At 32.5% G+C, this 72,089-nt stretch overlaps 1 protein-coding gene and 1 pseudogene across 2 annotated transcripts in view; one reads left to right on the top strand and one right to left on the bottom strand.

Moving 5' to 3' along the window:
* Positions 1 to 35,099: 35,099 nt before the first annotated feature.
* Positions 35,100 to 35,216, bottom strand: LOC145270020 (5S ribosomal RNA; annotated as a pseudogene).
* A 31,858-nt stretch (positions 35,217 to 67,074) lies between these two features.
* Positions 67,075 to 72,089, top strand: part of LOC145269246 (isoleucine--tRNA ligase, mitochondrial-like) — a 131,236-nt gene continuing 126,221 nt past the window's right edge. For both annotated transcript variants that reach the window (XR_013864967.1, XM_080124869.1), the window contains exon 1: positions 67,075 to 67,353. Coding sequence is in view for 1 of the 2 variants with exons in the window: in XM_080124869.1 (XP_079980995.1) it covers positions 67,135 to 67,353 (219 nt within the window). In the remaining variant the exon portion in view is untranslated. The remainder of the gene's footprint in view (positions 67,354 to 72,089) is intronic.

The following is a 72,089-nucleotide window of genomic DNA, read 5'->3' as shown; positions in this document are numbered from 1 at the left end:
GTCCGATATTAAAAGTCACTACTGCTATTCAAAGTATACACAAGGGCAAGAATATCTTTTGTTTTAACTTATGTTAATGTGTTTCCGTTACAAATAAATGTAATTTAACCCAGTTGAGTTTTAAAAAAACTGATTTAAATCTAAATATACAATGCATAATTATAATCATATTTATAACCATATTTACTGCTTTTAGTAGCGCTCTTGTGGATTTCGACGATTTATATTTTTAGGCCTTACTGAAAAAAAAATTTTTTTTCTTCAAGTAGGAGGGATATAGAAACTTGGTCGTAGTAGTGCTTTTAGTAGGGCCTCCTTAATTTTAATTAGTGCTTGCAGTAGTGCTCTGGAGGCTTCCTGAGTTTTATTTTTTTCACTCATCACTTACAAAAAAATTGTTTTCTCAAGACAATAAAAGACAATATAATCTCAAAACCGGTTTTTATTTTGAACATTTTTTTTCTCTTACGCTTTAAGGGCCAACGGGTAGACTAGTATTATATAATGTTGATTTATTTAATTTATTTTTAATTATTATGACCAATATCAGCTGGATTTAAAAACGGAAGTGAGTTTTCGTTTAACCTATGAGTTATTTCCCTTAAAGAATTTTCATAGATTGCTTCCAAAAAATCCAAAACATAATAAACTTTCAGGACAGTCGTAAACTTAAGATATTTGGTGTATCTTAAGTAGTATGTGACTAAACCATCCGTCCGGCAATGCTTTCTTTTTTTTGTTTTTTTTTTACACGAGGTTCACCACTTATCAAGGCCCGAAGGCCACTCAGGGATAAGGGTTATTGCGTGTACAGTAATCAATGAGATAGTATTGTAGTAATCATTAGTATTGTGTGTTTAGAAGGAGTGTCGTACTTAAGGGGGCGGTTTGTCAGGAATTTGTTTATGTTGGACTTGAAGACGTCCAAGTTGTAGTCAGGTGGGAAACAGGCAAGCGGCAGAGAGTTCCAATGGCGTGCAGTTCTAAGAAAGAAGCTTTGCTCATGGAATCTACATTTTGGTTTAGGCACAGATATAGAGTTGGGAAAATTATTGACAGTAGTTTCAGCCAGACGGGTGTTTCTCGTGAAAGATTGGCGAGGGGGGACGAGTGATTGGAGCTCAGACGAGCACCTGCCATGGAAATAACGATAAAACAAAGACAGGCTCGCAAGGTCTCTTCTGTGGGAGAGAGGTTGCAGGGTAGAGAAAAGGGCATCCCCCACTAAACCACGAAGTCTATTTTGTACTCTGTCAAAGCAGGATAGGCTGTTTTTAGCAGCTCCTGCCCAGATGTGGCAGCAGTATTCCATCCTTGGACGTACTTGGCTTTTACCTGGCAATGCCGGGTATGTACAGCAAATTTTAAATAAATTTTATTGCAATATAAAAAAAAAAGGTTGCCGATTTTACTCAATGATTGATTTATTGTATAGTGCAGGGCATTTCGCTTAACAGCCGGTCGGGAGATCGAACCCATCAACCACCAGGAAGGAACAAACCACACAACCAACATTAACCGCGAGAAATTAAGTTGAAATTTAAACATTTATTATTAAATGTCGATATATATATATATATATATATATCTCGTCGGATTTAATCCAGCTCAACAATCATATATATATATATATATATATATATATATATATATATATATATATCTTCCACCAGACTATCCATTCACGTGTAATCACCTTTTTCTTCACCATATTCCCTCTGCTTCACTTTTTTATTATTTTTATTTTATTATATTTTTTATTACTTGAACGATTTTGTGATTATGGTTGTGTTTACTTGCTCCCCCACCGAGCAAATTAGGCACAAGACCGATTTTTAATGTGAGCAGTGAAAGGAAAACGGGGACCAACTCCCCGGGGAGTAGGGGAGCTGGATGGTTATAAAGATACAATTGCATTTGAATCAAAAGTTTTAAACTTATTTTTTATATTTTACTCTTTCTCTCTCCCTCTGTCTGTCTCTTTCTCTCTCTTTCTCTCTCTCTCTCTTTAACTCTCTCCCTCTCTCTTTTTTTATTCTCTCTCTCTTTCACACACTCTCTCTCTCTCTCTTTCACTATCTCTCTCTCTTTCACTAACTTTCTCTCTTTCACTATCCCCTCTCTCTATCTATCTATCTATCTATCTATCTTTCTCTCTCTCACACACACACACACACTCTCTCTCTCTTTCACTATCTCTCTCCCTCTTTCTCTCTCTTTCACTATCTCTCGCTCTCTTCCACTATCTCTCTCTTCCTCTTTCCCTCTCTCTTTCTTTCACTATCTCTCTCACTCTTCCACTACCTCTCTCTCTCTCTCTCTCTCTCTCTCTCTCTCTCACTCACTATCTCTCTCTCTTTCACTAACTTTCTCTCTTTCACTACCCCCCTCTCTCTCTCTCTATCTATCTATCTATCTCTATCTCTCTCTCTCTCTCACACACACACACACACATACACTATTTCTTTCAACTTAAGATATAAGATATAAAGACAAAAACTCGACACAGATTTTTTTTGTTTTTTTTGTTTGTTTTTTTATTTTTGCTCAGGATGAGGCATCCCACCGGATGGTAGCTATTCACCCCCGTTATCTTTAAGTCTACAATCGTGAGATCTTCTTTTAAGTATAATTGTTGTCAAGATGTGTCAAGATGCTATCACCATAAAGCAATTAAATCCCCTCCCGCAAACCTGTCCCAACATCAACTGAAAGACAAAACGTCGGAGGATGTGTGATCAGCTTCAAGACTGATTTTAAACCGGCACGTCACGGCCTCTTGAGAACTGTCTAAGTGACATTGAAATTTGGGTGATATTTATTAATTAATTTCATTCTGATACAAAGACCTATTAAAGAACATTCCCAGATACATATGATGTATTTATGTGAAATCTCCAAATAATCTGTCCAACCGTTTCGGAGTTTATAGGGAACGAACTCACGCACGGAGTTTATAGGGAACGAACTCACGCACGGAGTTTATAGGGAACGAACTCACAGACACACACAGATACACATACATAAATACAAGGAGCCTTTTATATACAAGTAGAGATGATAGACACACACACACACGCACACACACAAACACACACACACACACACATATATATATCAATCCTTTTAGACATGCTCTCAACCAAAGTGAAGCACTGTAAAGAGGAGATGCTATTCCATTCGATTTGCACAGCTTCCCACAGTTTGTCATTGTTCGAAAAGGTTCTTCCATTCAATGCACGAGATATTATGAACCGAATATTCTCGATTGGGTTTAAATCGGGGCTTTGACCTGGCCAAAATATCACATTAATTGAATTAACAGAAAACCTGTATTTGTGACCTTAGCAATGTGTGCAGGGGCATTATCATGTTGAAAAATAATGTTCTGGTATATTCCCAGCTTCTGGATTCTTAGTAACAGTCCTGTTTTTAACATTCAAATGTATTTCTTTGCACTGACTTCTCACATCTAATAAGTTCACCAACTCCTCCTGCAGTAAAAGTTCCTCATACCATTACCCCTCCATTCCCGTGTTTAACGGTCGTTTTTATGCAATTTGACGAGAATCATGTTCCAGTTCTTCGATTGCACCGTTCAGGAACATCGGGGGCGTCCCTAACAAGACAAAATCTTGATTCTATCTAACCAGAAAACATTACTGAACCAGTCTGTATCTTTCTTGCCATAAGACGAGAAAAATCTATTTCTATCATTGATGTTCTTCTTAGATAAAAATGGCTTATTTGCACACCTTTTAGAAGAAACCCCCATTTCTTTCATTCGTCTAGATATTGTATATCTAGAAAGAGAATTTCCAGTCCCTGCTTTGAATTCTTTGCTATGGTCATCGTCGTCGTCGTCGTCGTCGTCATCATCATCATCATCATCATCATCATTATTATTATTATTATTATTATTATTATTATTATTATTATTATTATTATTATTTATGTTCGTCCCTATACTGTGTGCCATCTTTATTGGGGGAGAGACGGACTTTACTCACCATTAAAAAAGACGACATTATCTCTAACTCTGCCCTCTTCAGTAGTTTTTTATTATTATTATTATTATTATTATTATTATTATTATTATTATTATTATTATTATTATTATTATTATTATTCATAACTATTAATTACATCATTTTTACCGTTTAACGTTTTTACGTTGCAATATAAAAAATATTTAAAAACACTATCTTCTTCCACAAACGGCTAAAATAATTCGCGGGAACTTTTTCGAACATGATTGCTAGGAATGAACGCTGTCCACACTACAAATTTCCAGTTCTTTCAACGCTTTTTTTTTTCTTTTTCATTTCGATACTTTTTTGTGACCAAGGGCGGAGGTCCGCTTTAAATATAAAAAATAACAATAAAAAATATTAAATACAAAAAGTAACATCGTTTTTCATGCTTCAAAAACCCCTCATAACCTCTAAATCACTTTCCTAGAAGCATACGTGGACTTTTAACATTATATATATATTATGTATACACTTGTGCCCGATATTATTCATACCCCTCGGATCTTTGAGATTTCTATAAGAATATTGCTCAAACCAGAAGGTAGACAATATTAAAGGGATTTCAAACAATAAATTAAGCATAAGCATTTAATTTAAACTCAACAAATAAATAAATTATGCAAGTTTGAAACATTATACAAAGAAAAACAATAATAGCACTAGTTCAAAATTATTCATACCTCTCTTACTAATAGTCAATAGCATGCCCTTTATTCTTAATAACTGCCTGTAACCGTTTTGGATATTTATCAACAAGGTTTTTACAAGCATCAACACTGATTTTTGACCATTCTTCAATGCAGTAGTTCTCCAAATCCCTCAAATTTCTAGGTTTCCGCTTTTTAACCTCAGTTTTCAATATGTGCCAGAGGTTTTCGATAGGGTTCAGGTCGGCACTCTGGCTAGGCCATTCCAAAACATTAATTTGATTATCCTCAAACCATTTCTTGACTATTTTGGCAGTATGTTTTGGATCATTATCCTGTTGAAGGACCCAGTTTGGTTCTAAATGGAGATTCTCCGCATTCTGTCTAATGTTTTTCTGGAGTATCTCCAAATATTGCTCCTTCTTCATGGTTCCATCTATCTTGACCAAACTACCTGGACCACTAGCCGAAAAGGAGCCCCAAAACATTAGGCTACTACCACCATGTTTCACCGTGGGTATGGTTTTCTTTGGGTTGTAAGCTTCTCCTTTCTTCCTCCAAACGTAAGAAGCATCCATATGGCCAAACAGTTCAATTTTTGTTTCGTCAGTCCACAAAATACTTGAGAAAACGGACTCTGGAGAATTCACATGGGTCCTAGCAAACTTTAGACGTGCTGCAAGGTGTTTTCCGGTGTGCAATGGAGTCCTTCTTGGTCTTCTTCCTTTCAGACCATTTTCATGCAGAGTCCTTTGCAATGTTTGCCTTGATATTTTTATGCCAGAAGACTCCAGATTTTCTAAAATGTCCTTAGTAGTGGTGGTTGGATTTGCATTAACACTTTTTACCATATTCCTGGTGGTTCTAGTAGACAGTTTCCTTTTCCTTCCTCTACCAATCAAGTTGTTTGTTGTGTGGTGGCTCTGGAATTTTTTGATGATGCTCTGTACTGTTGCTGTAGGGACCTCAAATTTCTTGGAAATTGACTTGTAACCTAAACCATCCTTATGTGAATTCACAATTTTAGTCCTAATATCATTACTAAGCTCTTTTTTCTTCCCCATTCTAATAATTTTTATTCTTTTATTGGTTTTCAGTTTATATCATTTTAATTTCTGAAAAATGCAAAAAACGAAATGAAATTAATCAAAGGTTGTATAAAAGCATTCAAAATAAGAATCAAACAGGAAACAAACAGTCAGAAACTCGATTAATACTGAAAAAATAAGGGGGTATGATTATTTTTGAACATTGCAGATTTTATAAATAGCTGTATATTTCTTTTATTACAAGTATCCCGAGATTTTAAAATGACGAAAATGATCAGAAGAGGTTTATTAAGAATATGTGTCAATATGGACGTAAACAATAAATTCTTACAAAGTTACACCTAATAAACTCAATTTTCAAGGGGGGTATGAATAATATCGGGCACAAGTGTATATATGTGTGTTTATATATATATATATATATATATATATATAAATTTTAAAATATAATTATCCGCTGACACGTGTTTCGTCGTCTACGACTCATCAGAGTGGCTGAATCTAGCGAGATTCGAAATCAGGACCCTGTGATAAGAAGCCTAAACCTCTACCACGGGACCACCTCGCTCGACTACTGAATGTACCGTGTTTTTATGTAGATGTTTTTATTTGTTTTTGTTAGCGATACTCATTGAACGAATTCAATTATTTATACGAAAGTGCATTTTTACCTAAATATTATATATATATATATATATATATATATATATATATATATATATATATATATATAACTACTTCATTTATTCACACAAATTCAATATACGAAAGTATAGATTTATGCGTAAACTTTAAGTATTTACTTCAAAAGTGCTCAATACGTAGGTAGAGCTAGTTAGTAATTTATAAAATATATATGGCGATTAAGCTACACTGAATATTCTGCGTTTCATCCAACTATAGGATTCGCCAGGCTTATGGGCGAATTCTGTCGTTGCTTCTTGTTTTTATATATGTTGAGGATTTCTAGTCGGCCAATCAGCTTTCTAGTATCCACCGCGCCCCTTCCTACCAGCCAATGGGCATGCATTTTATCAAACAAAGGATCTGTTTTAGAACTAGGTTAGTGGTTTTAGGTGGCCGTTCTCCTTTATATATATATATATATATATATATATATATATATATATATATATATATATATATCGATTATTTACTGGAAACGTACCCGGTTTGTATATACCAACGGTAATGGATTAAAAATTTTCTTATAAATGAAGTTAATCATGAAAATGATCTTTTTTCTATAAATCTTGTAAATTTTGAAAAATGTCCAAGTTCCTTGCATACGTTTTTATTCCAGAGTTCTCCAAAGGAGAAAAATAAGTCATCTATTCTATAAAGGACATTTTTCTGTGCATATATGTATGCATATCCAGCTAAAAAGAAAAACTATTAAATAAGCAATCACAAAGTTGTTTTATTCTTGCTTGGCGATGTCCCGGATGAATAATATCTAAAATTTAGGGGGGGGGATGACTCATTACTTTGACGTAAATTTTGTCAGGGTGAATCGGTTTTTCAGCTAATTCAATGTAATAAAGAAAAGTAACTAATATTTTATCGAGTTAGTTACTTCCCTTATGCCGACTCATTTCTCGGAGAATCTTTATATAAAGAAGAGTTGTCAGCGTGTATGTCCGGAAAGAGAAATGGGCTAGACAGAGAAGAGAGATGTGGTAATACAGGTTAGACCAGCACACCTGTGAGCATTGTTCTGCCAATATTTAACAATGGGAGGAGGAGGTGGTCCATCATAATTGTTCTATTAAAATGATTTATCAACTTCATGAAGTAAACCACACCTTTATCTTTTTTTTTTAAGGGAAACTTGTCTCGGATGCAATGCGCAGGTGCAGAAGACAAATGATGACGAGGGCTGGCAGTGGAGGGTCAAGATGAACAAGAAGTCGCTGCATACCCTATAGTGTAGTACAGTAGCACCCTTTGAATACGTTTGCCTCGGGATTCCAGGCTATAATGTGGAATATAGTTTTTCGGCCCCTGATTACGGTATTTACCCCGCCTTACGGTGTTATCTATAATGTTATTTGATTATATACATGTGTATTATATACTGCACTGTATTTTGTTACTAATTTTTAATGCCGTATCCCGGGGTTCTACTGTATATACATAATTCTCCAATTCCAAGTTGGTTATTTATTTCTTTTCAAAAGGTATCCATTACAATATTGTTTCGTATTGCGACTAACAAGTCTGCAAAATTATGTCTTTGTTGCATATTTAGTAAAGTACTAGCAGGCTGCCCGACGTTGCCCGATATATTATATCTTAATGCAGATTTCTTATGAATTATTATAGAGCCAGTACTACTATCGATTATTATCCCAAATATATTATTGATTTCTTTTTTGTTTTTTTTTTACATAGGAATCACCATTTATCAAGGCCCGGAGGACGCTCGAGGATAAGGGTCAATGGGTATACATTAGTCAATGTGATTATAGCGTAGTAAACATAAGTAGTGAAATTTTGTAAATTGGATTACTTAGGGGGACGGTTCATCAAGAACTTGTCTACGTTGGACTTGAAAACAATCAAATTGTAGTCAGTTGGAAAGCAGACAAACGGAACAGAGTTCCACGGGCGTGCAGTTCTAAGAAAGCAGCTTTGCTCATGGAATCTACGTTTCGGTTTAGGCACAGATAAAGAGTGGGGAAATTATTCATAGTGGTTTTGACTAGACGAGTGTTTTTCGTGAAAGTTTGGCGAGGGGGAGGCATAGATTGAAGCTCAGACGAGCACCTGCCATGAAAATAACGATAGAGCAGAGACAGGCTCGCAACGTTTCTTCTGTGGGAGAGAAGTTGTAGGAGAGAGAAAAGAGCATCCCCCACTATGCTAGGAAGTCTATTTTGAACTCTTTCAAGGCAGGATAAGTTGCTTCTTTCAAATGTTATTTTTTAAAAATCTGGTAGAATCGAAACCAGAACATTTATTGCTGCATCCGCGTGGTTATCCTTCTCTCCAGCATTGCATGTGAATATCATGTTTTTTTTCTAAACAGTTCACTTCTTGTAGGTAAAATAGAAAAGAAATACTCGAGCTAAGAGCGAAACCAAACCCTAAAGACAGTGAGTCAAGTACGATAACCATTAGGCCAGCTTGCCACGTCATTAAAAGGTGTTTTCAAACCTACTAATTCTTAGCATAAGGAAGCCGTCATGCGAACGATCCACGCACGTGCAGTCGTGAAACAGTTGACAAACAGATGAAATATCAATACCAATTTTCAACATTGACTTCTTAGCAGCCCTTTTTTTCCTTGATGAATACCGATTAAAAAGTTTTCCCAGTGTTTTAATATCCTATATATCAACTTTCAAGACTGTAAATCAAAAATTCGTTGAGTATAGAGGTTGATAATTGCACTCTCTCTCTCTCTCTCTCTCTTTCTCTCTCTCTCTCTCACACACACACACACACACACACATATACAGGGTGACCCAAAAAAAACAAGCTAAATGGAGGCCATCTAGAACATATGCTTTAGGACGGAAAAAAAAAAGGCCAAAGACCCTCGTGTTTTGATGTGATGTTTTGAATATAATAAACTAGTTATGACCAAAGTTTCATTTCATTCGGACAAAACACTAAGAAACGGGGTCTAATTAGAGTTGGGGCCCGTTCTTTTGGGTCACCCTGTATAATGTTGTCCACGTATGCTACTAGGATAGTGATTTAAAGGTTATGAGGGTTTTTTGAAGCATGAAAACGATGTTATTTTTTTGTATTTAATATTTAATATGATAATAAAAAAATAAAGAATGAAACATAAAATACAAAAAGTAACATTTAAGTAAGAATTTTATAAGACTTGAAAATTTTAATATTTGGGGTTTAGTCCGGGGAAAATCGGTGCAAAAGTGTGAAATTTAAAAAAAAATGGAATTTGCCAGGTGAAGGTCGAACAACGGCATTACGAATATGCATGCATAACGTAATAGCTATTGATTCATGCTTTAATATATATATATATATATATATATATATATATATATATATATCCTTTGTTTACCTCTTTCTCTTTCTATCTATCTATCTATCTATCTATCCATCTATCTAGCTATGTACTGATCCCTCCCCCCCCCTTTTTTTTACTCGTATACACTCCAAACAAAGCACATTGTCCCGAAAATACTATGAATTATATTTTATGCGGCGAAATGTTTTGGTTCCAAATATAATTATACTTGTGAAAGGAAAGGAGCTTACTCTTAGTAGCATTAAATGTTACCACCCACTTAAGTCACCATTAAACTATAGACCGGAGATTATTTTTGTTTTTAAACATTCAGCAATTGCTTTGGCTGTGTGGATATCTGTATGTCTATTTGTCTATCTATCTATCTATCTATCTATCTATCTCGTCCCCCTGTTTCTCCTTCTATCTATCTATCTATCTATCTATCTATCTATCTATCTTGAAGATGACCGTATATGTTCAACAATCAAGCATCATAACTAATGGCGTAGCAAAGATATCTTTAATTAATAAGGGAATTTCTAAGGATTAAAGGATAACGATGATGGATTTGCTTCCTTCTAAATCCTAAGTATCAAGAAAAACAAGAAAAAATAGCAGTACAAAAGCACTTGAAAGCGAAAACTGTCGCTCAAGCCCATTAATATCAATTTGTTCTAATTAAATATTACCATCCACATCCCTATAATTCATACACATGTATATATATATATATATATATATATATATATATATATATATATATATATATATATATATATATATATATATATATATATATATATATATATATAAAATTACAATAAGTTTACCAAGGTAATGAAAATGGTAAACTTAAAATATATTATAAATATTAAAGAGTAAAAGTTACTAATCTCAACCAGATGTAAAAGCTCAATAAAACCGAAAAGGAAATAGAGCTTATTATACGAACAAATGATTAATAAAACATGTTAAAAAAACATCTTGAAAAAGAGTTAAAAACATATTTAATTTTCAAATTAAATTTGTTTTTAACTCTTTTTCAAGATGTTTTTTAACATGTTTTATTAATCATTTGTTCATATATATATATATATATATATATATATATATATATATATATATATATATATTTAAATAAGGGAGTAGTCACCAACAATGTGTATTTTTTAACATTATTTTATTATACCGTGTCTTGGTTTTTCATTGAGAATTATGTTTGGATCATTGTAATAATGTTTTTAAGTCATTGAAATCGTTTTTACGCGCGTTTCAGACGGTCTGTGATGCGTTCTCGTCAGAAATTATTTTCAAATGTGTTGGAGATGTAAAAATGGCGATTTTCGTAGTTAATTTGAAGTTTTTCCAAGGGGTGGAGGCTTGTAAGTGTTTATTATTCATTGGTATGCTGAATTTTTATTGCTCTTTTATTGGGCTTGTCCAGGGAGACGTTGACCTGGCTGTAGTCGCTATCTCTTTCTGCTACTGTTTTTTTCTTTTCCTTTAGGGTGGGGGTAGGGTGTGTGTGTGTGTGTGTGTGTTTATGTGTGTGTGTGCGCGTGTGTGTGCGTGTATTTATGTGTGTGTGTGTGTGCGCGTGTGTGTGCGTGTGTGTGTTTGCTTTTATTGGTTTGGGAATGTGTATATTGTTTTATAGTATTTTGGGGTTATTTGCTTCCTTAGGAAGGTGGCTGTGGTCCGAGGTCGTTACTAATGTGTATGTGTGGGGAGGGGGGGGACTGGCTCTTCTGAAATAAGGGTAGGGGTGCTTTCATTCTATTTTGATATTTATTTTTTGGATTCTTGGATTTTAGTATTGTGATTTTTCGTTTTAGTCTTTTCGGGTATTCCTTATATTATGTTTGTTTAGAAAGAGGGGTGTATTTAAAATAGGGGATTTTTTAATGTTTTTATATATATATATATATATATATATATATATATATATATATATATATATATATATATATACGACCGCGACAATGCCGGGCATCCTGCAGATATATATATATATATATATATATATATATATATATATATATATATATATATATATACATATATATATGCATATATATATGCATATATATATATATGCATATATATGCATATATATATATGCATATATATATATATATATATATATATATATATATATATATATATATATATATATATATTGTCCCGGTCGTAAAATACGCTTAAATGTTTGGAGGTGTGTGTTGAGCAAAAAAAAAAAGTGGTAGTAGGCAGGCAGGCTCAAACCCGTATCGGGAAGGAGCAAAAGAACGTAAAAAAAAAAGTGATGTCTTTGCTGCTGCGCCCATTGCCAAACCGGAAGTGACGAAGGCTGGTCAATCGAAAAGAGGGTATGGCTTTCGAAAATATCGGTGAAAAAAGAGATCCCTCCCTGTAGAAAAGTGCCCAGTTGAGGGTGAAGAATTAATGTTTTTAGCCAATTTTTCGATATTTGTCATCCGAAGGGTCGGACTTCAAAACGACACCGATCTCATGAAAATCCCTCACCTTTGATCTAGGCAGACATACGTACATACATGATGATTGCAACGTCTTGTCAGACGAGTGCCACTCCCTCAGACATTTAAAATCCATGAGCCCAAATGCCTGAGGGAGTATCTATACAAAGATGATGTTACAGAGTCTTAGCTTTGTACGACAGCTAAGTCTCTCGGTTCAAAATGTTGAGGTCCAGCAACAAGCAAGAGCAAGATAGCCAGCAACAAATTAAACTGCAGACCAGCTTAATGCGGGTAATGGTCTTCCGCTTTATGGTTTTTTAAATCAGAGATTTGCTTCTCCTAGAAAGGTTGCCTTCACCACGGCTTACGGGAGCCCTCTCCATCCCCATACACATATACACACACACACACAAATATACACGGTGCTAGTTGGCCGTTGACCCAGAAAAAGAGTTCATTCGCCCTTTAGAAGGTCTTGTTTTTAATCCTTCAGGGAGACTAGCCGCCCTCCTCACCAAACAAGTCTGGTGGGGGAACCAGTTTAGTCGTCGGTGACCCGACCATGAGGCAGGTAGTACTGGGTTACATGGTACCAGTAGCACATGACATGACCTGACATACATACATACATACATACATACATACATACATACATACAAACAAACATACATACATACATTTAAACAGACAGGTGAGATTTATATTATAGATTATATTTGACCTAATATGTAGTAGTCATTTAAAAAGTTGTTTTTTTTAAATGACTCATCCGCTATCACCGAGAATCCTTCGACGTTAATGCTTGAGATTTGAAGACATGTTTGCTGCGGGGCTAAAAATAAAATCATTAACCAACAGCTTACGTTAATAATTACGTTACGCATGCATATTCGTAATGCCGTTGTTCGACCTTCGCCTGGCAAATTTCATTTTTTTTTAATTTTCACACTTTTGCACCGATTTTCCCCGGCTGAAACCCAAATATAAAGTTTCACAAAGGTTCGCATACCCTATATATTAAGTTTCATATCTGTAGACCAAAAACTGACAGAGGAGTTTAGTAGGCAAAATATTTTAAACAAATATATATATATATGCATACATATATCTATCTTCTATGCTCCTATAAAAATTTTTTTTTTATTTTTGGGGGGGGTATTGATATTCATATTAAAAACCCTTTTTTCTATTTATTTAAAAAGAAAATACAACTTTGTTATATATGGGTCGTGGAATTGGATTCAGCCAATTTGCGTATTATTTTAAACATTCATTTTAATTAATTCCTTATTAGTTTTTCGAGTTTTCTTATGGGATGATCATCTTTAGTAAACTATTACGTGTAATTATATTCATGCAGATATTCTACATGATTTATACTTGCATAATATTTGCATAAAAAGCTTATAGTAAACATAAACCTCTTTCTATATATATTTATCTATACGTATATATATATTTGTTTAAAACTTTTGTCTACCAAACTCCTCTGTCAGTTTTTGGTCTACAAACATGAAACTTCATGTATAGGATAAATTAGCAAAAAGATGATCATCCCATAAGAAAACAGAAAAAAACTAACAGGGAATTAATGAAAATGAATGTTTAAAAGAATATGCAAATTAGTTAGATCTTTTGCAGATGAAGGCAATTCCACGACCCATATATAACAAAGTTGTATTTTCTTTTCAGATAAATAGAAAAAAGGGGTTTTTAATATGAATATCAATATACAAAAAAAAGACAATTTATATATATATATATATATATATATATATATATATATATATATATATATATATACTGTATTAACAAAACCAAGGCTTCAAAAAAAGAATTGAAAAAACCAAAAGTGTATTTCATTGTTAGTTACAATTGTTTCCAGACTGATTGGACAAATTCAAACATTATGTCGTTTGAAAATTTTCACATAACCAGCCTCTCTTCAGGCTTATTGAATAAAAAACACTTTAACAATAGAACATTATGTAAAGACATTTCCCTTAAAGGAAATAAAACATGCAAAAACATTTATCCCGGACGCATCTTTATACATATATATATATATATATATATATATATATATATATATATATATATATATATATATATATATATATATAATTTGAAATCTGATTTGAAATTAAAGTCGGTCACTTAAGCTCATATGCGCAGATCATGATGTCATAATCATAAGATTACTCTAGCCGGCTAGACATTTATATAAATATTAAATTCAACTTTGTTTCTCGTGGTTAACGTTGGCCGTGTGGTTTGTTTCTTGCTAATAGGGTCAGATATGGCTTCAGGGCCGGGTTCGAATCTCTCAACTGGCTGTAATCGTAACTCCCTGGACTGATGGTTCCCGAAAAGAATGAAACACTAGTGTCTGTAGGCATTTAAAAATAATTGTAGTATAGTGACGTTGCCCGGGATTGAATGATGTTCGATGAATGTTTCACACTTCCAATATTTTTATTGTCGTCGAAATTAGTGAAATTCCTCAGACGGATAGAAAAACGGGGGAAAGAGGTAGAGAGATGATGGATGGGGGAATTTTCTCGAACTTTTGGAATTCGGAATTCCCGCTTTGCTCCTTATTTCCCTTATGCTTATGGCAGCCATTTTTTTTATTCTAACTGGAACAGAGTGGGCATGCAGCTTGCTTTTTGACAAAACAAAACATGGGTTTGTATTGCTGTGTACACACATAGATTCGAAAAAGTGGTGAAAAAACAAATATATAACAAATAAATGTCATCAAAGGCAAGAAAAGTTACTTTTCTACCTAACTGGGTATTTCTTTAGTGTTTTTATTTAATGTAAGTTTGGGAAAATGAGGTAAAAATAAAAACTATTAAAAAAAAAACACTGTTAAAACCCCCACCGAATATATGTCAGCCTATGTCACGGTAACATATATTGAGCGAGTTTCTAACAGTATTTTTGTTATATATTTTAACGCTTTATTCAGAAGAATTAATTTAGTTCAAACAACGGTGCTTATGTATTTTTGGTACCACGCTGAAATAATAACGTTATTATTTTGAAAGCCATTCTTAACATGGGGAGGGAGGGTGTTATTTAAAAGAGAGAGTCTTAGAGTAAGAGTCTTATTACAGTGTTTGTCGTTGAAGAAGGAGAAGAGAGATGTTGTTGTAAGAGACTTAGAGAGATTGTTCATGTTATGAGAGATTCCTATATTTTAAAATGTTCTTTCCTTAATTGTGTTTATGGAAGAAGAAGAAGAAGAAGAAGAAGAAGAAGAAGAAGAAGAAGAAGAAGGGGAAGCTCTTAGAATGATGAGATAGTGTTCACTGTTCAGACATTGTGTAGTCATGATGATGTTTATGTCACGACATTTTATAACACAGACATATAATAACAAATCAATTTACCTTTTGGTAGGAATCACAAACACAAGACGACGTTCTACAAAATACAGATGAGTTTATTCTTCACATGACCAGCCGTGATTTCCATCATCAAGAATTCAAAGCTTCACATTTTAGTTTCAAAGTGATCGTCTCGCTTCTAGACGTTCAGACTCTCTCTGAGTTTCTCACTGACTGTCTCACCGACTGTCTCCTAGCTGACTGTCTTCTTTTTACTCTAAAGTTTTTTCTCTATAACTAGAACTTTCTATTTTCCGTGACGTCATACACATGTTAAAACATTGCCTTCTTTCACGTGTTCTGGACATGCGTGTCCAAAACTTTTCCTTTTTCTACAAAAGGAATTTTAACCTATACTCAGTAACCTATTTTCCAATATGTTAAAAACATTATCTTATAAGCTGCATTCTTTCAATTTAAAATTTCATAACAAACTTGACAGTTCACATTCTTTTCTTGAAATATTTTATCTCTATTCTAAACAATCGTTTGTTTTACATTTTTAAATTCTCACACGTAATATATTTCTAAACCTAAATTACGAGGTTCGAATTTCGTCTATTGCTATTTCATTTTCATTTTAACTAATCTCTCTATTTTTATACTTACATGAAAAGGGGACAGCCCTTATCATGTAACATTTTGTATAGTGTTTACTTTTAACTCATTTTCCCAAACTTACCGTGTTCAACAGAGAGTCCGGCGCCATTTTAAATCTTCCAATACATCGGTAAACACTATGTTTTTTCGAGCTGAATAAACATGTTACATTAAATAAAAACACTAAAAAATATTCAGTTAGGTAGAAAAGTAACTTATCTTGCCTTTGATAACATTTATTTCGCATATATTTATTTTTTGACAACTTTTTTTGAATCTATGTGTATAGTAATACAACCCCAAAAACGCTTTAAAATATATCAAAACGCACATTTATGTAGAAGAGTAATTTATCTTGCCTTTGGTAATATTCATTTTTGTTTTTAACCTTTTGGGGGGGAGGGGCTGTTAAACACACCCAGGCGTATTTACTGTTCGAATGATTTCGGAATTTTAAAAAGGGAAGAGGATCATTTACTTAAATTTTAATTTGTAAATTTGTAAATAAGAAAATCCCAGATCGCTTAAGTCTAATCGTAAGAAAGTCCATGATTAATTAATATTGAAAAAAAAAAAAAAAAGTGTTCGTCACGCCAGGAATCATCTTACAACTTGTTGGGCCATGCAACTCGTACAGTCATTTTCGACCTTTTTGACTAATTCACTTTAAAAAAAAATAAATAAATAAAAAATAAAGACATTTGAACTTGAAAAGAAATCTAATTTTAAAAAAACATTACTAAGAGGCTTTAAGTACTTAAGAAAGGCGTATTTTCTCATGCCTTAGAAAAAAAAACTGGAATGATTAAATTAATTTTTAAAAAAATAAAATAGGTGAACAAAATTGAGACTGGTGTCTTTTTTTTTCGGCAGGCGTTCTTTTAAAAAATAAAATAAATAAAATTTGGAATTCCAAAAAACAAGGGGGGGAACGTGATCTCGTTAGTACGAGATCACTGGAGCGAGACCACCATCTTAAATTATCTGCTATGGGAGAAGCGGGAAATTACTCATAGATAACCCGCTTTCTTGCTTCCGTTTTTTTTGTTTTTTTTTTGCGTGTTTTATTGTGTGTGTGTGTGTGTGTGTGTGTGTGTGTGTGTGTGTGTGTGTGTGTGCGTGTTTGTGTGTGTTTGCGTGTGTGTGCGTGCGCGTGTGTGTGCGTTTGCATGTGTGTGTGTTTGCACTTTATTTAAAGTATTTCTTTCTTTTCTTTTTTGCGTCTTTTATTTGGTGTGTATGTGTGTGTGTGTATGCGTGTGTGTGTTTGTGTGCACTTTCCTTAAAGTATTTCTTTCTTTCTTTCTTTTCTTCCTCTCTTTTATTTTTTTGCTTTTTATGTATCGTTCTAGTTTATCTGTTCTCTCTTCTTATGGGTTGTGATACAGCGAAACAGTACTGTATGTGGCTGACTTGGTGCCCGGAAAATTCGTCCCCGGAAAACTCGTTCATTTTTGCTAGTTAGGAAAACTGATCCAGTGTCGATTGAAAACACATTTTATAACCGTTTTTTTTTTTTTTTTCAATGTTCACTCCAAACAACGCACAATGCCCCTTTGAAGTCGGGAACATAAGTTGCAGGGATATTATGAAGGGAGATGAGTAGCAAGTTGTCTGTTCACGTTACATTTGAACTTCTGCATGTCAGTACAGTTGGGAAAGCAGAATCCTGGAACGGAGTTCCAAAGTCTAGCAGTTCTGAGGAAGAAACTATTAAAGTAGAAGGCTTTCTTACATCTAGGGATCTCTACTGTGTTAGGGTGGGATTTAGCTGCTTGGGTTTGTCGGTAGTATTTACATCGAGAGAGTACAGGTGCTTGTAGTTCGTCGGAGCATTCATCATTAAAATACTTGCAGAACAGGCAGGGGGATGCTACATTTCGTCGATGGGACAGAGGCTGGAGCCTAAATGATAGTTCAGGACCTATCAAGTTGGCGACTCTCTTCTGAACCCTGTCCAGGAGTGAGAGACGAGTAGCAGATGGAACCCTGCTGCCATATCTGGGCAGGAGCTGCTAAAAACAGCCTATCCTGCCTTGACAGAGTACAAAATAGACTTCGTGGCTTACTGGGGGATGCCCTTTTCTCTACCCTGCAACCTCTCTCCCACAGAAGAGACGTTGCGAGCCTATCCTTGTTTTATCGTTATTTCCATGGCAGGTGCTCGTCTGAACTCCAATCTCTGGTCCCCGCTCGCCAATCTTTCACGAAAAACACCCGTCTAGCTGAATCCACTGTGAAAAATTTCCCCCACTCTATATCTGTGCCTAAATCAAAACGCGGATTCCATGAACAAAGCTTCTTTCTTAGAACTGCACGCCTGTGGAACTTTGTTCCGTCTGCCTGCTTCCCACCGGACTACAGCTTGAATGTCTTCAAGTCCAATGTTAACAAATTCCTAATGAACCGCCCCCTTAAGTAAACACTTCATCAAATCTCCACACTAACGTAATGTACTTGCAATAACCCTTATCCCTGAATGGCTTCCGGGCCTTGATAAGTGGTGATCACTGTGTAAAAAAAAAAAAAAAAAAAAAAGATGCATCAGCCCAAATGTGACAACAGTATTCCATATATGGGCGAATAGTGGCCTCATGAAGGGACAGGATACTTTCAAGTGTAAGAACTTTCTAGCACCGTAGAGAGAACCTACCTTCTTCGTAACAGCCTTGGCAATGCTCTCGGTGTATTTTTGTTTCCTGTAAACGTTAGGCCGAGGAGTTTAAAGAAATTACTTTACGGTAATGTGTTTTTGGCCATTGCTATTGGTGGTAGAGAACGTTTCTTGTAATTATTGAAGGAAACAAGCTTAGTCTTGTCAGCATTGAACGTTACCATCCATTTTTGTCCCCATTCCACTACAGATTGGTTGGTTGGTTGGTCGTTTTTGTTTTACGGCATATCAACCCTTTTCGGGTTATTTAATGCCGAATCCAAAGATTTTGAAGAAAAAATTTTTAATAGAATATATTTGTTGTTTTCAAGTCGGTTTCTATCTAACCCATAGTTGGGACCCTAACAGGTACTACCACTCCGAGTCAGAGTGGACCTGGGAGCAATGGTAATTAAAGGGTGGCTCCACACTCCCCAAAGCCCGCAAGCTGGGGCCCCACCACTGGATATAGTTTAAGGCCATATCCAAGACCCTTCTACAGATTGGAGGTCTTCATCTAGTGTTTTTGCCATTTCTTTTTGTTTTTCCCCTCATGCCTGTTATAGAGTGTAGTGTCATCAGCAAATATGCCCATCTCACAGACAATTTTATCAGGGAGGTCATTTATGGATATTAGAAATAATAAAGGTCAAAGGATAGACCCCTGAGGCACTCTCGCATTTATATCATATTGTTTCTTGAAGGATATATTATTTTTAAAGGCGACTACGCACCCTCATAATATTTTTTTTTAATTTATTTTTATTTGTTTACTTATGTTTTAAAAAATAAACTTGATCACAGAGTCACGGAGTCAAGACATGAAAAATGAAACGATATGTTTATTTTTAAAAAATACTTTAGTTTTAACGCTTTTTGTGTTATTATGAAACAAAAATAAAAGAAAGAAAACACTTATCAAAGAAAGCCAACATTTTATTCAGAAGAATTAATTTAGTTCAAACAACGGTGCTTATGTATTTTTGGTATCACGCTGAAATAATAACGTTATTATTTCGAAAGCCATTCTTAACATGGGGAGGGGAGGGTGTTATTTAAAAGTTATTTCTGGAGCACTTCTGCGGTATGCAGACAGCGGTTATTGTTAGGGGGCGATAACTCCAATTTCTTCTTAGTCAAATTATGCGGAAAATAAGTAAAAAACGATTTTTTTTTTCCGAACAGAAAAATATTTGAAAACCAAAACACTTATTGTATAAAAATGTATCAAAATATAATTGGAAAAACATTTATTTAAAAGTCTGCGTAAGAAAATGTAATTTTAATAAAACAATTTTGTAATAAAAGTAACATTTGTGAGAAATTCTGCAGAAATAAGCAGGCTTCTCATTGGTCAGTTTGACCGCCCACGATTTTGTTTGAACCTATCAGATTTCTTGTTCTTATTAACTGCCAAGGGTATTCTTGGCACCAAATTTATCTTTTCAGACCGACAGTTTCCACACAGACAACAGGTTGAGGTGGAAGTAGGAAACTCACTCGAGGCTTGTAGCCTCAAAACCATTTTGTCTCATTGAGATGTTTTAATGCCCTAATGTGGGGTGAAATGTTATTATCATTTGCAAACACCAATGCCCTTATGTTGGGTGAATTATTATTAATTGCACACTGTCGCGTTCTGCGAACTGATTAACTTTCATCATTACATATTATTATAATAATATATTATATAACTTTCATCATTACATATTATTATAATATATTTTATAACTTTCATCATTACATATTATTATAATATATTTTATAACTTTCATCATTACATATTATTATATATATATATTATTAATATACTGTATTATTATATATATAATGCCTCACAGAGATATTATATATATAATGTCTCGCAGAGACAAAATTATTGTCTACAGTTTGACCTCTCCTTTGTCTGCCATTCGGACGGTTATGTACAGTGAACTCTATAAGGACTGCCGGTCTAGCAAACATTCATTTTTGGAAGACATCGCTTAACTCATCGACCTGTTGCAGCTGACGAAGAAAGTCAATGGAGTTTTGTATCCAGCATTACGCGAAGATGAACTACTACCCTTTCCGGGTGTTACCGGCCCAGTTCATCAGATAGTTAAAGATGACACATCTTTTGCCACTTGAATCTTTTTACTTTAATAAAATTTACGTTGAAGTTTAAAAGGTGAGCATGATGTAATTTTCTGATTATTTTCTTTCGTTCTGCCAAGGGCAAAACCGCTGTGAGAGAATATCTCATATTTTATAAAGTAAAAAGCTTCTTTTTTTTAAGAAATAAATAATTTAAATGAAACATGTTTTTGAATTAAAGCAACTTTGAAGGGCCAACAACAAACTAATAATTTAAATGTTTTGGGACCGAGCAGCGCCACCTGGCGACAGCTTAGTGAAACGCACCAAGAAAAGATGGGCGCCGTCCGCATGCTGCACAAGTGCCTTTTGTTGTTTCGTGAACGCAAAATGTGTTAAAACTAAATTAATTTTTCTAAATAAAATATTTGTTTTATTATTTGATAATACAAGAAGTGTTTTCTTTTTTTGTTTCGTAATAACACAAGAAATGTTAAAAACTAAAGCAATTTCTTAGAAATATACATATGGTTTCGTTTTTCGTCTCTTCCGTTCAATTTCGTTACATAATCAACCGTATCCACTTCCGGTAGCTTGATTCGTTACATAATCAACCGTATCCACTTCCGGTAGCTCGATTTTTTTTTATGAAGAGTGATCTTGGACATTACCTAAAATATATAAATTTATTTTCTTGGGGGTTGAGGGGGGGGGCTCGTTTTATAACTTTATCTACCTGAGTATTTTTTTAAATTTTCTATTTTTGAGCGATTATCGAGACTCCTAAGACATTTTGTGTTCAAAAGTAACACTCGAAATTACTATTTTTTAATTAAATAAACGCTTTAAAATAAGTTGAACCACTAAAAACTTACAAAACTAGGAAGAAAACGAACACTTAGAAAAGTCCATTTTATTTTTAAAAAAAACAGTAAACAAGGAAATTTTTTTTAAAAATAACAGTAAACAAGCAAAAATATTAAAAATAAAAAAAGTAAACAAACAAGAATATTTTTTAAAAGACAGTAAACAAGCAAAAATATTTTTTTAAAAATAGGATGTGTATTCTCTTTTAAAATAAAAGCTTTAAAATAAGTTGAACCACTAAAAATTTACAAAACTAGGAAGAAAACGAACACTTAGATAAATCAATTTTATTAAAAAAAAACAGTAAACAAGCAAAAATATTTTTTAAAAAAAAAGTAAACAAGCAAAAATAATTTTTTTAAAAAGTAAACAAGCAAAAATATTTTTTTAAAACAGTAAACAAGCAAAAATAGTTTTTAAAAGCAGTAAACAAGCAAAAATAGTTTTTAAAAACAGTAAACAAGCAAAAATATTTTTTTAATAACAGTAAACAAGCAAAAATATTTTTAAAAAAAAAAGTAAACAAGCAAAAATATTTTTTTAAAAACAGTAAACAAGCAAAAATAATTTTTTAAAAAAGTAAACAAGCAAAAATATTTTTTTAAAAAAGTAAACAAGCAAAAATAGTTTTTAAAAACTGTAAACAAGCAAAAATAATTTTTTAAAAAAGTAAACAAGCAAAAATAGTTTTTAAAAACAGTAAACAAGCAAAAATAATTTTTTAAAACTGTAAACAAGCAAAAATATTTTTTTAAAAAAGTAAACAAGCAAAAATATTTTTTAAAACAGTAAACAAGCAAAAATAGTTTTTAAAAACAGTAAACAAGCAAAAATAATTTTTTAAAACTGTAAACAAGCAAAAATATTTTTTTAAAAACAGTAAACAAGCAAAAATAATTTTTTAAAAAAGTAAACAAGCAAAAATATTTTTTTAAAACAGTAAACAAGCAAAAATAGTTTTTAAAAACAGTAAACAAGCAAAAATAATTTTTTAAAACTGTAAACAAGCAAAAATATTTTTTTAAAAACAGTAAACAAGCAAAAATAGTTTTTAAAAACAGTAAACAAGCAAAAATAGTTTTTAAAAACAGTAAACAAGCAAAAATATTTTTTAAAAGTAAACAAGCAAAAATATTTTTTAAAAACAGTAAACAAGCAAAAATATTTTTTAAAAGAACAGTAAACATGCAAAAATATTTTTTTAAAACTGTAAACAAGCAAAAATATTTTTAAAAACAGTAAACAAGCAAAAATATTTTTTAAAACAGTAAACAAGCAAAAATATTTTTTAAAAACAGTGAACAAGCAAAAATAGTTTTTAAAAACAGTAAACAAGCAAAAATATTTTTTTAAAAACAGTAAACAAGCAAAAATAGTTTTTAAAAACAGTAAACAAGCAAAAATATTTTTTTAAAAACAGTAAACAAGCAAAAATATTTTTAAAAAACAGTAAACAAGCAAAAATATTTTTTTAATAACAGTAAACAAGCAAAAATATTTTTTAAAAACAGTAAACAAGCAAAAATAGTTTTTTAAAAAAAAGTAAACAAGCAAAAATATTTTTTAAAACAGTAAACAAGCAAAAATATTTTTTAAAAACAGTAAACAAGCAAAATTATTTTTTAAACAGTAAACAAGCAAAAATAGTTTTTAAAAAACAGTAAACAAGCAAAAATATTTTTTAAAAAACAGTAAACAAGCAAAAATATTAAAAAAAGAAAAAAACATTAAACAAGCAAAAATATTTTTTAGAAAACAGTAAACAAGCAAAAATATTAAAAAAAGAAAAAAAACATTAAACAAGCAAATATATTTTTTAAAAAACAGTAAACAAGCAAAAATATTAAAAAAAGAAAAAAAACATTAAACAAGCAAAAATATTTTTTAAAAAACAGTAAACAAGCAAAAATATAAAAAAAGTAAAAAAACATTAAACAAGCAAAAATATTTTTTAGAAAACAGTAAACAAGCAAAAATATTAAAAAAAGAAAAACATTAAACAAGCAAAAATATTTTTTAAAACAGTAAACAAGCAAAAATATTTTTTAAAAACAGTAAACAAGCAACAATATCTTTTTAAAACAGTAAACAGGCAAAAATATTTTTTAAAACAGTAAACAAGCAAAAATATTTTTTAAAACAGTAAACAAGCAAAAATATTTTTAAAAAACAGTAAACAAGCAAAAATATTTTTTACAAAACAGTAAACAAGCAAAAATATTTTTTACAAAACAGTAAACAAGCAAAATTATTTTTAAAAAACAGTAAACAAGCAAAAATATTTTTTACAAAACAGTAAACAAGCAAAAATATTTTTTAAAAACAGTAAACAAGCAAAAATATTTTTTAAAAACAGTAAACAAGCAAAAATATTTATTACAAAACAGTAAACAAGCAAAAATATTTTTAAAAAACAGTAAACAAGTCAAAATTTAAAACAAAAAAAAGTAAACAAGCAAAAATATTTTTTAAAAAACAGTAAACAAGCAAAAATATTTTTTAAAAAACAGTAAACAAGCAAAAATATTTTTTAAAGAATAGTAAACAAGCAAAAATATTTTTACAAAACAGAAAACAAGCAAAAATATTAAAAAAAGAAAAAAAACATTAAACAAGCAAAAATATTTTTTAAAAAACAGTAAACAAGCAAAAATATTAAAAAAAGAAAAAAACATTAAACAAGCAAAAATATTTTTTAGAAAACAGTAAACAAGCAAAAATATAAAAAAAAGAAAAAAAACATTAAACAAGCAAAAATATTTTTTTAAAAAACAGTAAACAAGCAAAAATATTAAAAAAGTAAAAAACATTAAACAAGCAAAAATATTTTTTAAAAAACATTAAACAAGCAAAAATATTAAAAAAGAAAAACATTAAACAAGCAAAAATATTTTTTTAAAAACAGTAAACAGGCAAAAATATTTTTTAAAAACAGTAAACAAGCAACAATATTTTTTAAAAACAGTAAACAAGCAAAAATATTTTTAAAAAATAGTAAACAAGCAAAAATAGTTTTTTTTTAAATAGTAAACAAGCAAAAATATTTTTAAAAAACAGTAAACAAGCAAAAATATTTTTTTAAAAAATAGTAAACAAGCAAAAATATTTTTTTTTAAACAGTAAACAAGCAAAAATAGTTTTTAAAAAAAGTAAACAAGCAAAAATATTTTTTAAAAACAGTAAACAAGCAAAAATATTTTTTAAAAACAGTAAACAAGCAAAAATATTTTTTAAAAAACAGTAAACAAGCAAAAATATTTTTTAAAAAAATAGTAAACAAGCAAAAATATTTTTTAAAAAAATAGTAAACAAGCAAAAATATTTTTTAAAAAAATAGTAAACAAGCAAAAATATTTTTTAAAAAAATAGTAAACAAGCAAAAATATTTTTTTAAAAAATAGTAAACAAGCAAAAATATTTTTTTAAAAAATAGTAAACAAGCAAAAATATTTTTTAAAAAAATAGTAAACAAGCAAAAATATTTTTTTAAAAAATAGTAAACAAGCAAAAATATTTTTTAAAAAACAGTAAACAAGCAAAAATATTAAAAAAAGAAAAAAAACATTAAACAAGCAAAAATATTTTTTTAAAAAATAGTAAACAAGCAAAAATATTGTTTAAAAAACAGTAAACAAGCAAAAATGTTAAAAAAAGAAAAAAAACATGAAACAAGCAAAAATATTTTTTTAAAAATTAGTAAACAAGCAAAAATATTAAAAAAAAGAAAAACATTAAACAAGCAAAAATATTTTTAAAAAAACAGTAAACGAGCAAAAATATTTTAAAAAAAAACAGTAAACACGCAAAAATATTTTTAAAAAACACAAAAAAAAACAGTAAACAAGCGAAAATATTTGTCAAAAAAACAGTAAACAAGCAAAAATATTTTTTTTAAAATAGGATGTGTATTCTCTTTTAAAAACAATATCTCCTTCAAGAACGGTCATAAAATGTGTTTTCAATCAATATTTATTCAATAATGGACCAGTTTTTCTACCCAGCAAAAAAAATGGACGATATTTCTGGAGACGAGTTTCCCTAAACTTATAAATGCTCCCTATCTTGGATTGAACATATTGGGAAGTGATAAACAAACTGCCGCTAACGTATTACGAGATGCTCTTTGTGTTTGAAAATGTTAGTCTGAACGAAAAGCGCTTTGGGTGTATTTTAACGATCGTTTTTAATCGACTTATTTATTTTATTGAATTGTACATATAACTTGCCCCATTATATTTTTTTTTCTTTTCCTCACCCCGGTTTCCATTTTTTTAGTTGATTGAATTTACGCGATGGTTCACTTCTTTATAATTATATATATATATATATATATAAATATATATATATATATATATATATATATATATATATATATATATATATATATATATATATATATACTAGCAGGCCACCCAACATTGCCCGGTCGTAAAATATGCTTAAACATGATATTTTGATTACTGCAAATTTTGTATTTATTATTATTTATATTGGACTCAATATATAGTAATGAGTTCAAAAAAAATTTTTTTTAATAACTTTGCACCACTATTGAGAATCGAAACCGAAACGTTAAGCTTACGATTTACTTTTTCCTTTGACATTAATGCCTCAGCTATGAAGACATGTTTGCTGCAAGGCTAAAAATTAAAACATGAACTAATAGCTATTACGTTACGCATGCATATTCGTAATGCCGTTGTTCAACCTTCACCTGGCAAATTTCATTTTTTTAGTTTTCACACTTTTACACCGATTTTCCTTGGCTAAAACCAAAATACAAAGTTTTGCATGTGTTTGAATACCCTATATATTAAGTTTCATGTCTGCAGACCTAAAACTGATGTTGTATGATAGCATACCAAATAGGGGTCTGTTGTGTAATGTGTATCCGTAGCATCATATGTTGATATGTGTACTTGGTATGAAGGGTTCATCCTGTTGTGTATATGTGTCACTAAATGTCTATGGTTGATTCTACACTATCTGAACCCTAAGTTGTTGTGTTGCAGTCTGTTTATGTTTCAATGCTAATTTAGGGACATGACAAACACTTTTGACCACTATGAAGAGTCATGATCTGGTAATCTCCAAAAATACCGTTAAGGCTTACAACATGGCCGCCAGAAGAGTCAACAAAAAACTGCGAATAAAATATATAAAACTCGTAATTTCTGTTTTTAAAGTGAATTGATAACATAAAATGTCTGTTTTTAAAGTCAATTGATAACATAAAAACAATGTTTACAAAATGTCTACGAACGTGCGTAGACATTTTGTAAACATTGTTTTTAAAAAATAAAAAATAATACTTCTATTATGTTTTAAACGACTGTAATAGGTTATTTTGGAAGTATATTTCATAAAGAAATTGACAACCCACTTTAAAAACAGAAATTACGAGTTTTATATATTTTATTCGCAGTTTTTTGTTGACTCTTCTGGCGGCCATGTTGTAAGCCCTAACGGTATTTTTGGAGATTACCCATGATCTTTATTGCATCTGACGAAGTCCAGACGATACTTTCTCTTCTTTACAGAAATCATTGGCTAGCATCTTGCAACATATCCTCGCAAATTAAATTCCTTTAATCTGTTCTTGACAGTAGAACTTCTTCGCTGTAAAAAAAAAAAAAATTTTGATAAAAAAAAAACTACTTGATGAAATTAAGTGATTTTTTTTTTCCGAGAACTTCGTTCCATAACGAATACGTACAATATAACCTTTTTTCGATATTTTCATTTTCATTTTTTTAATGTCTTGATTAAACTGTACAAGTACCCTTTTCTGTCATAAATCAAGGTAAGTAATTCAAACTCTCCTATTTGCCAAAACCCTTTTTGCTTTTGTAAATCAAGGGAAATAACTCTGTTATCAAAACTAAAGAGTTACTTTACTTTGTATATTGAAATCAATTTACACGCCCTCCCAAAATTATGCTTTGTGTATGATTTGTCGTTCGTCTGAGGGAGATAACTGCGTTTTACTTACAGTTTCGTGCATTTTATTTTATACGAAAAGTTGGGACGCTAAGAAGAGCGCAACTTGGAAGAGTTGTTTTTTTTTGTTTTTTTTTCGACTACATTTTTTTTAATTAAGAAATAATTGCGCCTTTTATTAAGCAAAACATTTTATTTAAACATTTCAACGCTCACTTGTTAAGATGGGGTCGGCATATCGTATTTTTTTAATATGTCGTTTTTACGTACTTAATTGTCATTGGCGAAAATAGTAAGATATCCAAACATTACGAAAATTCATTGATTAGAACAACTGCTATTGTGTTTTTAGTAAATAGAAAAAAATAAAAAATAAAAAAAAACTATCGCTATGAGGCTAAAATATGGTACTTGTACAGTTTAATCAAGACATTAAAAAATGAAAATATCGAAGAAAAAAGGGGGGGTTTGTTTTTTTTTACACAGGCATCACCACATTATCAAGGCCAAGAGGCCACTCGAGGATAAGGGTTAAAGAGTGTACGGTAGAAATTGGACAATATAGTAATCATTAGTAATGAAAATTCGGTAGATTTGTTAACTTATATTGAACGGCTCATCAAGAACTTGTTTACGTTGGACTTGAAGACAACCATATTGTAGTCAGCCGGAAAGCAGGAAAATGGAAGACAATTCCGCAGGCGTGCACTTCTAAGAAAGAAGCTTTAGCTTTGTTCATGGAATCTACGTTTAGGTTTAGGCACAGATAAAGAGTGGGGGGGGGGAATTATTGATAGTGTTTTCAGCTAGACGAGTGTTTCTTTTGAAAGTTTGGCGAGGGGGGGGGGACCATAGACTGAAGCTCAGTCGAACACTTTCCATGAAAATAACGATACATCAGAGACAAACTCGCAATTATATTGTACGTATCTGTTTCGGACTGAAGATATCCGAAAAAAATTTAATTTAATTTGATCGAGTGGTTTTTATTTTACAGCAGAAAAACACGTTTTTATGAGAGCGTGTTGAAGTCAGCCATTATGAAATTTGTTGAACACGCCACAGGGAGATAACTCCAGTTAAAGTGCCGACACTCCCTCCCCATCTTTAATAACTAACTTTTCTTCCTAAAAATCGAAGCTTTTGCTCGGTATCATGACAAATTGTTTTTTCGCTGTAAAATAAAATCTACTAGATGAAATTAAGTGAAAATTTTTTTTTTCGGAGAACTTTGTTCCATAACGGATACGTACAATTTAAACTTTTTTTCGATATTTTCATTTTTGAATGTCTTGATTAGACTGTACAAGTACCTAAAATATTGATTGCCATGAACAAGTAATCTTAAATATTCATTCGAGTTATGTCCCCCTGTGTATGGACTTTTCACTGTCTATTTTGAGACAATTTAATGTGGAGAATTTTTAGATTTGAGCTTAGGACAAGATAAAAGGAAGATTTATCATGGCTCTTGTATCATCATCATGGTACCAAGTTGAAAGGTTAATTTGCGACGCTAAAACTTGTACCGACAAATAAATGGATAAATAACGTTTCAGCTACGCACACATTTGCTGTACGCACCCACACAAATTCTGTGGGCATAAAAACTAAAACTCATCCTCTTTGCGCGGACGTATTTCAAGACAGTACCAGGTGACAGGGTGTCTACTTTTTATCTAATCGGCGCTCAACGAAAACACTGAATAAAGCTAGTCAAAGCGTATAAAAGGGACTGTAGCAATCACAAAGAACTATTTTCTCTCGTGAATCAATGACCCCCTCTGAGTTCTTTGGCCACAGGCTAACCTATCAGCTAACAAGGTGCATTGATTCATCTGCTCCCTAAAAAGTCTTGAGGGAACGTCGGTCAGTCAGAACCAGACAACACCTATCCTCTCTCGTCCCCGGTCCACCAGACATCTCACTTTAGCATTGACGGCCTCCACTGGAGACAACTGCTATTAGCTAGGGATGACACAGTACTGGTTGACCGATGTTCCCTCAAGACTTTTTAGGGAGCAGATGAATCAATGTGTTCTGTTAGCTGATAGGTCAGCCTGTGGCCGAAGAACTCAGAGAAGGGCATTGATTCACGAGAGAAAATAGTTTTCTGTGACTGCTAAACATGTCACATGTTTTGGTTTGAATGAGCATAGTTGGGGTTGGTTTTTGAGACACCAAAGAAGCAAGATGGATGAAACAAGTCTCCCCACAAGAGGGCGATGGTCTCCAAATGGATGCAGAGAAATGACACGAGTTCAAGATTGTCAATTTCACTCCATGCTGCAGGAGATGAGATGTCTGGGAGTAAAATAAACCGATCTATAAAATGAGCATTGACTTTTATTAATAATTTTTAATCAAATATAATTTTCGTAATTTAGTGAGGATGTTGTCACAATGAGGTCACATGACTTGTTGAAAGTGTAGCGAGTTTATTCTTAGGTGTCCAAGAGAAAGCATTTATCTATCTATCTATCTATCTATCTATCAGTCTATCTATCAGTCTATCTATCTAGCAGAGTAAATAACAGATTGAATTGTGGGAAACAATAAGTTGAGCAAGCATGCAGATGCAGAAAAGGTCATGTTGTAACATGTATCAAACTTGGTTGACCGGTCAGTTCGCACTGGAAGTATCCGAATGCCGACAGGACGTGATGTATCATGTGTAGCAGACCTATCAGCTAACAGCGTGCATTGATTCATCTGCTCCCTAAAAAGTCTTGAGGGAACGTCGGTCAGTCAGAACCGGATCTTCAGCTTAACAACACCTATTCCTCTCTCCTCCCCTGTTCACCGGACATCTTGTTTTAGCATCGATGGCCTCAACTGCTATTAGCTGGGGACGACACGGTACTGACCGACCGACGACAATCTCAAAAAGAACTTTCTGTTCCTTCTTACTTTTTCACAGTCCGACCTGCCAGTAAGTATTTCAAATTGTTAAAAAAAAGTTGTTCTTCTTTTGTGCTGTTTTCTTTAATATTTTTTATTAGTAAGAGAGGTTGGGAAACATTTATCTGCGCTCATGCCACAGCTGTGATACCAGGCATCGGTAAATGTTGACCAAATCCCCTACAAACTTATATAATCGTAAAATACTTACAAATCCACGGGTGACCATTCCCCCACCCCCATGTATTTTCTTTGATTTTTGATCTCTTAGCGATTATAGAGACTTACCAGATGACTGTTTTAAGTCAGCTATTTTTTTTCTTTTAACATGGGAGGGGAGACTATCGTCAAATTCTATTCTAAGCTGGGAATGAGCAAAGGACTTATACTAAGTAGATATAAATAAGTCCCTCTTACCGTTTTTTTCGTTTGTTTGTTTTTTTTAACGGAGAGTAGATAATGCGGTGGATGTGTTATCGGCAGCTCCAGTAACTCTCGCTTCTCCTTTTTTGTCCCTCAGTCCTCATTTCTAATGAGTGATGTTTCTGACAAAGGATGAAGAAAAAGCTGCTTCCCAGGTTGGTAGTACTTCGTGAACAGTAGTCTGAGATGTCGGAAATTTTCTGTCTCTATGTCTATCCTTGCGGCCATGTCACTAGTAAGGGTGCTGGAGGTAAACGTTTTCATCTGGGCTGACGTTAACTACCTGATAGTCAGGGACCCGAACCTTGGAATAACCACTAAGGAGGCTGTCCTATCAGCAGGTGCAAAGTACTGGGGCTGCTGTATTGCCATTTGGTGAATGGATTCTGGACCATGCAGTAGTCTCTGGTGGGGCCTCTCGATGCCATACTAGTGGGTAGTTACGGCTTTACCTTATCATGTGCTACAAAAAAAAAAAATTTCCTGTCTTTCCTCTCTTACTTCCCCTCTCTGTTCTGCTCTAACCAAGTATGCTGACCTGTTCCACAAACCCCAAAATCCTCAACATGAAATATCTCAAAAAAGAAAACACGAATAAACCTAGAACCCCATCCTCCTACGTAGACCCCTACTACCATATCTCCTTCTCCAACATCAGGGGTCTATGTTCTAACCTTCCAGAGGTTGAAACCCAATTACAGGAGACGAAACCTGACATATTCTTTCTAAGCAAAACTGGAATAGGGCCGACCACCTCCCTAGATGAGTTCATAATTAAAAGATACTCTATCCTAACATCTAAATCTGACCCCCAAGATCGCCACGGGCATGGAATATGTGCCTACATTAAAGATGGCTTCCCATGTGGCAGGGACATCTCCAGAGAAGACCCTAATCTACCTTATATGTGCTTCCGGGTTGCACTTGCTTACACCACCGCATTTATATTTGCCCTCTATTGCCCCCACAACAGTGGAGTTACTGTCTTTAAGAGTATATCAGAAAAAATTGACCATATCCTGTCTGCTCATCCCTCGGCTAACATTCACATTTGCGGTGGCTTCAATGTCCATAATGTGGAATGGCTGATCCACTCAAATAAGACTGATGAGGAGGAGAGGTTCTGTCATGACTTTGCCATTGCCTATGACCTCACTCAGATTGTCCGCGAGCCCACCCGTGTGCCCGATAGTACCGGTCAGTTCGCAAGCCTCCTAGACCTTTTTCTATCCACTTCCCCTGAGCTATGCTCATGTTCCGTTCTATCTCCTCTGGGATCCTCCGACCACTGCGTCATATCAATTAAGATAAAAATGAAATATAATAAATCTACAGACGTACCACTCCACCGTACTGTATACCGATACTCTATGGCTGACTGGGATAGCTTCCGTACATTCATATCTGATCTCCCTCTCCATTCCATGTTTAAAAAGGATGTGTCCTCTATAGTATCAGACCTGACCGAATGGTTACTTGTAGGCATAGGCCAATTCATACCATCCAAAAAATTCCAACAAAAACCTAACAGCCAGCCATGGTTCTCCCCCGAATGTGCTGCTGCCATCGCACACAGAAATCACTTTTTCCATAGCTACCAACGTAATAGATTCACTGAAACTAAAGCTGCTTTCAGAACCGCCAGCAACCATTGTAAAAGAGTAATAAAAAATGGAAGAGAACTATATGCGCAATCCGTTAAGTCCAAAGTAGCTGAGCAGCGGCTTGGTTCCCACCAGTTCTGGCAAATAGCAAATAGGATCTTGAACAGAAACGTGCGCTCTATCCCAACCATTATCAATGGACCAGAGGTCATCTCGACAGTATCCGACAAGGCCAAACTATTTGCCATAAACTTTGCAGCAAATTCTACCCTGTTTGACGAAGACCATCAACTCCCCATATTCCCTCCTATAACAGACAACACGCTATGCAACATACAAATATCTGTGCGTGAGGTTGCCAAGCTAATCAAGAACCTTGACTCCAGTAAAGCAACTGATCCCGACGGTATTTCAATTATAGTGTTAAAAAAATTACAACCAGAACTTGCCCCCACACTTTCCAAACTGTTTAAGCGTTGCCTTAAGGAGAAGTGCTTTCCAACACCCTGGAAAACTTCATCAGTATGCCCTGTATTTAAGAATTCAGGTGATAAGTCATCCCCCTCTCAGTACAGACCAATAAGTCTCCTGTGTCTCATGAGTAAGTTGCGGGAATCCACAATAAATAGAGAAGTAGTCTACAGCAGATGTGCTAACGGTTATATCTCATAGGATTAGCGAATCTCTCGACAAAGGCTTCATTTCTAGGGCAATTGCTCTCGACATATCAAAGGCCTTCGATAAGGTTTGGCATAAAGGCCTACTACACAAGATTTCCAGCTACGGTATAACTGGAAATGTTTTCTCTATCATTAAGTCATTTCTCTCAGATAGGCTCATAAGAGTAGTTGTTGATGGGCAGAAATCAGAGGCCCACAGTATTAATGCTGGAGTCCCTCAGGGGTCCATCCTGGGCCCAACTCTCTTCCTGATCTACATCAATGATCTCCCAAAACACATACTAAAATCTTTCGTTGACATCTATGCTGATGATACGACCATCTATGGCAACACATCAAAGGCTGTAAATGATGATGTTCTCTCTGATTCTCTCTCCTCTGATCTTGAGCGTGTGGTACAGTGGGGAAAGAGGTGGCTGGTTACTTTTAATGCATCTAAGACCAAGCTCCTATCTCTACATCATAAACGCTCTGATCCCCATTTGGCATCAATTGAAATGGATGGCTCTCGTCTAAGGGAGGCCCCAGGATTTGATAAGCTCCTGGGTTTGACCTTTACACCTGATCTTAAATGGAACACATACATCAAGTCTGTGAGTAAGGTCGCTGGGAAAATGGTGGGATCCTTCTACCGCTCCAGAAGATATCTCACTAATGATGCAATTCTCTATCTACATAAGAGCCAAGTACATCCAAAGATGGAGTACTGCTACCACATCTGGGCGGGGGCTGCAAAAAACAGCCTATCTTGCCTTGACAGAGTACAAAATAGACTCCTTGGCTTGGTGGGGGGATGCCCTTTTCTCTACCCTGCAACCTCTCTCCCACAGAAGAGACGTAGCGAGCCTGTCATTGTTCTATCGTTATTTCCATGGCAGATGCTCGTCTGAGCTCCATTCTTTGGTCCCCCCCCTCGCCAATCTTTCTCAAAAAACACTCGACTAGCTGAAATCACCGTCAATAATTTTCCCCACTCCCTATCTGTGCCTAACTCAAAACGTAGATACCATGAACAAAGCTTCTTTCTTAGAACTGCACGCCTGTGGAACTCTGTTCCGCTTGTCTGTTTCCCTCCCGACTTCAACCTGGATGTCTTCAAGTCCAACACAAACAAATTCTTGATGAACCGCGCCCCCCCCTAAGTAATGACACCTTACCAATTCTCCAATACTATTGCTACACTATCCCTCTGATTACTGTACACACAATAACCCTTATCCCTGAGTGGCCATTGGGCCTTGATAAGTGGTGAACTCCATGTAAAAAAAATTTTTTAAAAAAGACTCGGTACTAATTTTTCAAAGGAAATAAGTTATAACACAAAAATGTCCCTCGTATTTAGTAAATTATTGGATTAGCAAGGACTTGATTTTTCATGTTAAGAATAGCTTTCTAAATAGTAACATTATTATTAATGGAAGGGGGAGTGAACTGAATTTGAATATTAAAATTTAAAAAAGCTAACAACAATATTGCAGTAACACCTCTGCGACACCTCACTTCAAAGCATTGATATCTACCCTGAACAACTTATGCCTCACTTCTAATTTTATAATTTCATACCTTCGAAGAGTTTAAAACAACCCACAACATAGCAGCCGTTCAATCAAATTTTGTCCAATGCACACTACACCCATTTGTAGCCCTTGAGCCCCTGAAGGGGCATAGGCCATCTACAACTTTTTGCAGATGCTTTTGTAGCAAGGAGTTCTTTTTTCAGGGTGAGGGTGCTGGCCCCACGCCTAACCTTCCCAGAAGGTACATACAGCGCCTAGCCTTCCTAAATGGTCACCCATCTGGTACTGGCCAGGCTCAACGTTGCTTAGCTTCGGCGATCTGGCGAGAACCGGTGTGTCAACGTGATTGTGCCGTATATAATGCACACTACATAGTGTATTATTATTACGTGAAGGGAAATAGTCTTCATATAACGCTTAAACAAATGTCGGTGAGACATAAAAGATCGAGTTGTCAAAACTGTCACATTAGAATTGATAAATCAGACAGAATACCCCTGCAAAAATCCTAATCCTTTGGCATCCATCTCTCCAACCGCATTTTAAGGGCAAGTTGATTTAGCTGTGAGTGCTTACTGTTACGAAGTGCATACAAGATCTCATTTGTACCCCCTCGACGTAAATACTCCCAACAAACCCGACAAGCAGCTAAATCCCGCCCCTTCACAGTGGAGATCCCTAGATGTAAGAGAGCCTTCTACTCCAGTAGTTTCTTCCCCAGAACCGCTAGACTTTGGAACTCCCTACCAGGATCCTGCTTCCCCAACTGTACTGACATGCAGATGTTCAAGTGTAACGTGAACCAACATCTTGCTGCCCAACTCCCTACATAGTACCCCTGTAGCTTATGTCTCTGATAGTAGCCCCCTACATCAAAGTGGCGATGTGCCTTGTTTGGGGTGAAAATGTAATAAAAAAAAAAAAATTTTTTTTTAATTAAAAAAAAAAAATTTAAAAAGAAAATTTTTTTTAAAATTTGTGAAGCTTTCTTTACGAGAAAACAACAAAATTAGCAGGAGCAGCGAATACATCGTTGAACGTTTCAGTGGCGCGTTACAGTTGCTGTATACACCCACGAAATTTTCGTAAAAGCTAGAACTCGTCTTGTTTCCGCTGACGCCGTTGGAAGCATAGAGATGTTGTGTTTTCAGCCAATCACATAGCAAGGAAAGAGAATATAAAAATATTTTCCCTAACAGCCCTCCCTGGAGCCTATCTGTCCACTATAAAAAGGGGGAAAACGCGCCCAAACCAGTCAGTCGAGCCCAGAGTCACAGTCAGTCAACAAGCATGGGGTAATCATTGGCTCCGTCGGATTTCTTTTCCCGACGTTAAAAAATCACTTTCGCGCGCATCATTCATCAACTTTTCCACATGGAAGCACCAACAGCGAGAATTAACATTCACATTTCTTATTTCATCATGTTTCCTATTCGCACCCGACTTTTCTCTCCTAAGAAATTACAAACATTAACTTTATGCCAAAAATCTTCTGAACATTCTCACATCCTTACGAACTTTGAACACTTTAGTTTGTTTTTGCTTTCATTAAATTTGTTTTGTTTTTTTTAAAATAAACGACTGAGAAATCAATCATTTAAAATTTAAACCCATATTGTTTGTCTGGTTCCTTCTCGCTTATTCCTAATATAACAGGATTATAAGGTGAAATTGCCATATGGCAGGGCCTAAGCAATATTAAAAATTAGTAACAAATGTCCTTTGGGTCAAGATCAAAGTGTAGTATCTGTTCCGGCAGATGCTGCACTTAAGATAATTTGTACCAGTCAATGGAGGGGAAACCCTCTATACTGGGAACCGCCTGGGTAATACCTAGGAGGTCCACCCTCCCAGGCCTTGCCACCGGGCTTTCCGGTGGGGCAAGTTTATTGCTTGCTGCCTGAGGCGCCCCGACCGGGGAATGCCGACGGGGTTTCTCAGGCAATTTTTAAAATTGCAGGAGTGCCCCTCCTTTAGGGGAGCCTGCGGGGTTCCCACTTTCCGGCCTTGTGCCACATAATGCTGATGTGGGCAGCATTTAAATAAAAACCCTCTATACTGGGACAATTATTATTTTTGGTAACCAGAGTGCCCCCTTTTTGCCTACTTTTAGGGGAGCTGGTTTTTACCTCACATTAAAATCGGCCTTGTGCCTAATTTGCTCAGTGGGGGAGCAAATAAATACCATCTGTTCCGGCAGATGCTGCACTTAAGATGGTTTGTACCAGTCAATGGAGGGGAAGCCCTCTATACTGGGACAATTATTATTTTTGGTAACCAGAGTGTGCCCCCTTTTTGCCTACTTTAAGGGGAGCTGGTTTTTACCCCACATTAAAAACGGCCTTGTGCCTAATTTGCTCAGTGGGGGAGCAAATAAATACCATCTGTTCCGGCAGATACTGCAAGCTATGACTAGCTAGAACTAGCTATGACTAGCAAAGACCAGATGTGGGGGCAACCCCGCATGCCTGACCTTTAACCAGCTCCTATTTCCCACCTCTCGGGAGCTGGTCCCCTTTTTCCCTTCCCCCTCCCTTCACTCCTCACATTAAAAATCGGCCTTGTGCCTAATTTGCTCGGTGGGGGAGCAAATAAATACCATCTGTTCCGGCAGATACTACACTTAAGATAATTTGTACCAGTCAATGGAGGGGAAACCCTCTATACTGGGACAATTATTATTTTTGGTAACCAGAGTGCCCCCTTTTTGCCTACTTTTAGGGGAGCTGGTTTTTACCTCACATTAAAAACGGCCTTGTGCCTAATTTGCTCAGTGGGGGAGCAAATAAATACCATCTGTTCAGGCAGATGCTGCACTTAAGATAATTTGTACCAGTCAATGGAGGGGAAACCCTCTATACTGGGACAATTATTATTTTTGGTAACCAGAGTGCGCCCTTTTTGCCTACTTTTAGGGGAGCTGGTTTTTACCTCACATTAAAAACGGCCTTGTGCCTAATTTGCTCAGTGGGGGAGCAAATAAATACCATCTGTTCCGGCAGATGCTGCAACCTATGACTAGCAAAGACCAGATGTGGGGGCAACCCCACATGCCTGACCATTAACCAGCTCCCATTTCCCACCTCTCGGGAGCTGATCCCCTTTTCCCCTTCCCCCTCCCTTCACTCCTCACTTTAAAAATCGGCCTTGTGCCTAATTTGCTCGGTGGGGGAGAAAATAAATACCATCTGTTCCGGCAGATACTGCAAGCTATGACTAGCTATGACTAGCAAAGACCAGATGTGGGGGCAACCCCACATGCCTGACCTTTAACCAGCTCCCATTTCCCACCTCTCGGGAGCTGGTCCCCTTTTTCCCTTCCCCCTCCCTTTACTCCTCACATTAAAAATCGGCCTTGTGCCTAATTTGCTCGGTGGGGGAGCAAATAAATACCATCTGTTCCAGCAGATACTGCAAGCTATGACTAGCTATGACTAGCAAAGACCAGATGTGGGGGCAACCCCACATGCCTGACCTTTAACCAGCTCCCATTTCCCACCTCTCGGGAGCTGGTCCCCTTTTCCCCTTCCCCCTCCCTTCACTCCTCACTTTAAAAATCGGCCTTGTGCCTAATTTGCTCGGTGGGGGAGCAAATAAATACCATCTGTTCCGGCAGATACTGCAAGCTATGACTAGCTATGACTAGCAAAGACCAGATGTGGGGGCAACCCCACATGCCTGACCTTTAACCAGCTCCCATTTCCCACCTCTCGGGAGCTGGTCCCCTTTTTCCCTTCCCCCTCCCTTCACTCCTCACATTAAAAATCGGCCTTGTGCCTAATTTGCTCGGTGGGGGAGCAAATAAATACCATCTGTTCAGGCAGATACTGCACTTAAGATAATTTGTACCAATCAATGGAGGGGAAACCCTCTATACTGGGACAATTATTATTTTTGGTAACCAGAGTGCCCCCTTTTTGCCTACTTTTGGGGGAGCTGGTTTTTACCTCACATTAAAAACGGCCTTGTGCCTAATTTGCTCAGTGGGGGAGCAAATAAATACCATCTGTTCCGGCAGATGCTGCAAGCTATGACTAGCAAAGACCAGATGTGGGGGCAACCCCACATGCCTGACCATTAACCAGCTCCCATTTCCCACCTCTCGGGAGCTGGTCCCCTTTTCCCCTTCACTCCTCACTTTAAAAATCGGCCTTGTGCCTAATTTGCTCGGTGGGGGAGCAAATAAATACCATCTGTTCCGGCAGATACTGCAAGCTATGACTAGCTATGACTAGCAAAGACCAGATGTGGGGGCAACCCCACATGCCTGACCTTTAACCAGCTCCCATTTCCCACCTCTCGGGAGCTGGTCCCCTTTTTCCCTTCCCCCTCCCTTCACTCCTCACATTAAAAATCGGCCTTGTGCCTAATTTGCTCGGTGGGGGAGCAAATAAATACCATCTGTTCCGGCAGATGCTGCAAGCTATGACTAGCTATGACTAGCAAAGACCAGATGTGGGGGCAGCCCCACATGCCTGACCTTTAACCAGCTCCCATTTCCCACCTCTTGGGAACTGGTCCCTTTTTTCCCTTCCCCCTCCCTTCACTCCTCACATTAAAAATCGGCCTTGTGCCTAATTTGCTCGGTGGGGGAGCAAATAAACACCATCTGTTCCGGCAGATGCTGCACTTAAGATTATTTGTACCAGTCAATGGAGGGGAAACCCTCTATACTGGGACAATTATTATTTTTGGTAACCAGAGTGCCCCCTTTTTGCCTACTTTTAGGGGAGCTGGTTTTTACCTCACATTAAAAACGGCCTTGTGCCTAATTTGCTCAGTGGGGGAGCAAATAAATACCATCTTTTCCGGCAGATACTGCAAGCTATGACTTGCCAGGACTAGCTATGACTAGCAAAGACCAGATGTGGGGGCAACCCCACATGCCTGACCTTTAACCAGCTCCCATTTCCCACCTCTCAGGAGCTGGTCCCCTTTTCCCCTTCCCCCTCCCTTCACTCCTCACATTAAAAATCGGCCTTGTGCCTAATTTGCTCGGTGGGGGAGCAAATAAATACCATCTGTTCCGGCAGATACTGCAAGCTATGACTAGCTATGACTAGCAAAGACCAGATGTGGGGGCAACCCCACATGCCTGACCATTAACCAGCTCCCACTTCCCACCTCTCGGGAGCTGGTCCCCTTTTTCCCTTCCCCCTCCCTTCACTCCTCACATTAAAAATCGGCCTTGTGCCTAATTTGCTCGGTGGGGGAGAAAATAAATACCATCTGTTCCGGTAGATGCTGCAAGCTATGACTAGCTATGACTAGCTATGACTAGCAAAGACCAGATGTGGGGGCAACCCCACATGCCTGACCTTTAACCAGCTCCCATTTCCCACCCCTCGGGAGCTGGTCCCCTTTTTCCATTCCCCATCCCTTCACTCCTCACATTAAAAATCGGCCTTGTGCCTAATTTGCTCGGTGGGGGAGCAAATAAATACCATCTGTTCCGACAGATACTGCAAGCTATGACTAGCTATGACTAGCAAAGACCAGATGTGGGGGCAACCCCACATGCCTGACCTTTAACCAGCTCCCACTTCCCACCTCTCGGGAGCTGGTCCCCTTTTTCCCTTCCCCCTCCCTTCACTCCTCACATTAAAAATCGGCCTTGTGCCTAATTTGCTCGGTGGGGGAGCAAATAAATACCATCTGTTCTTCAGATGCTGCAAGCTATGACTAGCAAAGACCAGATGTGGGGGCAACACCACATGCCTGACCTTTAACCAGCTCTCATTTCCCACCTCTCGGGAGCTGGTCCCCTTTTTCCCTTCCCCCTCCCTTCACTCCTCACATTAAAAATTGGCCTTGTGCCTAATTTGCTCGGTGGGGGAGCAAATAAATACCATCTGTTCCGACAGATGCTGCAAAGCTATGACTAGCAAAGACCATATGTGGGTGTAACCCCACATATCTGACCTTGGTCACTGAAGGGGCAACCCTTCATGACAACAGTTTCTAATCCAGCTCCCACTTCCCACCTCTCGGGAGCTGGATCCCCCCCCCCCTTTCCCTCCCCTTTCCCCCTATCTCCACATTAAAAAACGGCCTCCTGCCTAATTTGCTCAGTGGGGAAGCAAATAAATAAAAATATCAAAGTGTAGTATCTGTTCTTCAGATGCTGCACTTCAATTTCTTGTTCTCTGTCGGTGGAGGAGAAATCCTTCACGTATAAGACAATTTTTATTTTTGTTCCTTTCCTCCACATTAAAAAAACGACCCTGGTGTCTAACTCTGTCCTGTGGGGAGACATTGTAAATAGGAACAGAATACAGTACAGTATATAATACACATGTATATAATCAAATAACATTATAAATAATATATAATACACATGTATATAATCAAATAACATTATAAATAACATATAATACACATATATATAATCAAATAACATTATAAATAACATATAATACACATATATATAATCAAATAACATTATAAATAATATATAATACACATGTATATAATCAAATAACATTATAAATAACATATAATACACATGTATATAATCAAATAACATTATAAATAACATATAATACACATGTATATAATCAAATAACATTATAAATAATATATAATACACATGTATATAATCAAATAACATTATAAATAACATATAATACACATGTATATAATCAAATAACATTATAAATAACATATAATACACATATATATAATCAAATAACATTATAAATAACATATAATACACATGTATATAATCAAATAACATTATAAATAATATATAATACACATGTATATAATCAAATAACATTATAAATAACATATAATACACATGTATATAATCAAATAACATTATAAATAATATATAATACACATGTATATAATCAAATAACATTATAAATAACATATAATACACATGTATATAATCAAATAACATTATAAATAATATATAATACACATGTATATAATCAAGTAACATTATAAATAATATATAATACACATGTATATAATCAAATAACATTATAAATAACATATAATACACATGTATATAATCAAATAACATTATAAATAACATATAATACACATGTATATAATCAAATAACATTATAAATAACATATAATACACATGTATATAATCAAATAACATTATAAATAACATATAATACACATGTATATAATCAAATAACATTATAAATAACATATAATACACATGTATATAATCAAATAACATTATAAATAACATATAATACACATATATATAATCAAATAACATTATAAATAACACCGCAAGGCGGGGCAAATACTGATAGCAGGGGCTGGAAAAACATTGTATCCCACAGCGTAACTTGAAAAAAGAAAAAACCTATCCCGGAGTTCTACTATATAGATAACTGGCTGTACCCTGCCACGCGTTGCTGTGGCTCAATTTGGTGTAATGTAAAAATCTAATAAAAAGAGATAATGCATGTTTCTTATATTCTTAGTACAACAATTCACTCCAAAAAGTGAAAAAAAAAAAAGGCGAAAATGTTTAAAACATGGTACTCTTGCAGAATTGGATCCGGATCCTCGGGAGTTTCCGTCCAGCATGGCTTGGACTCGACCAACAATCACTTTTTGCCAAAATATTTGAGTCCATAATTAACCAAGCTCTAGTCCATCACCTTACTTGTTTGTCTGGTTCCTTCTCGCCACCACACGCTTATTCCTAATATAACATTACACTCTTTTTACACATAATTATCGATAACAATTATTTTTCCTCTTAACAACTCGTATTTTTCTGCTAATATTATGACGTCATACCATCGTAGTCTCCATTTAATTAACCACACGCAAAATTGTTAGCAACAGATCAGAGCTGTCTCTATCCATTTTTAATGTACATACTTTATAAACATTAAAATTAATTTTTAAGAAGGCAATTAACCCTTTATGACCTATTTGAACTAATTCGTTCAATCATAAATAAATGAGTGTAATGGCATAAATAAAGTGGGAATTGATTCAAATACGCCTTGTACGTATTAGTTCAGTATCTGGGTAGATGCCAGATACCTCCAGATTGCAACTGTCCATTGCTTACATTCAGTATGCTGCCATCTGTCTCAGAGAGTGGAGGATTTCGTTTGTTGTCATAAACACTGTTTTTCAAGCACTATGGATAATAATCAAGGTAAGTTTATGAAATGTAAAAATTCTCAGTGGTAGTTTTAACTATTGAACTTCATAATTTTTCCAGTTTGAAGACAATCATAGTATCATTACCCTTTAAACTAAATAAAATTAATCTATTATAAATATAAAAGTAAACGTGTCTGTGTGTGTCCGTGTACATTTTCCTATGCAATAACTCTGTTAATTTTCAGTCTACAGACTCGAAATTTGATATATAGGGTACTGAGATTTGGGAAAATCTTTGTGATCGGTTTTCGTCCAGAAATTTTGCTGTTAAGGGGCCAAAGTTCAACGATTTGACCTTTGAGAACTCTACCAAACTCCTCCGACAAGTTTTGGTCTAAACACTTGAAATTTTAGATATAGGTTCCTCTGTGTGTGTGTGTGTGTGTGTGTGTGTGTGTGTGTGTGTGGTCACGAATAGGGTCCTATATGGTTGAGTATTTTAAAAAACTGATTACATATAATGATAGAAGATTATCGAGACACAGGAATGGGTATGTTTGATCCTGCAGAACGGTGCTTCATTAAAATTGTGGGGGTCTGCGTTCGCGCCTGGCCTCCATAGAATGGAAATAGACACAAGCTGAATGTGTGTGTGTGTGTGTGTGTGTATGTGTGTGTCTGGTCACGAATAGGCTCCTATATGGTTGATTATTTTAAAAAACTGATTACATATAATGATAGAAGATGTATTGAGACACAGGAATGGGTATGTTTGATCTGGCATAATGCTGATTCATTAAAATTGTGGGGTCTGCGTACGCGCCTGGTCCACAAAGTATGGAAATAAAAAATTTAAAAATTAAAAAAAAACGTTTACAAGTGTTTTTGATATAGATGTAAATAAAAATACTTTGATAAGTTTGTTTTAATTAAATAGGGATGGTATAATAAAATTGTGGGGTCTGTGTTCGCGCCTGGCCTCCATAGAATGGAAATAGGCACAACCTTTAATAAAGACTTTTCATATCTATCTGCGTAAATATACTTTGATAATTATGTTTCAGTTTGAAGAAATATGGTATAATAAAATTATGGGGTGTTCAATCGCACATGACCTCCATAGAATGGAAATATGTCACAAAGTTTAACAAGATTTTTAATATAGATCCACAGAATATTGTGATAAGTGTTTCAGTGTGAATAGGTATGGTATAATAAATTATGGGGTTTATCTATTTTATTTTTACTTTCATTATATTTTGCTTTGGTTTTGATACCCCCAAATTTGAAGCTATCTCTTTACAACCCTTCCTTTTTATAACCTATCATACTTTCATAAATCAGAGTCCATTTTCTGGAGGCTGTTTTTAAACCCAGTCAGCGATGTGTACTTTTGCTAATATATATATATCCCCCCCCCCAGCAAGATACTCCACAAAATATTCAACAAAAACACTATCAAACCGAGCTACAGTTGCGGTAATAACTTAGAAAAGATAATAAAAAACCATAATAATAAAATTTTAAGCAACGACACAAGTTAGGAAACAGGGTAACAAAAACGTGCAACTGTATTAATACATCCAAATGCCCCATTAAGGAAAAATGTCTCACAACCTGTGTAATTTATCAAGCTAATATTAGGGAAGACCCCACCACTTGCAAATCCTACATCGGGAAAACTGGTAATACCTTTAAACAGAGATACACAGGCCACAAAATCTCTTTCCTAAACCCAAATTACAGAGATAAAACATCATTAGCTACATACTACAATGATCTAACGAGTAAAAATTTGACACCTATTGTTGACTGGCACATCCTAAAAAAAGCAAAAACTTGCCAGTCACTAAATTCACCTTGCCTTCTTTGCTTAAATGAAAAACTATTTATCACAAAATCTAATTAATAAATAAGAAACAAGAAACCTCCATAAATTGCAGACATTACAAATCGCATCTGCTCTCTCACTTGCAAATTGCTCCCAATAAATTCAACTCCAACACGATCCATATGCAATATCCGACAGTTGAACACCTACACATCCTAACCTCCTCAAGTCCAATATTCACAAAATCCAAAATCAGACTTTTCCTGAGTAAAACCATACATAAAATTTTTTTTAAAAAAGACTAAATTTAACCATCATAAGTTTAAAAATGACATATATCCTGAGTTTTGCAATTACCATCATTATGAAAAGTCTTTAATAAATTTACTAATACACAAATTAATAAATCAACATTAAATGAACAAACGAAATAGAAATTAATATTAGGGAGGTCCAAAAGAAACCGATTTTGTTTAAGTAAGATAAAACAAAGCTATTAAATGATGCCACCTTCTCTTCTCCTTTTCTTATTCCCTCTTCCTTATTCCCCATTCCATCTCCCCCTACCACCTTCCTTCCTTTCTCTTTTTTACGCCTCTAACCCCCCTTCCCTCCCTTCAACCGTTCACTGGAAGCCCAAACAACATTCAACAGACCTGGATGAATTCCTAACCTCTTCTCAGATATAAGTATATTAAATTAAAATAAACTTTAAAAAAGTGAATTTTATGACACACTGACCTTGAAAGTCTTGGACAGGCGGTGAACTACAGACAAAGGAGCCTCTCACTTGTTGAAGATAACATCTGTATAGCTCTTGATTTGGAACTCAATCCCCTCAACCCACAAACCCTGACCCCTACACCAACACGAAAATGAATAAAGACACAGATAAATAATTAAATAAACAAATACGAGAATAAATAAACTAACAAATTCGCACCCAATTCAACCCTGTTCTCCGCGAAGCTGAATCTTCACCCTTATGACCTGTTAAAAAAAAAGCCTTCTTTTGCTGAGGATTAATTTTCGTTCTTCATTTAGAATTTCGTTTTCAAAAATAAGGGTTGTTGCCTGATGAGGTCTCTAGTTAGTAAATATTAGCAGACCGAAACATGCTCATAACTGTGTAGCAACAAACTACTGCTTATGTGAAGACAAATTTAAAATGTAACTTGCTCTACTGCTGTATTGAGCACTCTTGTATAAACCTTGTTATATTTCACTGGTTACCCTACCTTTGGAATATAGCAACCTCAAAATATATATATATATATATATATATATATATATATATATATATATATATATATATATATATATATATATATATATATATACTAGCAGAAGTACGTGTCGTTGACTAGGTTCAAAAACAACCTACAAAAAATGGACTGTGATTGATGAAAATATGATAGGTTATGAAAAGGAGGCGGTTGTAAAGAGATAGGTTTTAATACTCAAAAATTTGTTTCCATTCGTAGCCAAGAGTGACCAACAAAATGTTTCCTTACAAAGAGAAAATGTTATATATATATAATATAAATATACAAGAAATACATGTTACCATAGTCAATAAAAGTTACTTTTATGGTAGAAAAGTTCATTGGTTTGTATTTTTAAGTAGTTTGTAAAAAAAATTTTTTTTTTTTTAATTCACGAACCGGTTTAAAGAAAAATCAAAATGGCAGCGACTTTGAAATGGAGAATTTGAAGGAGGGGCACGACACAATATGATTCAACTCCAAAAAATAAATAAAAGCTAACGTGAATTAAGATTAAAGTTAAGGTGTTATTGTGGACCCTCGCCCCTTTTAAAAAACCTTGTTAAACTTTATAGCATATTTACATTCTATGGAGGTCAGGCGCGAACAAACACCCAATAATTTTATTATACCATATTTCTTCAAACTGAAACATAATTATCAAAATATACTTACGCAAATAGATATGTAAAGTCTTTGTTAAAGTTTGTGCCATATTTCCATGGAGTACAGGCGCGAACGCAGACCCCACAATTTTATTATACCATCCCTATTTAAGTTGAAACATACTTATCAAAGTATTCTTGTGTACATCTATATCAAAAACAAGGGTTTTTTTTTTTTCATTTTTTATTTCCATACTTTGGGAGCCAAACACCTGGGCAACGCCGGGCTGAAATGCTAGTATATCTATAAAAGTGAAAGTGTCTGTGTATCTGTCTGTCTGTCTGTGTATATTTCCCTACGCAATAACTCTGTCAATTTTTAGTCTACAGACTCGAAATTCGATATACAGGGTACTAAGATTTGGGGATTTTCCCAAATCTCTACCAAACTCCCTCGACAAGTTTGGGTCTAAACACTTGAAATTTTAGATATAGGTTCCTTGGATATGGGTCTAACTTAATAACTTGATTTGAGCCCAAAAGAATAAATGTTAAGGGGTCATAATAGGGGTCAAAGTTTAAAAAATTTTTTTTTTTTTGCTCAGCATACACCTCCAAACACCCGGGCAACGCTGAGCACCCATACTAGCATATCTATAAAAGTGAACATGTCTGTGTATCTGTGTGTCTGTGTGTCTGTGTGCATTTACCAACGCAATAACTCGGTCAATCTTTAGTCTACAGACTCGAAATTTGATATACAGAGTACTAAGATTTGGGAAAATCTATGTGATCGGTTTTTGGCCAGAGATTTCGCTGTTAAGGGGTCAAAGTTCAACGATTTGACCTTTGAAAACTCTACAAAACTCCTCCGACAATTTTAGGTCTAAAAACTTGACGTTTTAGATATAGGTTCCTTGGACATGGATCTAACGTAATAACTTTATTTGGGCCCAAAACAATAAATTTTAAGGGGTCATAATAGGGGTCAAAGTTAAAAAAATTAACCGCTTTTTTTTTTTTTTTTTTTTTGCTCAGCATACACCTCCAAACACCCGGGCAACGCCGGGCTGAAATGCTAGTATATCTATAAAAGTGAACTAATTGTAGGGTTTTTTTTTGTTTTTGTTTTTTTTTTTTTCAAAAACAATCAAAAATGCAAATCAGTAAATATAGACCTGCTGTTTAAAATAACGGGCATGGTGGAAGTTTTTAATATTACGGAAATATCATATCTTAAAAAAAAAAAAATAATAATAAAAAAACGAAAAATGTACAGTCTGAATATTATGCGAAAACAAATATATCATAATACTAGACTACCCGTGACCCGTTGGGTCAGTATGTTATAGTAGCTATGGAATTCATGTGTGAGCGTGACACTTGTGACATAAAGAAAATAATTTTTTTTTTCAGAAACATTTCTATGAAAGTATATTAAAATGAAAAAAAGAATATAGATAGATTTCTATGAGTCGTTCTGTTTATTATAATTGATTATTTTTGAAAAAAAAATTACAGTTACTGAATTATAAGTGGTTGGCCATATTTATAGGTAAATATGCACCGAACAGATGCCATAATACTTATTATAGTTAAATTCAAATTTTGATATATCTGCTTTTTTTTTTTTTTTTTTTTTTACATCGTTCATTTCTGTATTACGTTTAACTTATTTTAAACACCACTCTTCCCATGTTAAATAACAATTTCAAAATAATAACGTTAATATTTCAGCGTCCCAATTGTTCTTTTTTCTTTTTTTTTTTTTTTTGCGTTTAAATTATCCAAATAAACAATTGTTAATACTGTCTGCTTTTTTTTTTTTTTACGTCGTTCATTTCTGTTATTACGTTTAACCCCACTCTTCCCATGTTAAATAATAATTTCGAAATAATAACGTTAATATTTAAGTGCGTAGGTCATGCGCGCATGCGCAACTGGATGTCGTAAACCGGAAAGTGGGTTACATACATTGTTACAAGGTCATTTTATAATTATATAGATATATATGTAATCTATCTTTATTCATGATGGGAAACAAAAGTACTTAAGTTTAATATCAATCAATACTTACAAAATGATAAAAGCATCAAATATTTTTAATGAATGCGTTACCATTTTTTTTTGTCTTTTTAAATGTTTTTTTATTATTTCAACAGGGTTGTAAAATTTTGTAAAAATAATTTCTTTTGGTAAATTTTATACGACCAACCAAATATAGAGGAAGATTCACAAATAATTATCAAACCAAACACATAAATCTGAACATCGCTTGAGTAGGTGTATCAGAATTTTTGTAGGAATTTTTGACACCCCCTAACACGAAACTGCGAATAAAATATAAAAAAAAAAAACTCGTAATTTCTATTTTAAAAGTGGGTTATTTATTTTCTTTATGGATTATACTTCCAAAATAAACTATTAAAGTTGTTTTAAAAGTAATAGAAATATTATTATTGTTTTTTTTTTTAAACAGTAATGGAATTAATTGATTTTACGAGCTCAGTAGTTTTCAATTTTTAAACTTTAAAAATCTATCAAAATTTTTCTATTGATTCTATTTTTACGATATTTTCAGGGTCAATGTGAAATTTTATTCTCTTTTCAATAAACTGAATATAATATTTTAGACAAACGTTTTTTTTTTTTAATTCACGCCCTCCCCCCATTTTCAAATGTCTATTAAAAAGTAAATAATTAATTTACTCACCAAAGTTTTATATATCACAAATTAAAGATAAAAGATCAATAAATAATATATTCAAATTAAAAAAAAAGTAGTGTTTTTTAGAAATTTACCTGTAAAGTCCGAAGTTTAAAACCTTTTTTTTTTTAAACCATGTTGTTGTTTTTTCTTTTGTTATTTTTTTAAAAAATGAAACTTTGGTCCTTGCTCCTTTAATTGAAAAAAAAATTAGGGCTTGAATTACATTTTTCGAGTAGTTATAAGCTGGGAAAGACAGGGGGTCGAATGATTTCACGCCTCCCATTTTGAAATGTCTATTAAAAAGTAAATAATTAATTTACTCACCAAAGTGTTATATATCACAAATTGAAGAGAAAAGGTCAATAAATAATATATTCAAATTTAAAACAAAAAAAAGTAGTGTTTTTTTAGAAATTTACCTGTAAAGTCCGAAGTTTAAAACCTTTTTTTTTAACAAACCACATTTTTTTGTTTTTTTTAAATGAAACCTTGGTCCTTGCTCCTTTAATTGAAAAAAAATTAGGGCTTGAATTACATTTTTCGAGGAGTTATAAGTTTGGAAAGACAGGGGTGGAATTATTCAATATTTTTTCACGAAATTTCTGACACACCTATCGTTTGAAAGTCGCTATTGACATTGAACTAAGATTCACTGAACAAATTTGGTTTAATCTATGAAGAGCCTTCATAAAGTGAAACCGCTACAAACTAATATTGCTAACACATAAATAAATGTTATTTGTTTTATGTTGATACAGAGATTTCGTATTCTTTGTCGAGTGTTGTTATTTTCTGGATTTCATAATTTTTTTTTATATGTAAGAATGTGGATTGGTGAAATCTTTTTATCAATCGGCGATCCTGTTAAATTTACCCTTAATGGTACCGTGGATACCTTGATTTTAATAAAATTGTGACGCACGAAACCTTTGTAGCGTCTACCCCGGAACTAATTTTGACAGTGACATTGAACATTCACCGTTTCCGGAGGGCTCCAAAAAAAGACAAAAAAAAGCCGTGGCGCTAAATTCGAGGAGTCTCTCGCTCTTTTTGCTCGCGAACACCAGAGGAGTAGGACGCATTACTGCCACGCTCTGTCGCTCGTGCGTGACACACCCTGTGCCATTTCCAATGGTGAAACCACACAAAAAAAGAAAAACATTCTTCTTATCTATTCACTCTGCTCCTTACCCGAACAGCTTTTCTAAAGAAAATTAATTTATCGTTTCTTTCCAACTTAACGCCAAAAACATTTGACCAGTCGGGAAGGATTTCTTCTTTTTTTTCGGACTCAAAATAAACACGAGTGTGATACACCAGGGCAAATAAATTTACACCTCTTATAACAAGCCAAGTCTGATTATTTGTTTTTAATTAATTTTTCTAAATATTTGTTTTCTTATTAATATGTTTGAAAAATTAATTTTAAGTGAGCTGTTTGTTGCTTTGCCCAGCGAGCACCTCGCTTCACCTTGGTCTTATAAATTGATAACTCTCGATAATAAATTGGCGACCTCCTCACTTGCACCCTACAAGCTGTTTTTATTTGTTTTTTTAATTTTCTATTTCTTTTGTTTTGTTTTTTTTTGTTTTTTTTTGGCACTTCTGCATGACAGCGCCATGAGGCGACTGAAATGAGTTATCGACCCCTGTTCTTTGAATGAGAAATGCCCTCTATCGGCCGTTCTGTGAACCTCAAATATATAATAACAAAACAAATAACAAAAAAATATAGGAACCGCGAACCATTTATTGTATAAGAAATATAATTTTAATGTTTTAATATTTCTTTGAAATGAATGGTTTTTAATTGAAAATAAAATAAATGTTAAAAAAAATGAAACATTTATTGTATAAGAAATATAATTTTAATGTTTTAATATTTCTTTGAAATGAATGGTTTTTAATTGAAAATAAAATAAATGTTAAAAAAAATGAAACATTTATTGTATAAGAAATATAATTTTAATGTTTTAATATTTCGTTGAAATGAATGATTTTTAATTGAAAACAAAATAAATGTTAAAAAAATGAAACATTTATTGTATAAGAAATATAATTTTAATGTTTTAATATTTCTTTGAAATGAATGGTTTTTAATTGAAAATAAAATAAATGTTAAAAAAAATGAAACATTTATTGTATAAGAAATATAATTTTAATGTTTTAATATTTCGTTGAAATGAATGATTTTTAATTGAAAACAAAATAAATGTTAAAAAAATGAAACATTTATTGTATAAGAAATATAATTTTAATGTTTTAATATTTCTTTGAAATGAATGGTTTTTAATTGAAAATAAAATAAATGTTAAAAAAATGAAACATTTATTGTATAAGAAATATAATTTTAATGTTTTAATATTTCGTTGAAATGAATGATTTTTAATTGAAAACAAAATAAATGTTAAAAAAATGAAACATTTATTGTATAAGAAATATAATTTTAATGTTTTAATATTTCGTTGAAATGAATGATTTTTAATTGAAAACAAAATAAATGTTAAAAAAATGAAACATTTATTGTATAAGAAATATAATTTTAATGTTTTAATATTTCTTTGAAATGAATGGTTTTTAATTGAAAATAAAATAAATGTTAAAAAAAATGAAACATTTATTGTATAAGAAATATAATTTTAATGTTTTAATATTTCGTTGAAATGAATGATTTTTAATTGAAAACAAAATAAATGTTAAAAAAATGAAACATTTATTGTATAAGAAATATAATTTTAATGTTTTAATATTTCTTTGAAATGAATGGTTTTTAATTGAAAATAAAATAAATGTTAAAAAAATGAAACATTTATTGTATAAGAAATATAATTTTAATGTTTTAATATTTCGTTGAAATGAATGATTTTTAATTGAAAACAAAATAAATGTTTAAAAAAATTAAACGTTTATTGTATAAGAAATATAATTTTAATGTTTTAATATTTCTTTGAAATGAATGGTTTTTAATTGAAAATAAAATAAATGTTAAAAAAATGAAACATTTATTGTATAAGAAATATAATTTTAATGTTTTAATATTTCGTTGAAATGAATGATTTTTAATTGAAAACAAAATAAATGTTAAAAAAAATGAAACATTTATTGTATAAGAAATATAATTTTAATGTTTTAATATTTCGTTGAAATGAATGATTTTTAATTGAAAACAAAATAAATGTTAAAAAAATGAAACATTTATTGTATAAGAAATATAATTTTAATGTTTTAATATTTCTTTGAAATGAATGGTTTTTAATTGAAAATAAAATAAATGTTAAAAAAAATGAAACATTTATTGTATAAGAAATATAATTTTAATGTTTTAATATTTCGTTGAAATGAATGATTTTTAATTGAAAACAAAATAAATGTTAAAAAAATGAAACATTTATTGTATAAGAAATATAATTTTAATGTTTTAATATTTCTTTGAAATGAATGGTTTTTAATTGAAAATAAAATAAATGTTAAAAAAATGAAACATTTATTGTATAAGAAATATAATTTTAATGTTTTAATATTTCGTTGAAATGAATGATTTTTAATTGAAAACAAAATAAATGTTAAAAAAATGAAACATTTATTGTATAAGAAATATAATTTTAATGTTTTAATATTTCGTTGAAATGAATGATTTTTAATTGAAAACAAAATAAATGTTAAAAAAATGAAACATTTATTGTATAAGAAATATAATTTTAATGTTTTAATATTTCTTTGAAATGAATGGTTTTTAATTGAAAATAAAATAAATGTTAAAAAAAATGAAACATTTATTGTATAAGAAATATAATTTTAATGTTTTAATATTTCGTTGAAATGAATGATTTTTAATTGAAAACAAAATAAATGTTAAAAAAATGAAACATTTATTGTATAAGAAATATAATTTTAATGTTTTAATATTTCTTTGAAATGAATGGTTTTTAATTGAAAATAAAATAAATGTTAAAAAAATGAAACATTTATTGTATAAGAAATATAATTTTAATGTTTTAATATTTCGTTGAAATGAATGATTTTTAATTGAAAACAAAATAAATGTTTAAAAAAATTAAACGTTTATTGTATAAGAAATATAATTTTAATGTTTTAATATTTCTTTGAAATGAATGGTTTTTAATTGAAAATAAAATAAATGTTAAAAAAATGAAACATTTATTGTATAAGAAATATAATTTTAATGTTTTAATATTTCTTTGAAATGAATGATTTTTAATTGAAAACAAAATAAATGTTAAAAAAATGAAACATTTATTGTATAAGAAATATAATTTTAATGTTTTAATATTTCTTTGAAATGAATGGTTTTTAATTGAAAATAAAATAAATGTTAAAAAAAATGAAACATTTATTGTATAAGAAATATAATTTTAATGTTTTAATATTTCGTTGAAATGAATGATTTTTAATTGAAAACAAAATAAATGTTAAAAAAATGAAACATTTATTGTATAAAAAATATAATTTTAATGTTTTAATATTTCTTTGAAATGAATGATTTTTAATTGAAAATAAAATAAATGTTAAAAAAAATGAAACATTTATTGTATAAGAAATATAATTTTAATGTTTTAATATTTCGTTGAAATGAATGATTTTTAATTGAAAACAAAATAAATGTTAAAAAAATGAAACATTTATTGTATAAAAAATATAATTTTAATGTTTTAATATTTCTTTGAAATGAATGGTTTTTAATTGAAAACAAAATAAATGTTAAAAAAATGAAACATTTATTGTATAAGAAATATAATTTTAATGTTTTAATATTTCTTTGAAATGAATGGTTTTTAATTGAAAATAAAATAAATGTTAAAAAAAATGAAACATTTATTGTATAAGAAATATAATTTTAATGTTTTAATATTTCGTTGAAATGAATGATTTTTAATTGAAAACAAAATAAATGTTAAAAAAATGAAACATTTATTGTATAAGAAATATAATTTTAATGTTTTAATATTTCTTTGAAATGAATGGTTTTTAATTGAAAATAAAATAAATGTTAAAAAAATTAAACATTTATTGTATAAGAAATATAATTTTAATGTTTTAATATTTCGTTGAAATGAATGGTTTTTAATTGAAAATAAAATAAATGTTAAAAAAATGAAACATTTATTGTATAAGAAATATAATTTTAATGTTTTAATATTTCGTTGAAATGAATGGTTTTTAATTGAAAATAAAATAAATGTTAAAAAAATGAAACATTTATTGTATAAGAAATATAATTTTAATGTTTTAATATTTCGTTGAAATGAATGATTTTTAATTGAAAATAAAATAAATGTTAAAAAAATGAAACATTTATTGTATAAAAAATATAATTTTAATGTTTTAATATTTCTTTGAAATGAATGGTTTTTAATTGAAAATAAAATAAATGTTAAAAAAATGAAACATTTATTGTATAAAAAATATAATTTTAATGTTTTAATATTTCTTTGAAATGAATGGTTTTTAATTGAAAACAAAATAAATGTTAAAAAAATGAAACATTTATTGTATAAGAAATATAATTTTAATGTTTTAATATTTCTTTGAAATGAATGGTTTTTAATTGAAAATAAAATAAATGTTAAAAAAAAATGAAACATTTATTGTATAAAAAATATAATTTTAATGTTTTAATATTTCGTTGAAATGAATGATTTTTAATTGAAAACAAAATAAATGTTAAAAAAATGAAACATTTATTGTATAAGAAATATAATTTTAATGTTTTAATATTTCTTTGAAATGAATGATTTTTAATTGAAAACAAAATAAATGTTAAAAAAAATGAAACATTTATTGTATAAGAAATATAATTTTAATGTTTTAATATTTCTTTGAAATGAATGATTTTTAATTGAAAACAAAATAAATGTTAAAAAAATGAAACATTTATTGTATAAGAAATATAATTTTAATGTTTTAATATTTCTTTGAAATGAATGATTTTTAATTGAAAACAAAATAAATGTTAAAAAAAATGAAACATTTATTGTATAAGAAATATAATTTTAATGTTTTAATATTTCTTTGAAATGAATGATTTTTAATTGAAAACAAAATAAATGTTAAAAAAATGAAACATTTATTGTATAAGAAATATAATTTTAATGTTTTAATATTTCTTTGAAATGAATGGTTTTTAATTGAAAATAAAATAAATGTTAAAAAAAATGAAACATTTATTGTATAAGAAATATAATTTTAATGTTTTAATATTTCGTTGAAATGAATGATTTTTAATTGAAAACAAAATAAATGTTAAAAAAATGAAACATTTATTGTATAAGAAATATAATTTTAATGTTTTAATATTTCTTTGAAATGAATGGTTTTTAATTGAAAATAAAATAAATGTTAAAAAAAATGAAACATTTATTGTATAAGAAATATAATTTTAATGTTTTAATATTTCTTTGAAATGAATGATTTTTAATTGAAAACAAAATAAATGTTAAAAAAATGAAACATTTATTGTATAAGAAATATAATTTTAATGTTTTAATATTTCTTTGAAATGAATGGTTTTTAATTGAAAATAAAATAAATGTTAAAAAAAATGAAACATTTATTGTATAAGAAATATAATTTTAATGTTTTAATATTTCGTTGAAATGAATGATTTTTAATTGAAAACAAAATAAATGTTAAAAAAATGAAACATTTATTGTATAAAAAATATAATTTTAATGTTTTAATATTTCTTTGAAATGAATGGTTTTTAATTGAAAATAAAATAAATGTTAAAAAAATGAAACATTTATTGTATAAAAAATATAATTTTAATGTTTTAATATTTCGTTGAAATGAATGGTTTTTAATTGAAAACAAAATAAATGTTAAAAAAAATTAAACATTTATTGTATAAGAAATATAATTTTAATGTTTTAATATTTCTTTGAAATGAATGGTTTTTAATTGAAAATAAAATAAATGTTAAAAAAAATGAAACATTTATTGTATAAGAAATATAATTTTAATGTTTTAATATTTCGTTGAAATGAATGATTTTTAATTGAAAATAAAATAAATGTTAAAAAAAATGAAACATTTATTGTATAAGAAATATAATTTTAATGTTTTAATATTTCGTTGAAATGAATGGTTTTTAATTGAAAACAAAATAAATGTTAAAAAAATGAAACATTTATTGTATAAGAAATATAATTTTAATGTTTTAATATTTCTTTGAAATGAATGATTTTTAATTGAAAACAAAATAAATGTTAAAAAAATGAAACATTTATTGTATAAAAAATATAATTTTAATGTTTTAATATTTCTTTGAAATGAATGGTTTTTAATTGAAAATAAAATAAATGTTAAAAAAAATGAAACATTTATTGTATAAGAAATATAATTTTAATGTTTTAATATTTCTTTGAAATGAATGGTTTTTAATTGAAAATAAAATAAATGTTAAAAAAAAATGAAACATTTATTGTATAAGAAATATAATTTTAATGTTTTAATATTATTTATTTTAAATGAATGATTTATAAGTGAAAATAAAATAAATGTTTAAAAAATTATATAGATTGTTTTTAGAATTATTTGGGGTCTTTTTTTTTGTTTCCTGTACGATTGTATAAAATGTAGCAACTGTACGAGCCCTTCTAGTCTCGCACAAAAACATGCCTTCACATCTGAAGCCATTTTTCTTGTCATACACATACGCGCACACAAACATACGCGCACATGTACATACACGTAGATATATTCACGTTCACGTACATACACCCACATTCACGTGCATACACACACACGCTAACGTGCAGACATGTACGCACACATACGCACACGTACGTATACATGGGCAACGTCACTTCCCCTTTAAAGGAAATCCACACGTGCGCAAAAGACCACCGGAAACAACTATAAAAGCAAGAGACCTGAGCTGTTTCCTTCTTTTCCACTCAGCTCCCGTGCGCCTCACGTCACCTGCTACTGTGTGAGGCAACCTTACACGCTTTTTCTATCTCCATAGCCTGGATTGACTTTCTCTCTCTCTCTCTCTCTCTCTCTCTCTCTCTCTCTCTCTCTCTCTCTCTCTCTCTCTCTCTACAACAATAGACTTTCCCTCTCACCAGCTAACAGCGAGAGACGCACGCCAAACTAAACACGCGCTGTACCCTTTTCTTTCATTTGTTTCTTCCCGAAATAAATTCTAGTTTGTTTAATTCAATTGAACGCGTTGTTCGTTTCTTCCTCGAGACAATTCATTTTTCCTATTTTGTACGACTGGGGGATATATATAATATACATCCACCAGTCCACAACAACGGTAATCACCCCCCCCCCACACACACACACAAATAAGAAGGAAAACATAGAAATGTTTCTGTGAACCGCTGGTGAAAATTTTATTCTTTTTTACTCAACTAAAACGTATTAAAAACTATGATCCACATTTCTTTACTGGTTTCTTTATTTTATTCTATTTTATTTTTTTTCGCGAAACTTCCATATTTATAAATGTTCGATAACGTGTTTCCTTTTTTTCTTTATTGAAAACAACGAATTTAGCCCGTCACTACCCCATCTCTCTCTCTCTCTCTCTCTCTCTCTCTCTCTCTCTCAAGTTTTTTTTATTGTCGAAATGAAACAATTTTCTTTTCTTTTTTTCAGTTTTAATATTCAAATAAACGCGTTGTTTCTCTTTATCTCTCTCTCTCTCACTCTCTCTCTCTCTCTCTCTCTCTCTCTACAACAATAGACTTTCCTTCTCACCAGTTAACAGCGAGAGACGCACGCCAAACTGGATTGACTTTCTCTCTCTCTCTCTCTCTCTCTCTCTCTCTCTCTCTCTCTCTCTCTCTCTCTCTCTCTCTCTCTCTACAACAATAGACTTTCCTTCTCACCAGTTAACAGCGAGAGACGCACGCCAAACTGGATTGACTTTCTCTCTCTCTCTCTCTCTCTCTCTCTCTCTCTCTCTCTCTCCATCTCTCTCTCTCTCTCTCTCTCTCTACAACAATAGACTTTCCTTCTCTCCAGTTAATAGCAAGAGACGCACGCCAAACTACGTGCTGTACCCTTTTCTTTCATTTGTTTCTTCACGAAATAAATTCTAGTTCTATACCACTAGTCCTTTACACAACATATAATTATTTATTTCTTTTTTTATTCACAATAAGATTGTATAAAAATATATCAAAATATAATGTTAAAACATGAAACATTTGTAATGGTTTAAGAATATTTTTTTTACACAAAGTTAGTTTTTTTTTTATTCACAATAAGATTGTATAAAAATATATCAAAATATAATGTTAAAACATGAAACATTTGTAATGGTTTAAGAATATTTTTTTACACAAAGATAGTTTGTTTTTTTATTCACAATAAGATTGTATAAAAATATATCAAAATATAATGTTAAAACATGAAACATTTGTAATGGTTTAAGAATATTTTTTTTACACAAAGATTGTTTTTTTTATTCACAATAAGATTGTATAAAAATATATAAAAATATAATGTTAAAACATGAAACATTTGTAGAGATTTAAGAATATTTTTTACACATAGTTTGTTCGTTTTGTTTTGTTTTTTTTTGTTTTTTTCACAGTGAGATTGTATAAACATAATTTTTGGTTTGTCAATAGAGCAAAATATAATTTTGATATAAAAGTTTTTATTTATTTGTAAAAATTTATAGAAATTTTTTATAATTTTTTTTGTTTGTTTGTTTTTTTTTCCAATGAATGATATGATTTATCGATCCCAGTTCGACTGACACACATCCTCTATCGGGCGTTCTTGAAACTAAAATACACATATTCGCCTCATGGTACTGTCATCCCCTGCTACTGTATGTGTGGGGGCAAGAGTTAACAGACAGTACGTACACCTTACACGTTTTCTATCTCCATGGCCTGGATTGACTTTTTCTCAGTTTCTCTCTCTCTCTCTCTCTCTCTCTCTCTCTCTCTCTCTCTCTCTCTCTCTCTCTCTCTCTATACTACAATAGACTTTCCTTCTCACCAGCTAACACCGAGAGACGCACACCAAACTGGATTGACATTCTCTCTTGCTCTCTCTACGACAATAGACTTTCCTTCTCACCAGTCGTACTACACATACGCGCGCACATACACACACATGGACAACATCATTTGCCCTTTCAAAGGAAATCCACACATGTGCAAAAGACCACCGGAAACAACTATAAAAGCAAGAGACAAGCTGTTTCCTACCCTTTTTTCGGACCAACTTCCGAGCTGAATGGTTCAACGAACCAGCCGCCTCCCGAAAGGGAGGCGCACGTGCCTGCAAACGTCACATCCCCTGCTACTGTATGTGTGGGGGCAAGAGTTAACAGACAGTACGTACACCTTAGACGTTTTCTATCTCCATGGCCTGGATTGACTTTTTTTCATTCTCTCTCTCTCTCTCTCTCTCTCTCTCTCTCTCTCTCTCTCTCTCTCTCTCTCTCTCTCTATACTACAATAGACTTTCCTTCTCACCGGCTAACAGCGAGAGACGCACACCAAACTGGATTGACTTTCTGTCTTTATCTCTCTACGACAGTAGACTTTCCTTCTCACCAGTAAACAACGAGAGACGCGAGCCAAACTAAACGCGTGCTGTACCCTTTTCTTTCATGTGTTTCTTCACAAAATAAATCCTAGTTCGTTTAATTCAATAAACGCGTTGTTCGTTTCTTCCTCAAAGCAATTCATTTTTTCTTGCTCAATTCATTTTTCATATTTTGTATGACTGGGGGATATATATAATATATCCACCAGTCGTACTACACATTAAAAGCGGCTGTACAAGGAGCGTTCCAGTTGTGCATACATCTGTTATATATACCCACGCAAATTCTGCGGGCACAAAAACGAAAATTCTGTCTTTTCGCAGCAACGTAGTTGAAAGCAGCCCATGTGACAGAGGTCTTCACGTTTTATCCAATCAGCATTCAAAGAAAGCGAATTTCAAAAAGATTTTCCTAACAGCTTTCGCTGGGAGCCGGTGTATCACTATAAAAAAAAAGGCACTGCGTGCAAAAACCAGACAGTCGAGTCAGATTTCCTTTGAAATGTCAACAAGCACACGACTCTCGTCTCCATTTCCCAACGTTAAAATCGTTAATATGATTTTGCACGCATTGTACCTGGAACTCGTAAATCTCCCTGGATCAATTACCAAAAGAAAATATAGAACTTTGCATTGCTCCAGACTTATTCATGGAACTGTTTAAAATAACAAACTATATTTTCTTTTATCTAAAATAAAAAAGAAAGAAATATTTATTCTGTAAAAACTACATTCTGCCTCAGTCAGAGAAAGATGTCACTCTCTCTTGCTCCTCATCGCACATTTGAATCTAAACCTTATCAGACTGTTTTAAAAAAAAATATATATATAGATAGATATATATAGATATATATAGATAGATATAGATATATATATATATATCTTTATTTATTTCATCAGTGGTGAAAAAAAAAGCTGGACTAGAGTGCTCAATGTGTAGCCAGAGCAGTATATAGGAAATTTATTGCTGTGAGTCCAGAATGAATTTACATATTGTTTCTGCTAGGAAGATATCCTCTGAAGATGAGGAGAGATCCGACCAGCTTTGTCAGAATTCAAAGAGTCCATCTATAAATTCTGACAAAGCTGGTCGGATCTCTCCTCATCTTCAGAGGATATCTTCCTAGCGGAAACAATATGTAAATTCATTCTGGACTCACAGCAATAAATTTCATATATATATATATATATATATATATATATATATATATATATATATATATATGGGACTAAAAATAAGAGAACACCGGGGAGGAGTAATCTGCTCCTTATATATTTTTTGTCTTTAATTTTTGGTCACGGGCAGACGTGTTGATTTCCCCTCTCAAGGAGAGGAGAACCTTTTTCCACCACGAGGTGAGCTCTAAGGACTTATTCCACCAGCCGGTGAGTCTTATTGAACTGTCTCCATTGTACTATGTTGTGTTGTTCATTAAATGTTTGTAATAATTGGGCTATTGTGTTTTATTTGTATTTTTCTGTTTAGTTTAAACTAACATATATATAGTCCCAGCGACTATATGAACACCACTGCCTTTTATGCCAGGACTCTTCCTTTTAAGAACATGTAGCAGCCGACACTCGCTACAATCACAGGCAGAAGCTAATTCTCTCGACTCGAGATTTGAAATCCATTTTCTCTCTGGCTTGTCCAATCACAAGCCAGCTCTCAATCACATGACAGTGTATATAAAAGGCGAAATCTGAAACTCACAACCCTCTGATTCTGACCTTGCCTGGGAGCAGATTTCGCCTGGGGCTTTGAGTACAACAAGCTAATTATGGCATTCAAACTCACATTTATTTCCATGTGCGGTACCCACACGAACTTTATTTATCATGCTAAAGAACTGCTTTCGTCAAGACAATTCACGCTCACCCACGACAACACGCAAACACACTGAAGACTTTGCCCTCTCTTTCTCCTGTAATTGGCTTCCTTTGCCCCAACGACTACTAGCTATAAACACGTGTGGATTGAGCTGTTCTCTCCTCAACAAGCTGGCAATATATTAAATCTATATTCATGCAAGAACACTTCATCTCTCTTTTACTAACGCTACTAACGAAGATAACAAATAAAGTTTGTTTATTAATATAGAATGAAACTCCATTGCGGTGTCTCTAGCTTCTATAAATATAATAAATAAATAAATAATAAATCAATAAATAAATATAATAAATAAATATAGTAAATAAATAAATAAATAAATAAACAAAATAAATATAATACATAAATGAAATAAATATATTAATAATAAATAAATATAATAAATAAATGAAATAAATATAATAAATAAATAAAATAAATATAATAATAATAAATAAATATAATTAATATATAAATAAATAAATATAATAAATAAATATAATAAATAAACATAATAATAATAAATAAATATAATAAATAAATAAATATAATAAATAAATAAATATGATAAATAAATATTATAAATAAATATAATAAATAAATAAATATAATAAATAAATAAATATTATAAATCAATAAATAAATAAATATTATAAATAAATATAATAAATAAATAAATATAATAAATAAATAAATATTATGAATAAATATAATAAATAAATATTATAAATATATATAATAAATAAATAAATAAAAATATATAAATATAATAAATAAATAAATTCAATAAATAAATATTATAAATAAATGAATAATAATAAATAAATATAATAAATAAATTTAATAAATAGATTTAATAAATAAATAAATAAATATAATAAATAAATAAATATTATAAATAAATAAATATTATAAATAAATAAATAAATATAAATAAATATAATAAATAAATATTATAAATAAATAAAAATATATAAACATAATAATAATAAATAAATAAATTTTGCTACAACATTTATTTATTTATTGCTCATGTGTTGCATCACGACAGGAAAACAAATGAACACATATCTTTTTTTTTTACATGGGGGTCACCACTTATCAAGGCCCAGAGGCCACTCAGGGATAAGGGTTATTGCGTTGTACTCGACAGTCGTACATCTAAACAATATGATATAAATGCGGGAGTACCTCAGGGGTCTATCCTTGGACCTCTATTATTCTTGATATTCATAAATGACCTCCCTGATAAAATTATATCGGAGATGAGTATATTTGCCGATGACACCACGCTCTATAACAGATATGAGGGGAAAACAAATGAACACATATCCAAGGAAATGGCAGAAACACTAGAGAATGACCTCCAATCTGTAGAGGAATGGGGACAAAAATGGATGGTCGCATTCAATACTGCTAAAACTAAGCTTGTTTCCTTCAATAACTACAAGAAACCTTCTCTACCACCAATAGCAATGGCCAAAGACTCTTTATCTGAAAGCACAGCTTTTAAACTCCTCGGCCTAACGTTCACAGGAAACATGAGTTGGAACAATTACATTGAGAGCATTGCTAAGACCGCTGCGTAAAAGGTAGGTTCTCTCTACCGTGCTAGAAAGCAACTAACGCCCAAAAGTATCCTGTACCTCTATAAGGCCACCATTCACCCATGTATGGAGTATTGTCGTCATATTTGGGCTGGTGCATCTGCTACTAGTCTCTCACTCCTAGACAGGGTTCATAAGAGAGTCGCCAACCTAATAGGTTTTGAACTGTCATCCAAGCTTCAGCCTCTGTCCCATCGACAGAAATGTAGCATGCCTCTGTCTGTTCTACAAGTACTTTAACGGTGAATGTTCCAACGAACTGCAAGCACTTGTACCCCCTCTACATAAATACCCCTGACAAGCAGCAAAATCTCACCCCTTCACAGTTCAGATTCCTAGATGTAACAGAGCCTTCTACTCCAGTAGTTTCTTCCCCAGAACCGCTAGACTTTGGAATTCCCTTCCAGGTTCCTGCTTCCCCAGCTGTACTGACATACAGAAGTTCCAGTGTAACATGAACTGACATCTTGCTGCTCAACTCCCCACCTAGCACCCCTGTAGCTTATGTCCCTAATAGTAGCCCCTTACATCAAATGTGCCTTGTTTGGGGTGAAAATGTAAAAAAAAAAAAAAAGTATGATACTGTGTAGTTAAACACACCAAAAAAAAAAATGCATTCACTTCTTGTTCTAAAACTAACAAATAAATAAATAAAAACCCAATTACGCGCGCAAACAAAAAAAGATAAATTTCAGAGGCGCAAAGATTTTTTTAAATACGGCCACACAAATCCTGTGGGGAACAAAACTTAAAATGCGTTTTGTTCGGTAGACGTAGTTAAAAGCATACCACATGACAAACGAGTGCACTTCTCAACCAATCACTCAAAAAAAAAAAAAACGCTAAAAAAAACACTAAAAAAAACACTAGAAAAAACACACACAAAAAAGAAAAAAAACGCTAAAAAAATCACTCTAAAAAAAACACTCGAAAAAAAACACTAAAAAAAAATCACTCAAAAAGATACTCGAAAAAAAAACACTAAAAAAAAAACTCTCAAAAAAACACTAAAAAAACACTTTAAAAAACACTAAAAAAAAGCACTAAAAAACGCTAAAAAAACATTTAAAAAGCACTAAAAAACATTAAAAAAACACTTAAAAACACTTTTAGAAAACACTAAAAAACACTAAAAAAAACACTAGAAAAAAACACTGGAAAAAAACACTAAAAAACACTTAAAAAACACTAAAAAAAACGCTCAAAAAAAGATTTGATTTTCAAAACCTTTCTTTCTCACATCGCCTGGGAGCCGATCAACAAATACTTAAATGAATTCATTCACTCATTCACCTTCCACACTCCTCACTCTTTACTCACTTCTCTATTCAGGTGAACGCCTCCATTGCTACATATTTTTCCGCCAGCATGACAAAACGCGATTATCCACACGCAAGCACACACACACACACACGGTGAATAATGTAGATATTCAGCCGCACGCAAGGACATTTACCTTCTTTTTATTTCTCCTAGCACACACACAAATTAAGCCTGTTTTCTCACTGAGAAAATAAAGGACACTCTGCTTTTTCTTGTCAAAACAACAAACAGTCTCACTAACTTTCACATTTGCAAGAACTGTCTATCCAGACACACCTTTTGGATACTAAAAAAATGATTCGTTTCTTACTTGTTCCTATTTACAATGCCTCCCCACGGGACAGAGTTAGACACCAGGGTCGTTTTTAACGTGGAGAAAAGGAACAAAATAAAAATTGTCTCAGACGTGAAGGATTTCTCCTCCACTGACAGAGAACAATAAATTGAAGTGCAGCATCTGAAGAACAGATACTACACTGTGATCTTGTCCCGAAGACCAAGTCATCATCATTTGATTCGTTTGTTACTTGTTATTTTTTTGTGTAAATAAACACCGTTTATTTTATGTGTTTGATTTACCTTATTGGTATTTTTTTTAGATTAGGTCCACCTCCACAATTTTCTTTCAAATGACGACTTTTACAGGTTTTCGACTATGCTGAATACGAAAATCGCATTGAAATTTTGCAGAAATAAGTAGTTATTGAGATATAAAAAGTTGTATTATGCATTGTATTCTCTAGCGGCCATCTTTTGTACGCCCGAGCAGTGTCAGTCATAGATGAGTAAATTTGTTTATGGCGCGCGCATACGAGCGTAAAAAAGATGGCCGCCAAAGAATACAATGCTTAATACAACTTTTTATATCTCGATAACTAATTATTTTTGCAAAATTTCAATGCGATTCAGCATAGTCGAAAACCGTTAAAAGTCGTTATTTAAAAGAAAATTGTGGAGGTGGACCTAATCTGAAAATTTACCGATTTATTTTATTTTATTTTATTTATGGTGAAAAAAAGAGATCTAATGAAACCTGGGTAACCGTTACAGTTCCTTTTGTCCTGGCTATGTTAAATAAAAACAATATTATTAATTTTTATATACGACTTCGTTTTGATGCTGGTTTTGACACCCTTTTATTTGTTTGCTTGCGTCGAGGGATTAGAAAAACGTCATCTCAGTAACGTTGTAATAATCCACCGTTAAATGTTCAACGTCATAACAATGATGACGCTCTTCGTTGATCTGGTCCCTTGTCACAGGAATTGTTTGTTAACAACATGTGAAAAAAAAATGAAGTAATTGTGCAGTTCAATCAAGACATTAAAAAATGAAAATATCGATGAAAAAAAAAAAAAAGAAGGTTATATTGTACGTAGCAGTTTTGGACTGAAGATCTCCAAATATTTTTCTGCTTCTTTTCTAAGAAGAGTTCAGTAAAAGAAAAGGTTTAACAGTCAAAGGGAGGTAATTCAAATTATCTTACAAGTTATATTGTATGTATCCGTTTTGGACTGAAGAGTGAAGTTCCGTAAAAAAAGATTTCACTTAATTTGATCGAGTAGTTTTTTATTTTTATTTTTTTATTTTTTTGTTTTTTTTTACAATGGAAAAACACGTTTTTATGACAGCGCGTTGAAGTCAGCCATCTTTGAACTTTTTGAACACGCCACGGGGAGATAACTCAATTTAAAGCGCCGACACTCCCTCCCTATCTTTAATACTAACTTTGCTTCCTAAAAATCGAATCTTTTGTTCGGTATCATAACAAATTGCTTTTCCGCTGTAAAAAAAAACAACAAAAAAAAAAACAAACTATTCGATGAAATTAAGTGAAATTTTTTTTTCGGAGAACTTCGTTCCATAACGGATACGTACAAAATAACCTTTTTTCGATATGTTCATTTTTTAATGTCTTGATTAAACTGTACACGTATCAAAAATGAAATTATGGAATCAATCATATTGACATCTTTACGGTTATCATGGTAACGTTGTGATCTCTTTTAATGTCCCCTCCAGTCATGTAAGAATTACAGTCCTTTTTTTTTTCTTTTTTTTCTGCTTTTTTCGCTTGACAGCCTATATCCGCTAAAAATAGGACAAACGCGTATTTCCTTACAAGGGAGATAACTCTAAACTAAACATTTTGAATTATCTCCCCTTCAAAATTACTACTATTAGTATTTTAATTTCGTACTTTTTTTGCGTTTCTAATTTTATGTTAAAAAAATTGAAAATACAATATATGACGGTATATATTTCGGTTTTAAATATTTATATTGAATTTTAAATTATTGTTAGGATAAATTTTTTTATAAAAAAAACTGAGAAATTAATTATAATTACAAATAAAATGTAGTTAGCTTTGTTGGTTTTTGTTTTTTGTGTGTGTATGTGTATGTGCTGAATAAGTGCGTGGTTGAGGAAGTGATGTATCTCTTGTTACTTCGAATCGTCGCCGGTTGCCGAAATAACCTTTGTGATGGCCAGGGTGCACCCTTACGTTTCATCAGGGAGATCAGACTGGGTGCCAGACACGGGAAGAGACCACACAATGAGTTCGAACGATCGCTGAACCTGCCAAAGACGAAACTCTCTCTCACCCTGAGAGACGGGGCCGCGTTTGAACGGGAAAAGCGGATTCAGAAGGTCAGCCGCTTTTTTCGCCAACCTGACATTCGCTTTTTCGTTTTCGATACTTGCGCAGAATACGGACCGTACTGAAATGATAACGTTATTATTCAGAAAGCCACTCTTAACGGGGGGGGGGGAGTTTTGGGTACTACTGCTACTGCTGCGTGCTGACTGCTGCGCTGCAGTAGTGCAGTGAGTGCACTTATTGATCCGTGCTAAAATAATAACGTTACTATTTAGAAAGCCATTCTTAACATGGGGAGGAGAGGGTGTTTTGTGGTTATTCTGTACTTTAACCTTACAATTGAATAAAAACATAAAACTTTAAAATACCATTTTAAAAATAGCGCGGATCAATAAGTGCATTGCACTTATTGATCCGCGAGTTTTGTAATTATTTTATAGTTTCACCTAACAAATTTAATAAACAAAAGATACCGTATAAATTTTAATTAACTTGAAAATCCTATCTAAAAATAGCGTAGTCCGTATTCTATTTTATTTGTTATTTTAAATCGTGTTTAAGTTCTTTTCTGGGCAATTAATTTCCAATAAAGATATTTTGGGGGAGTGAGGTTTGTATTATAATTCACAAAGGCACGAAAAAGTTTTTAAAAAAACAGATACATAGCAAATAAATGTTATTAAAGGCAAGATAAGTTACTTTTCTACCTAACTGAATAAGATGTAAAATTTTTATTGTACTACTGCAATTAAAATTACATCGATTTTTTTTTTTTTTTAATTATAATTTATTATAATAGATTTTTAGCGCTTACACTATTGAGACGACATTTCGGAAACTGAATTTCACGTAAAAACAATGGTATCCACGTATTCCTCATATTTTAAAGATGATTATATCCATATTGACTACAAAATCTCATCCCAATTATGTAGAAGCGCCAGATTTTTAATTATTATAATAGACTGTCTGTTTAATCATAAGTTTTAAGACCGAATCTTCCACAAAAAATTACGATAAATTAATTTAATTTTACTAGTTTTTACTTGTATTTTTTGTTATGGGTGTTGAAAATTAGTGTCATGCCTGGTTTTAAAGTATTTTAAGTCGCTTTTATTTACATTTTTATCACGTAAGTCTTGGAGGTGGTGATTCCGAGTGTTTTTAAACTAGCGGGGTGCCCGGCGTTGTCCGGGTGTTTGTAGGTGTGTGTGTTTGTAATGAAGAACGTAAAGGAAACTTAACTCTGTTTAAATATAAATAAAAAAAAAAACGATGTTAAACTTCTTAAAAAAAATAAAACTAAAAAAAAACAACCATTTTAAAAATGAAAAAAAAAACTTTTGTAGCTGTAAAAGAAAAAAAAAGGGGGGCGTTGGTGGCAGGTAGGCTCAAACCCAGAGTCTTGAGGCCAATAGGCTGATTACATACGCCTGCAGTGCACTACAGTGACGGAAGCAATGTAAGACGTTAAATTTAGCGATTAAAAAGTGGATGAGTTCAAATTGAGATCAAATATCACGCTTGTGAGACAGTTTTTAAGTGCATGTTTAACGAGGTCATGTTAATTTTACTGCGGGATAGTTTTTTTTTTTTTATACCCAACTTTGTCTGGTTTGTTTCCCCAACGTGTTGGGGAAAAACCAGCTCCCCCGTTTATTAGGGGAGTATCCAAATGAAAGCAATTGTCTGATATGACGATGAAAACCGACATTGACCAAACGTCTATTGTTTTCTGGACACTACCGGCCTGTAGGCCGAGAACTGCGCCTTAGCTTCACCAATTTCGCTTTTATATAAAAAAGCTGAATCAACACAAGAGGGGCCGAAATACTAAGAATTGTGTAAAACTCGATGTAAATAAATCTAGCCGCGACGCGCATTTGCAATTCGTACATATTATGATCTACAGGATATATAAGAAGTTCTAAGCGATAGTACCCCCCCCCCCAAAAAAAAAGCCTTTCTTCGACATACAAAAAATTTTGCGCGCGGTTTGCCTTTTATATATATATAGATAATCAGTCTTTTAAAAAATATTGACTCATCTTGACAAATTTATCCGCAGGCACTCGACAGGTTCTTGCTTCTGGAAAGGTGTCAGCAACCAGGGAATCCATCTGGTAGACAGCTTATGCATATACAAATGGTCATGAATGATAGTTTCCACAGACCTTGTATTAACCTTTACCTCTTGATCAATACTCACCCATCGATCTTCCAAAATGGCAGCTTCAACGACTGATTAATGCCTCATCAATGGCAGGAATGTGTGTGTGTGTGTGTGTGTGTGTGTGTGTGTGTGTGTGTGTGTGTGAGGAGGGGTATCAGGTCTGGGAAATTCTGATAGGTCTGATGCTCCTTTGGTTCGTGCATGTTGTTAGATGCAATTTTAATGAGATACTCATGAGTTAATTCAGCACTATCTTTATCTGTAAATATAAATAAACATATGTTCATCTTATGAAAAATATTTACCTTAGTGTTTATGCTTTTCACTCCCTCTTTGGGTAGAGCACTGTCGCAAATAATCTCACCACCCGCTACTTAATTGGCTAAAAAATGCGAGGCTCGCTGTTTGTTTGTAAACAAGCGGCTTGAGCACTATAAAAGTGGTGAACGAATGTCTGTTTGGAATGGACATTCGTTGAGGTCATTTACGGTCTAGGAATCGTTTCCACAGATTTTCAGCTGTGTTGGAATTCACGATGCCAGCGTTTTTACAAAGTCATATCATAGAGCATCCTTTCCATACATTTTTTTTATGTCATCAAAAGTCTCCTTTTGTGTGCATCCATTCAAATACAAAAACCGGATCACTGCGCGACACTCAACAGGCTCCATTTCACACCTGACTTTGTTATAACACCTGTAAATCAGAAACCACAATTAGTTCAGAGCGGTAATTTGTCACATAACCCATAGAGATATAAATCATTGCACATGCAAAATTTTAGCTTGATCAGACAACTGAAAGTGGGTCAGGGGCATTATTTATTGAACGCTACTAATATATATACACATATATATTGCGAGGTGCGATGTTTGACTGTGGCAATAATTATATAATCTCTCACATTCTGAAAATTATATACATATATATATACATATATAGAGAAATAAAAGGAACACCCCGTATTATGTGTTCATCAACATTTCGTCTTTATTTTGAGACTTCCTTTGGAGGAAATAAAGACGAAATGTTGATGAACACATAATACGGTTTGTTCCTTTTTATTTCTCTATTTTGTCGGAATACTATTTCCATTATTTTCATCATGCATATATATATATATATATATATATATATATATATATATATACAACATTTTTTTATTTATTTATTATTTTTAAAAAATATAATAATTAAAAATAATAATAATTAATCGCTTGTATCGCTTGAAAAATAACAACAATAACAAAATCTAAATTTATAAGCGATAAAAATAAACAGTATAATTAATCTAGGGATTATGGCCTAACGGTTAAGGCACCGGACTGTGGTAAACATGGTCTGAGGTTCGATCCCTAGAAACAGTTAAACTACGCTGATGAGAGGTAATGACCTTGAAACACGCGTGTACGTAGATTACTGTTTTAAAAATAATAAATAAATATAAATAATGTTATATACGTCCAAAATTAAAAAGGGCGACTTTCTAAGTAAATAAAAAAATGAGCTCCGAGGCGGAGCCAATATTAACGATATGTATCGCTTAAAAAATAACAACAATAACAAAATCTATCTATCTATCTATCTATATATATATATATATATATATATAAATGTTGTTTGTTTTGGTTTTAGCGATATGTTTTGAATGAATTCAATTATTTATGAATCGCATTTTTACCTAAATGCAAGCTGGGAATAATTTTCCCTTTAACCAATTTGGTACCCCGACATGGGGAGCGGTATATATATTATTTTTAAAATGCAATCATCCACTGACACGTGTTTCGTTGTCTATGACTTATCAGAGTGGCTGAATCTCGCTCTCTCTCTCTCTCTCTCTCTCTCTCTCTCTTTCTCTCTCTCTCTCTCTATATATATATATATATATATATATATAGGTGTTCAAAACTGATAACCTCATGAATTTAACGAGGTTATTAAGAGTGCTCAGTATAAGAAGTGAAAGATATATTTTATTAATATAAAACAAATTTACATGCTAACGACACTAGACATACCATAAAACGCAGCTGTTAAACCAGATATAGTGATTTGGGACAGAGCAAACAAAAAAGTGACCGTAATAGAGGTCAGTGTACCCAATGATACAGGGCTTAACAGAGTTGAGAGGGAAAAGATAACAAAGTATCAAGGACTTATGTATGATATGAAACGAAATTGGAAATTAAAAGACATTTCAATTATACCAGTCATCATAGGAGCAACTGGGCTTATGAAAAAGAACTTTAAAAAATACATAGCAAGCATACCCGGTGAACCAAGTGCAAGTGAAATACAAACGATTGCACTGAAAGGGACGGCTAGAATCCTGAAAAGATCTCTTGGTTGGACTCACTAAAATAGGGGTAAATGTCAGACATCTGGTTGGATGTCCCATCCCCTAGAAGAAAAAGTTTAAGAAAAATGAAAAAAAAAAAATAAGTCTTCATCAAATGACATTAAAAAAAAAAGTTTTGCTTGTGGTTTTAACCAACCATCTGTCCGAAACATTAGTATGTCCAGTGTCGCGATCTTGTAAATTTGTTTATATATATAAATTTGTATTCCTGTCTGTTTGTTTGTTTGTTCACAATTTGATTAATATGTACA

Source organism: Euprymna scolopes, chromosome 45, assembly GCF_053919585.1.
Source record: "Euprymna scolopes isolate OS-2025 chromosome 45, ASM5391958v1, whole genome shotgun sequence".
Lineage (NCBI taxonomy): Eukaryota > Metazoa > Mollusca > Cephalopoda > Sepiida > Sepiolidae > Euprymna > Euprymna scolopes.
This window is presented reverse-complemented; position numbering and strand designations above follow the sequence as displayed.